The sequence below is a fragment of the Kogia breviceps genome, chromosome 5 (genome assembly GCF_026419965.1).
Source record: "Kogia breviceps isolate mKogBre1 chromosome 5, mKogBre1 haplotype 1, whole genome shotgun sequence".
NCBI classification, from domain to species: domain Eukaryota; kingdom Metazoa; phylum Chordata; class Mammalia; order Artiodactyla; family Physeteridae; genus Kogia; species Kogia breviceps.
Window position 1 is genome coordinate 110,602,600 of NC_081314.1, and position 72,089 is coordinate 110,674,688.

General features: G+C 38.0%; 1 protein-coding gene and 1 pseudogene across 4 annotated transcripts; both read left to right on the top strand.

Annotated features, from left to right (window-relative positions):
* Positions 1–6,332: 6,332 nt before the first annotated feature.
* VGLL3 (vestigial like family member 3) lies at positions 6,333–54,974 on the top strand. Of its 4 annotated transcripts, none has more exons than XM_059064015.2 (4): positions 6,333–6,909; positions 19,100–19,217; positions 28,178–28,711; positions 48,459–54,974. In XM_059064015.2, the coding sequence occupies exons 1-4, from the start codon at positions 6,784–6,786 to the stop codon at positions 48,500–48,502; spliced, it is 822 nt and encodes a 273-aa protein (XP_058919998.1). In that variant the 5' UTR covers positions 6,333–6,783; the 3' UTR covers positions 48,503–54,974. The 4 variants fall into 4 exon arrangements, with proteins under 4 accessions (XP_058919998.1, XP_058919997.1, XP_058919996.1 ...); XM_059064014.2 differs by having other exon boundaries at positions 6,388–6,909; positions 18,932–19,217; XM_067034882.1 differs by having other exon boundaries at positions 6,450–6,909; positions 18,935–19,217.
* A 1,088-nt stretch (positions 54,975–56,062) lies between these two features.
* On the top strand, positions 56,063–57,046 carry LOC131756888 (uncharacterized; annotated as a pseudogene).
* Positions 57,047–72,089: the final 15,043 nt, after the last annotated feature.

Genomic DNA, 72,089 nt, shown 5'->3' on the forward strand with positions numbered 1-72,089 from the left:
CTTTATCCCTTCATGGATCATAATGAGGAGACAGGGAAAAAAAGGTTAAGAAAAAGCCTATATTTCAAAATAGGATAGATACTAGGAAGGGAGTGTGAGCAGGTTGTGATTGAGAGAGTAGTGGGGGCAGAATGGAGGTGTATTTTAAATTTGAAAGTGTCTTTGAGGAAGTATGTTTAAGCTGAGCCCTAAGATAGTAAGTAGGCCAAGTAGGGGGAAGAATTTTCCAAGTAAATAGTGCATGCAAAGACTGAGGAAGAGGGTTCATTGGACTGAAGCAAGTGGATGGATGACATGTGCTGGAACAAATTTGCAGAGTGGACAGGAGAAAATGGATAGGAGGCTGTGGAGGTAAGCTGGCAGAGGTAGAGAGAGAAGAGAAACAGAGAGAAAGAGAGAAAAGAGAGGGGAAGAGAGAATTTATGATAAAGAAGCATTATCTTCACCAGTGAGTTAAAACTTAGTAGAAGTAGCCCAGAGTTAAGAGTAAGATAGGAGACATGAATCTATTATTCCTTGAATCTAAATCCCCACATGGCTCTCTTACATTATGCATATATCTTGCCAATTTGAGTATGATTTTAGCATTGAAGATTAGTGTATTTTAAAGAAAAGATATCGCTCTGAAACATGGACCAATTTTTCACCTGGTTGTCAGCCCAAGAAAAGGCAGTCTTTTCAATGCTGGAGGTTAAATTGTCTGTGTCACACTTACTGAGTCACAGTATATGTGATCCAGTTCATTGTGGGGCTTTGACCAAATTGTCAATAATAATTTGGACCTTGCATGGTTTCATTTGCTTTATTTATTAACTTTAGAACCTCATATAAGATATATCTCCAATCTGTAAGTCTTGGGCTCTGGGCTGGATGCTCATTTTTGTAAGTTACTTGCATATAGAAGTGACGTGAAGATAGAGGAGATCTCTTAGGATGAGAGGATAGAGTAAGGTGAGAAAAAGGCCCAGACTAAGAAGCTCTATATTTAGAGTTTAAGTAGAGGGGGATTTGATAAAGGAAACTGAGAAAGAGTAGCCAAAGTGTAAGGAGACAGATTAGCAAAGAGGGACGTCATGATAGGATGTCAAGAGAAGAGGCAATTTGAAGGAGGGGTTAATCCACAGTGTCAGAATTTATGAAGCATCAGTTAGGATGAAGTTAAAGACAAACTTTGAACTTGTTAACATGACCATTACTGGTGACCTTAATACATTTTTGGTGGGGTGATGAGGCAGAAATCTGATTGCATACGGGTGGAAGAGTGAATAGAAAAGTAGAAAGTGGAGAAAGTGGTTTTGCGGGATTTGAGAATGGTGGAGAAGACGGGAGACAGTAGTCACAAGAGGATGGGGGTAAGCATGCCAGAGGAACACAGTAAAGTTGCTGGGCATTGAGGAGGGCCCATTGAAGGCAGGTGATCCTAAATGACAACTGCAAAAAGTGGTTTTATTGCTTTGCACGTGAGTTTTGACCTTCTGTTTTTCTGTCTATTCCATTAGTATTATTAGGACCACTCTTAGATCCAGGCAGCCAGAGTCCCTCCCTGGCCTCTGAGCTTCAGAGAACCTCTCACTGGTTCTCCTCCTATTGTGCCTCTCCTCCGAATAATCTGTAGGGCAAAGCGGGACATACTCACCCAAGTTCTCCCTTCTAACACCCCCTCCCCCACTAAATTGTTCATTAGTTTCCTCTCGCTGCTATAACAAATCACCACAAACTCAATGACTTAAAGCCATGCAAATGTATTATCTTACAGTTTGGGAGGTCTGAAGTCCAAAATGGTGTTGTTGGCCGGGTTGCATTCCTTCTGGAGGCTCTAGGCGAGCCCACTCCGTGCATTTTCTAGCTTCTAAAGGCTGCCTGTACTTCCTGGCTTGTGGTTCCTTTCCATCTTCCAAGTCAGTAATGGCTGGAGAGTCGTTTTCACTTCACATCAATATGACACTGACTCTTCTGCCTCCTGCCTCCCCTCTTAAAAGGACCCTTGCGAGGGCTTCGCTGGTGACTCAGTGGTTGCGAGTCCGCCTGCCGATGCAGGGGACACGGGTTCGTGACCCGGTCCGGGAACATCCCACATGCCGCGGAGCGGCCGGGCCCGTGAGCCATGGCCGCTGAGCCTGCGCGTCCGGAGCCTGTGCTCCGCAACGGGAGAGGCCACAACAGTGAGAGGCCCGCGTACCGCAAAAAAAAAAAAAAAAAAAAAGAAAAATGAAAAAGACCCTTGCGATTACATACACTGGGCTCACCCAGATAATCTGGGACAATTTTTCTATCTTAAAATCTACTCATTAGTAGCCTTAATTCCATCTGCAATTTTAACTCTCTTTTGCTGTATGATAAACCTATTCATAGGCATTATTCTGCCTAGAACAACCATGTTTATGTCCTCAAGGCCTGGGAATTTTCTGAGCAGATGAAGCAAGTCCACTCGCTCAGAGCGGTAATTCCTAGAGCAGGCTGCGTTATCAGTGGGCCAGAATGCTGGCCAAGAATCAGCTGTTTGGTGGCCTGGGAAGAAAGCGTTTGGATACACATGCTGAGATGTCCAACACGGGCACTGCAGGTTCCATGTGTTCTCCTACACTAAGACCCTAAGTTAAAGACAAGCCTGGTTGTCATCTCTCAGAAACAAAAACCTGCCCCCTTCTTTGCCCTATCGTACCCCAAGAAATACTGGGAAAATCTACTTCAAGTTACCCCTCCAAATAAAACTGGCCTGGGGAGTTTACCCCAGTAAATTCCAGCTGGAAAATTTGGAAATATTCTGGGAAAGTTGGTGGGTGGGCCCAAAAACATAGTGACTGTAAACTCCTGACTCAGAAGAGTTGGGAACATTTAAGGCCATCTAAGTATTCTATTAAAACTATGGTGGCTGGGATAGAAAAGAGTAGGAGGATAAACACTGGATGGGTAGGCTTGAGTTCCACATCACTCAACCAAAAGGTCCATGGTGGAGACTGAGAGAAGAAAAAGAAGGTAAATGAGTAATTTTTGAGGAACTTGAGCTCAGAAGTGCAAATTATCAAGTTCCATCCCATCACTGAGTTATTCCAAGTAATTGTGACACCCACCTCTGTGTGACAGATATGAAAATGAGTACACCAGTGGTTAGATCAAATTCTCTGGTGTGGGTGACTCACTATTGTCAAATATAATCGGCCTACATTTCCCCTCACGCCTTTTCCACAACTCAAGGTCCACCAAAGGATAATCTCATCTAAAACATCTTCTTATATGCATAAATGGATATGCACGAATAGGTACACGTATGCACACCCACATATAATGTATGCATGCATATAGATTTACATATGTGTTTGTTTATAAATATTATTGTGGGTGATAAAGAACTGAACTAAGAGTCCAGAGATCTGGACACTTTGGTTTTAGTTCTGCCTCCATTTCCCTAGGAGATTTTAATCTGACCACTTGTTTGCTTATCTTTGAAAGAAGATGTTTTAGACTAGGTGATCTTTGTGATTCTTTTCTATTCTAAAACCCTAAACATCTACCGGTTGGGGGGGGGCGGAGTAAGGCACATCTGTTCTCCTATCAGAACTCCAAATTAGCTCTCCTTAACAGGAATGATCCTACTTTTTATTAATGAGCAAACAAAGACTCCACCCTTTGACGGGTTATTTTCTCCTTCTGTCTATGCTTCTTCTAGATTCTAATTCTGTCTGGGCAGAATTTATCTTCCTTTTCTTTTTTTTTCCATCGCTGCAATATGGAAATGAAGGGAGGTATCAAAACAAAGATATTTCATTATAGAAAGATTTTGCCAAACACCTCCAGACTTTTGAGTCCATGACTTACTAGGATCTGAGAACTACATCTTTGTCATACAGTAAATATTTGCAGCATACTAGAAGAGGCTCTATGGGACACAGGGAAGATACAGAAATTGGGGTATGAACATGTTGGATCTAGTTCTGCCTTTATTTTCTAAATCAACAAATATAGCCTGAACACCGTTTAAATGTTAGATGTACAAAATATAAATGGTCTCAGCAATTGTCTAGTGGAGGAGACATATTGAGCACATAATTGTACAAAAAACAAAATCAGTTACAGATATATTAAATTATCTGAAGATAAAGTTAGTGGTGTTAAGCAACCACGCTTCTTCCTAGAAAGGGAGGTCTCAATTCAAATGGCTGAATGGACAGTTGCAGGAGATGGTGAATAGGTAGGGGCCAAAATTTGAATGTTAAAGAGTTGGGACTGTGGACTGTGGGGAGGTGCTGGGAAATTTTTTTTAAAAGAGGGTCAAGCATCATTACTTTGTTGGATTTGCAGTGGCTGGGCTGGAAAAGAATAGGAGGACAAATTGTGAAAAATGGATCAGAAGAGGGTTGAACTTGGGGCCTGGAAATCAGGTAGGTGCCTCTTGCTGGATTCTGGGTGAGAGATGCTGAGTGAACTAAGGATCATAGCAGCAGAGATAAAGAGATGAGTGGAGTCAGTAGAAAGGTAAATGTGTGGATGAAACGGACTCCAAGACCAGATGTGGGGACTGTGATGTTGGATGATTCCCAGATTTCATGCTCAGCAACTAGGGTAGGAGTTTCAATACCTGAAATGGGGATTAAAAGAGGAGGATCGGGTTGGGGCTATGCGGAAAATATTAGTGCTATTATGACTGAGGTTCCTAATGAACATCTACGTGGAGCCATCCAGACAGAAACTGAATAGATGAATCTGGAACACAGAAGATGGGTATGACCAGTGATTGTCAACCTGTGAAAAGGCAGTAAAAAACATTTAAAATAAACTTGTATGTCTCTTACTGATTGGAATACTCCTCCATTACAAAGAGTGCAAAGTCTAAACTGTGAAAGCTCTTAATAAATATTTTTAAAATTTTCAGTGGGTGAAAGAATGAGTGAGTGAATAGGAGCTGCTGTGAGTAGCCAAGAATTCCTATCCAATTACTATAGTTTGTATATTTGAGTGTATGAGTGAGGGCATGTGTGAGTGTATATGCATTTATATATTTGTGTGTCCGTGTAGTTATACATAGCCACATACACATTCATATAAAGATTAACAATACAAGCAATATATTAGTACTGTACATCTGCATTAGTCTGCTAGGGCCACCATAACAAAATACCACAGGCTGGGTGGCTTAAACACAGAAATTATTTTGTCACAGTTTTGGAGGCTAAAAATCCAAGATCGAAGTACCCTCAGAGTTAATTTCTGATGAGGCCTCTCTTCCTGGCTTGTAGACTGAGGCTTCTCACTGGGTGTCACAAGGCTTTTCCTCTGTGCCAAAGCAAACAGATCCGTGGCATCTCTTCCTCTTCTTATAAAGACACCAGTCCTAGATTAGGGCCTCATCTTTATGACCTCATTTAACCTTAATTACCTCCTGATAGGTTTTGTCTCCAAATACAGTCTCAGTGGGGGTTTGGCTTCAACACGTGAATTTTAGGGGGACACAAGTCTGTCCATTAAGAACATCAGAACATTTAACATCTAAATTAACTTCTCCTCAAAGGATAGTCTCTGTGAAAACAAAAGAGATTGTTCTGTGTCATATATAGGGGGAGGGATACACTTGGTCAGAGAGTTTGCTTATTTATAAAATAAGTATAAATCTTTTCTGCTTTACCTGATTATATTGAAATACAATTATATTCCTAGGAACAAACTTTTCATTTCCGAGAGGATTGTAAACCACGTGCAAATAAACCTTTAAATAATAGCTGGATGGGTTTAATCGACTGTCACTGTCTGTTGCTCTGTGGAGACCGGGTTGAGAAAGCCAGAAGAGGTTGGCATCCCGCAAGGAGGTCACACCATGAAGGTGTTAACTTAAAGCGGAGATTGCTTATGGAAAACCGCGTCGCATTCTTGGCACGTGCGCGCTTGCAATGAAGTTAACTTTCACTTACGGTTATATTAAATGTAGGAGCCAATTCCAGCTCATTTTGCGCCTGCCGTTTTACCTCCTAGTACACTTGGCCTTCCTTTAGCCTTGGCCTCTAGTTTGGTGTTCCTTGTAAATGCTCCTTGGGGCTGGGAAGCCCTCGCCCCGGCGCCCAGGTGACAGGAGATGGGGTAGGAACCCGCGGAGCTTTCAGGGTGTGGAACCTCTCGCATACCATTCCTTCCCTCCCACCACCACCCCACTGCCGGGAGGCGGAGAGAGCTTGTAACTTCTCTCCAATCCGCGGCCGGCCCTCCCCGGGGTCCCCCTGCTGGGCGACCGGCCCGCCACCGACCGAGCTGGAGGAACTTCGCGGAGCTCCGCGTCAGAGCCGGGAGAGGCGAGGTGCTCCCCCTCCTCCCCGGCCGGCCCCCTCCCTCTGCCCCCGCCTCCCGGTCCTCGCCCAGCCGGGAGCGCCGGTGATAGGACGAGCCCCGGGCGTGCATTGTGTATATGCAAACCAGAGCCCGGTTCCCCAGGTCTGCCCGACCCCGGCCGGGGCTGCGGCTGCGGCTGGCGCTGCCGTGGGCGCCGCTGCCCTCGCCCGAGCCCCGCACTGCCATGCTCCCGCCGCGCGGCGGGCCAAGGCGTCCCTGAGTCTCTATATAAGCGCAGGCCAGGGGACACCCGGAGGGGCTGAAGATGAGGGTGCCCGCGCATGGGCCCCCGCCGATTGCCAACCCCTACCGAGCCCGCGCCCCGTGTGGAGCCCACGGCCGCCGAGGACCCGCCTTCGCCACAGTAGCAGCTGGGGCTGCGACAGAGGCGGCAGCTGCGGCGGCGCCTGTCGCGCGAGCGCGTAGAGCAGCGGCCGCAGCTCCGGGGCCGCCGCTGCCCCGGCTGCCATGAGTTGTGCGGAGGTGATGTATCACCCCCAGCCGTATGGAGCGCCCCAGTATCTGCCCAACCCCGTGGCAGCTGCAACCTGCCCCACAGCCTATTACCACCCGGCGCCCCAACCTGGCCAGCAGGTGAGTCACCGACCGGGCAGCCTGCCGGGGGCGGGGGCGAGGGGCAGCGAGAGTATCGGTCTGGGGCTCCCAAGACGTCCCTCTGGGACGGGTAGCGCGGAGGATGCTCTGAGACTTGCGGGAGCGCCCTTGAACAGAAAGCCATCAGAAGAGAAGAGACGAGGCTTCGGGAAGGACGAGCTGCCAGGTGGATGGGTGGGGATTCCAAGCGAGGCATTACCTGGCTGGGGGCTTCAGGGAACTCTTGTCACCGGCTCAGAAGCTATTCCTCATAGCCACCCTAGCTCTTAGGGCTCAGTTCTCTGAAGCTCACCAAGGGCATCTGTCTTAGGAGTATGTGAGTAAACTTCCTTTAAACCAAATATTTTGTTTCCTTTGAAACGGTGGAGTGTTTCAGGGTTTTCTTGGTTAAGAGGATGAAGTGTGTCACTGACATAGGGGAGGCTGCCTGGACAGTGAGCCCATGGAATGACTTTTCTGGAACTTTTATAGTGGAACCTGGGTCTAGTGTGGTATCTGTCAAATGTTACTAGAAGTTCTCTGCAAAGTCTGTCATCTTCCATACTTAGGTGACAGGGATTGTTCCCCAAATTCCTCATTCTTTTTTAATTGCATCAAAGCACAGAGATGTTATGGTTCAGTCTGTTGGACAGAAGAACCCTTTCCTTTCCCAGCTAAGAGGAACCTTGGGTCACTGGATGCTGGGTTTCCACCATGCCAAGAGTGACTGAATGCTGTTGGATAAAAAGGATTCAGGAACTAGGGAGATGATAAAGTTCCTTTAGAAGGGAGAGTAGGGTTCTGGGGAATTAAGCACTAGGTACCCCTGGACGTTCCTCCCTGTTCGCCCGCAGTGTGTCAAGGCTTAGTTAGCACTACATAAAACACATATGTGAGCATGTGGCCAGGGGCTGTACCAAAATAGGATCCTGAGACTCTGGGAGTTAGGGTGGGTTGATTTGGTGAGACTTAAAAAAATATACATACTCTGAGGTAGAGACACCTATCAGGGATCTAGATATGGTTCTGAAACTAACATCCACAGAATTTATTGATTGACTTTATTTATTTTTTTTTAGTTTCTTAAAAAACATATATTTTATTGTGGTCTTCAGGGTTTGGCTCTTTAATTAATCTGGCCATTTAATTTATTTCCTCTACCCCTGTCTCTTTACTAGATTTATTGTGCTACTCTTTGGAAAGAAATTATAACTTCTGTTTAGAATTTAGGGACTGAAATTCAGCTGATTCTGGAAGAGTACGTACTCTAGATTTATCTGCTGAACAGTATGAGCTTAACCAGGACAACTAGGGCAAAAGAGGAAGGAGCCCCACTTTCTAGCTATCTTTTTTTTTTTTTTTTTTTTCTTCATCATCTTCAGCATTTCAAAGCAAGATTACTTTTAGGGAGGGGAATGGGAAAACATTTTGTAATTTGTGATCAAGGGTGACAGGTTAAAAGATTTTGGTTATGCTCTTTTTCTTTGGCTTTAATATAAAAGATATAAGTAATGGAGGAAACTATTTAAGTCCAAGTCAGGCAAGTGATGTAAAGAGACGCTGGATATCCATTTTCTGTGTTTTATGAACACTGTGTCACAGATGAACCACTCTTTCCTTCTTTACTTTCTTCCATCTCAGAGACTGTAGAGGCCTTAAATTATCAATTGGAATGTGGATGAGCAACAGCCTCGAACTTTACTAAACATTCAGAAAGGTATTTTTCCCCTTCAAAAATAACTTTAGGAGAATAGTTGTGAATAAGGTTTTATTTTCCAGAGTTGTGAAAATAGTTCCATTAAAATACGAATCTCTATGGGGGTCAGAATTTGAATAGTTTTTTGAGCTAGAAAATAAAATTCGATATCAGAAAAATTATAAATAACTAATCATGAAATTTAGCTTTCAATAACAAATAACTCCAATACCTTACCTAAATTTTGCAGTTGCCCCGAAACTCAGTTCCCGAATCGCATTATTTTGCTAAGACCGTCAACAAACCAAAAAATGAGCTTTCTTTTTCACCTGAATTGTCCACCTTGATGAGTGGCACCTATTAGTAAATAGTGATCAATTTCTGTTATCCTTGGAGCTCCTGTAGATATTGTTTAAGTAGATGTTGGGCTGAGCTGAACTTAAGAACTTAGCTGAGAAGTGTGCTTGAAATTTCCATGTTGCTTTTACCACCCTGGCTTGTTTGAAATTACTTTTTTGTCAGGTAAAGCAACTATTTGACTATATAACTGGCTAGCAAAGTAAGAAGACAATAGTGTCACTACTGTTCTTTTACTGTCAGGGGTTTATTTTGATGACCTATATTTTCTGTTGGAAAACAGAGTAAATCAGGAAATTCTTATCAGGCTGACAGCATTTTTAGACTATGTGGTGCGTGGGTGAAGTGGGACTAATATTGACTTGGCCCCAACGTAGTCATCTGAGAATACATATTTTGGTTGTTTTTGCATTCCAGAAGGTTTTATCATTATTATCCATGAAGATTGTTTTCTCCGTACGTGGGAAGTGACCCCTAATAGCATCTTGCCTGGGAGACAAAAACAAGGGCTACGAGTCCTACTGTATTTGAAAAATTGACTTGTTGAGGACAGGAAGCAGAAAAAGTGATAGAGTTACAAAGTTTAATGGTCATTTAGAAAATGTTAGAAAAGAGAGAATTAAAGTTTTGTATCATTTCTGTATTTTCAATTATGGTAGTGTATCTTTGAACTGATTTTTTTTCCTCAAGTCCGTATACCTCTATAGTCCTTGTAAATTATTATCTCATAGTGGTTTATTATGATAGATTATATAGCAGAAGTTCTTTTTGAAATAGTAGAAATTAATGCTCCAGGCACATGTATCCGCAGCTTTCCGCCTAAAAGTACAATGTAATTTTGTGTAATTACAAGTGTAAAAGGCACTTGGAATTTTGTTTCATTTTTTTAATTGAACGTATTATAAATCATAGGTGGGTAACAGGTTAGTACCTTAAAAACAGTGAACTGCGTATACATCAGGCTGCATTGCAGTGTGTTACTTAAGCATTCAGTAGGCTAAGTGAATCAAAGTAAAATGTAAATATACCTAAAGAGTCAGTTTCATAGTCCCTGGCGTTAATTCCTAGAAATGGTGTGGCTGTGCATAAATCTAACAGTGTGCTTTATAGAGCCAAGATTTGCTAAGGGATGCTAAGGTCTCTGTGCCCACCATTTCTTTATTGCTTGAACGCATCAGTCCCTACCAACTTCTCAGGAGAACTCTCGACTTAGTCTCTCAGCACGTGCTCCAAAGGCATGGTGACACTGCAGAACGTGTACAGAAAGGAATGCGCTTGTATCCCAACAGTGACAGTAGGAAAAAAGAAAAAAAATTCAAAATATGTGTCAGGAAAAATTGAGGGAAACAATCATAAATTCCCTTCATACCCCAAGGATTCCTCATCTTAAATGCAGACAATCTGTTGTCTAAAATCTCCCTCCCCCCATATTATCATAATGTTAACATTAGGGAGATACTTAAAGCAAAGCTTTCAGAACTGGGTGAGTTCATAGGTGAGGTGGTGAAAGCAGAGGAGAACAATCGCCCATGCTGTAATTGTGCATAGGAGTTTTTAACAATCGCACTTCGGGCTTCATATAAGTTAGAGCATATTGACGCTGCTCTCTTCAGGGGTGACAGCTGGGTGAATATGCATGCATGCTTTCACTTAAGAGAATTAAAAGTCTTGGGAGGCAGAACTCCAGTTCTAAGTTTGTAAGGAGTTTTTCAAACTCTTTCTCTGGACTCTGCCACCTTGGTTAGGTCATAAAATCTGAGATTCTGTTTGCTAGGAAAAAACCCTGAGAAAACATGCTTCCACCCCTCCTTTTACAGATGGGGAAATGCATGTTTATAGGGCTGAAATGCCTGGCTAAAGATTTCAAAGCTAATTGGTGACAAAATTAGGACCACCGGATCCCCTGCTTCCCAGCAGAGCATCTTTCCACCATACCATGCCGTCTCCCAAGATTTTATTTTTTGCTATTGCACAATAGGCTTATTTTTGTCTTTAGTGCTCCAAATCAACTTTTTGATAAAGAAGATTAATATGCAGTAGATTCTTTGGCCTTGGAGCTTGAAATTCTTTCCAAGTCCTTGGTGGTGTACGTTTTTAGTTTAGGCATTCCAAAGTTGTTTTGCAAGCATTTGTATTATGCTAATGACTTTTGCTATCCGTGTTGCATCCTTTGCTGATGAAGCAGAATATCCACTTAGCAAATGAACATGTATTTATTTGAAAATAATATGCAGGAAGTGGTATTAACAGTCAGCTTTAAGTGCCTCATATATCATTGCTGTTCCAACATAAGTTTAGATTTATTAAGAGGAAAGCATACAATTACATTCTAAATAGTTTCAATACACAGTCCACTTATTTAAGTTGGAGGATATAATTTTCTTGCAACTGTAAGCAAGGACTTAAGTAGATTTATAAGAATTCATACAGGACTTCTTTGAGAGAGAACAGCCCCTCTGATTCCAAACTACACAAAGTAACTTGACTGTAGAGACTTTGAAGCTTCAAGTGCCCCAGAGCTTTATGCTCCCAATAACTTTCCAGCCAGAAAATTCAAAGCTAGAAGGAAAATTAAACTTTGAAATAACTAAACTGAACTGTTGTCTCTGGCAGTCAACCAGAATGGAGATTACAATACGGATAGTAAGGGCAGGCTTGAAATCCATAAAATCATGTGCAGTGAGGCTACATTCACCAGTAAAAACCAAATGCGGGGACAAGGAAGCATTCTGTGGAAATTTGAGTGAAGGGATATTTTCATTCAACGCAAGGAAGTCCTACTCCACTTAGCGCTTGGTAAAGTCTCACATCTCATAGAGCTGGAGATGATGGGGACATTACTCACAACCGCGGAAATGAGGGGGATCAGTGGGTAGAACGATCCGGCACGGTGCTTCCTCGGACAAGTACAGAAGAGATTCTGTGTTGACCCGGTTGGGCAGTATGTACGTTTCTGTCTTGTGTTTTTCTGTGCAAAGGGGGTTGTCAATAAGACTAAAAATATTACGCACAAGATGCCTAAGGCAGATTCTAAAGCGAACTCGAGAGTTAAGTGACTGCCATTCTAAAACCCGGCCACTTAACTTGAATCCCATTCCCATTGGCCCTATTTCCAACTGGCTTTAAAAGAAATCTCAAAACTGATACATCCAGTAATACATAACAATTTAAGGTATTGTCTCTAGAAAAACATTTTCATTCAAGAAACAAAAACTCTCCAATACTTGAATTTCAGACTCTGGCAGAGATAGTGGAGGAAATAATTTTGGTCAAAACTTTGCACTGACTCTTTTAAAAAGCACCTCTTTCAACAGCTGGCTTTCTGCTTTAACTATTCATTTGGGAAGACCCTAATAGTGACTTGAACCACTAGACCCAAACTTCTGTTGCTAGAAGCAAGTCATGAATGCCATATTTATAGATATTTCAGTGGATACCAGATTTATTTCAGTAATTTATAAGTATGGTCTGAACTGGGATAACTGAACTATTTTTCACTTGTCTCATACTTCAATAGAGGGAAAAAAAAAAAAAAAAAAAGGAAAGAAAAGAAAGGAAGAAGGGCCTAAACCAAACAGGTGTCCTTTCCTCTTAAAACTATGTTGTTTTAGTGTGCGAAAACACTTGTCCTTAGGGGGGTGGGGTGGGGATATTTGAAGGATGCCTCCTTTCTGGTTACTGTGAAGATAGCTAAAGGAAGTACACAAACGAATGCCTAGGAATTGGGCTAGATGACCTACGTCTGCAAATGAATTGGCTTTCAATGATCTGTAGGGTTTTTTTGACCAGTGTCCTGCAAAATCAGAAAAGGCAGCCAACGTAAGAAACAAAATTAAGTGTGAGTTTGTCTAGAGCTCCAACATGTTGCTTATTAGCCTACAGAGTTGGAACGAGACCTCTGAGATAATGAAGTCAAAATTCCTCATCTTCAGAAGAGGAAGCTGAGGGCCAAAGGTTTTGGTGCCTTACCCAGATTCATGGACTAGTTTTGGTCAAATCCCCTTAACCATTCCATCTGGGCTTCTTTAGAAGCAACAAAAGCAATTAGTAATTCACCTAGTGTTACCCTCTTACTTTTCTCATTTTTAAATTTTTGAATATTAGCTACTTGGAGAAATTAGACAATTAGCCATGTGGATAAACCTGGAGGTTCTCTTTCTTCACCGTTTTCCTTACAACCCTCTCTCAATTGCTATGACTTTCATTTTTGTGGCTCCGAGCCTTTGCACAATGACTGACACAAAATAAGAATTAACTGGCAATTCGATGACTAACAGATAAATTTTAAGAAGTGAAATCATACCCTAAATCTAGTAATAGGATTATGTAAACATACCAGAAATTTATACATCAGAAACTGTTGTTTCATTCAAAGCAGTCAGTTTGAGAGAGAACACATACCCTCATGATGCGATCATTTCTTAAAACATTTTGGGAATGCAAATTTTGAAATTCTCAGCCTGTGGCACATTTTTTTTTAACATCCTCAAAACTAGAAAAATTTCATCCTTTGAGGGGATGGGTTTGATTATTTTTTTTTTTTTTTTTTTTTTTTTTGATAATGACCGGAATCATTGAGTGGCAGGTGTGCTCAAAAATAGCTAATATTATTTTTGGTTTGCTCCTCCTACTGTTAAGAAAAAAAACAAAACAAAAAAAGCAAACAAACACAGAATCTCGAGGTCTGAGTGTGTCTAGTAAATTGGCGCCACTCACATTTTCAAAATAGGATTTCCAGAAAATTGTATTTTGTGTCTGACTTGCCAAGGGGACAACACATTTCTAGATATAGAAGGGCAGGTTCATCTAGATATACATATATTTTGAAGAGCACTGCATTATTTAATAGCCATATCTTTGATATGTTTACATCCCTAGTTATTAAGTGTTATAAATAAATTTAGACTTTCTTTAGTTAGTATATGATGCCGCGCTGACTGTGGGCTTCTATTTGTTTATATAGTTAAACTAAATATTATATAGAGACTCATTTTCTTTAGTCTGTTTTCTCGGCAGATGCTTTGTTGTTAGACAGAAATAGGTTCTAATCCCATTCTTACCATTTACTAGTTAGATGATCTGGCCAAGTAAATCAGTTTTTGCTTATATACATTGAGAATAATTATTTGGACAAAATATTTGTGTATGTGTGACATTTAGTGAAATAAAATATATCAAAGGTCTGTGAACTATCTTCCTTATCCTGACCCACCTTCCTTCAACCTGATTCCTCCTCCTCCAAATAGGCCAAGGACCAAAACTGCAAGTCTCTCTGGGATAGATTTAAAAATCTGTTATTCAGGGTTTCCCTGGTGGCACAGTGGTCGGGAGTCCGCCTGCCGATGCAGGGGACACGGGTTCGTGCCCCGGTCCGGGAAGATCCCACATGCCGCGGAGCGGCTGGGCCCGTGAGCCATGGCCGCTCCTGCGCGTCCAGAGCCTGTGCTCCGCAACGGGAGAGGCCACGACAGTGAGAGGCCCGCGTACCACACACACAAAAATCTGTTATTCAAGTAAATTCAGAAAAACAGGATCAAAGAGCAACACACTTCTTTATGGGCTTTATAGTTTTGAAACATTGACTATGGGCTAGTGGTCCTTTCTTACAGGCTCTAACCAAGTCTCTCAGGATGAAAGGATCATTGCATTTAGAGAAGGTAGCCAGTAGAAATTAAAAAAAAAAAAAAAATAGTTGTTTCCAAATATCCAATGATTCATTAAAATACTTTTGTTTCCTTAGAAAAAAAGTTTCCACATATGCACAGTAATCATTTGGCATTTTGTAGGCTTAAGCCTTGGGAAGTTAGTGGTATTTGGCTCCTGACATGGAAGTCTTTCTCTTGTCAGACAAATCCTTTCCCCGGCACATTCCTGTGCGAGTTTGTTTCTGTTGTGCCTGATGGCAGGCTGTGAGGTGTTTGGGCATGGTTCGCACTGCCTAGGCGGACTCCTTCACACTGCTACTTTCAAGTCTTTCTGAGTTAATTTTAACTCTGTGCCTGTTAACTCGGTCACTGTTTCATCTAACTCAAGGGCTCTTTTACCTGAAGGAAATTTGTCATTACTCTGCAACGGAGGATGAGCCAGTTAAGGTGCATTCGATAAACCAAATTGTAGTCTTTGAAATTCCTCTGATGACTTATTTTTGTTAATAATTCGTGTCTAGTAAGAAAAATATGAATACTTCTGAAAGATTGGGCTATTTTTAGGGTGTGATAGTGCATTTTGAGAAAAATATGAACCACATTGCCTTTCAGCATTGATTCAGGAAATCTAGGTTCTGATGATTTGAGATTTATTTTCAAGTTTTAAATTTTATATATTACTTTCAAGAATGAAGATAACACTAGGGAAGTTTCATTCCAAGGAGCAAACACCAAGTAAATACAGAATATGGCAACAGTGTGCATAAATAACACAGTTTTTTTTTTATAAAAGCAAAGGATTGATTTACAGTCACAAAAGCACAGATAACAGAAGGCAGTTGAGGCTTAAGAGTCATTGGGGAAGAAGATTAGGATAGTGTGAATGTTAGCATATGGATCAATTGCTGTTTAAATTGTGTGTTCCCGTTTTCTTCATGCTCACACTTGATGTTTAAAAAATGTATGTAAATTCAGTGTTGCCATTTTAGAAGGCTATCAGGCTGTTTGGATGCTTTAGAATTCTTATTTTAACCAGTGATGTTGACGGTGTGGTCATAAACGCTCCTGTGTGTTGTAAACGTAAATATTTAAATAGGTACCCTAAAATTTGTGAAAATGGATGCAAAATGCAAGAGGGGGGTGATAAATATGCTTTATATCCTGCCCATTGGTAGCCATATCATAGGCTCCTTTTTTATTTTATTTTTTGATGGTCTTCAGCAAATTTACTTAACTAGTAGAAGACCTGCCTCAAAGAGCTGGGAGAGAGAAAAAAAAGTATATTTTATAATCATCCTCCCAAAATGTATTTAAACAGAGGAGTCAATATAGATAATTTTATAGTACCACGGGTATTTGAAAGGAATATTTCAATATATACTTATATAAATGCATATGTGTATATATAGATATATATTACATATATAGGAAATATAAAGATTATAGGGAATCAATGCATTCGTTGACAGAATTGACATTTAGAAAATATACTCATAAAAGGTATTTTGATACAATGGAAGATTTTGCTTAATTTTTCCCCATTTCATAGTGAAAAATATATAACTTATTTGTATCCAACCACTCAGCAATTGGTTAAAAAAGAATAACATAAAATTATATAGCATTTAGAAAATTGTGTAATCTTAAATAGACTGAAAATCTATAGTTTAAACTCAACTGCCATCAATGTAAAAATTAAGAAATTTTATTGAACCATTATTGATCATAATACTATGCTACATTTGCATACAAATGGAGGCTATATTTGCGTTTGATTTGCAGTTCTCAAATCTTTCACATATATATAACTTTAATTTTATTTTATCTAAGAATCAATTGCTAATTGGGATAAAATTTAAAAATTGTCTTTCTTTGGATAATTAACATAGCCAAGGCTCTTTCATTTAAGGAATAAGCATTAAAATTAAACAAATTAAACAAGTAGATGCAAAGCCTGACTCTCACAAACTGATGCTGCACTGGATGTTAATGAGAAAAAAGAAATCGGTTTAATAGATAATACTGAACACTTAAGGCAGTGAAGCCACTCTGTAGATTAGTTTTAATTTTTTTCCCAGATAAAAACAGTGCTTCTTTCTAATATGCCTGAATATTCGGCAGAGTGTGTGTATTTGCTTAAAATGGTATAACTTCAGTAAATGCACATGTGCCCGGAGAAGCAGTACTGTGATTTGACTAATAAATAGTAATATTCATGTAACTTTATAATGGAATTTAAAGCCAGGAGTAACTGTAGAGGTCAATTAGTTCAATCTTTTCATTTTATACATAAACTATATTACTACGGTGTTTTTTACTATTAAAGTTAAACATAACCATGTTCCAATCTGTGCAGAACAGATTGTAAGAATTTTATAACCACTCAGTCATTACAATCACCTATTCATCAGCAAAGGCATATTCACTCACAGGGAATGAATCATCTATTCATGAAGAAGCGATAACCATACTGACACAGATTTCAAAAAAAAAAGGGAGATTACATATAGTGTGTGTGTATATATAACAGCCCTAAATAATAAGCAGCAGCTTGTAATGTGCCTGAACATTTCAGACCCTACCTCACACAAGAACAACATATTCATTGCTGAGGTTCAATTTTTCGAATGAGGCATTTATAATTTGGGGCTACAGATTTGGGGGCTAGTAATTACCACTAGAAACATTGAGTCTTGGTTATGTGTTTTGATAACATTTGCCAAACTATGTCCTTACTGAATATTCTAGAATGATTTATTTTTTTCTACTGACATTCACTTTCCAACATGCAGTTTTTTCTGAAATAAGAAAAATGGTCTGACAAAGGGTCAGGTTTTGTAGGTATACAGATGATAGGATGCTCATTTTGTCATTAAGATAATGAGTTTTATAGTTTTTTAGCATTATTTTCTTATATATAATTTGTACTAAAGTTGTTGATTATAAAAATGATATGTGCTCTACGAAAAATATTTGGACATATTGAAAAGTAGGAATAAGAAAATAACAACCAACTACAAGCTTACCACCCAGAAAAAGAACACAAAACATAACATTTTGGTGATTTTTTTTTCCACACTAGATATCCCTCCCCTGCCCTCTTCTGACACATACATGTACACACATATGTACATCTGTGTTTTTTGGTTTTGTTTTTTGCAGTTCATGGGCCTCTCACTGTTGTGGCCTCTCCCGTTGCGGAGCACAGGCTCCGGACGCTCAGGCTCAGCGGCCATGGCTCACGGGCCCAGCCGCTCCATGGCATGTGGGATCCTCCCAATCCGGGACACGAACCCGTGTCCCCTGCATTGGCAGGCGGACTCTCAACCACTGCGCCACCAGGGAAGCCCCATCTGTGTATTTTTATTATACATTCTGGGTCCATCACTTATAAGCTCTGAGACCTTTGGCAAGTTATTTCACTTCTCTGTGCCTTACTTCTTCATATTTAAAATATGGAGAGTAATAATAACCACATTATAGAATTGTAAAGATTAAATGGGGTAATAAATATAAGAGTATCAGTCATAATATAAACTATTACTAGAGCTACGATTTTATGTTTTGAAAATATTTTAAAATTGCCAAACCTTTTTCATTTTGATTTGAAAGCCATCCTAGCCATTGCTAGTATCTTGTATTATTTTCAGCAAGTCATCATAATACCTTTTTTTTCCCTTTTATGATAATGGTGGTAAGTGGAACATCTGAAAAATATGTTCCATGCAAAATGGATCTTCACACAGACTTATTTTGTCATTTTAGTTTGATTTTTGAGAAATGAGTTCGGCACATCTGCCAAATCCTTTTATAAGATGCTACATTCCTATTTTTATTTTAGTGTATTTCATTTATGAAAAACTCTTTTCTTCTCTACCCCTCCCCCAGACAGTTAGGCCTACCATCTCCATTCCTCCCCATCCCGAACTATAATGTTGCTGTACATTAAATCTTTAAAATAGAAAAGGGAACCAAAATGGAAGGGATCTGTCACTTTCTTTTATTTTTAAGTCATTCTCCTTTTGGTATATCTAAATTAAGAAAAGAAAACAAGCCTGCCTTTCACAGTCTGAGAATATACCATTGGGTAATGGACATCTTTTTTTTTGCCAAATTTGAAATAACAAAGTCTTTTTGTCAGGGTGGGAAGCAGGAGGCTGGTCTGGGGAGGGGGAAAATGGAGTAAAGCAAATGAAGAAGAATCAGTTTGTGAACATATGTTAATATTTAGATTTTTTTTTTTTTTTTTTTTAGTGAAAAGTTAACTAGTTAATGCTTTTTTACAAACTGTCTTTGATACTGTGTTTTGTTTATTCCATCCCAGAAGAAGTTAGCGGTATACAGCAAGATGCAGGACTCTCTGGAAGTCACCCTTCCCAGCAAACAAGAGGAGGAGGAGGAGGAGGAGGAGGAGGAGGAGGAGGAGGAGAAAGACCAGCCTGCCGAGATGGAGTACCTTAACTCTCGCTGTGTCCTTTTCACTTATTTCCAGGGAGACATTGGGTCAGTAGTGGATGAACACTTCTCAAGAGCTTTGGGCCAAGCCAGCACCCATCATCCAGAATCTGCCATTTCAAAAAGCAAGATGGGGCTAAACCCCTCATGGAGAGGTAAGAATTCCAAAGCAGATGCTCTCCAGGGCACTGGCTCTGTTTCGCAACCGTCTGTACCAGGTTCCAGCTGGAGACTTGCCCCTGGAGGACGGATATCCACTCGCTTTTTAATTTTTAAGGACAGCAAGGAATTTCTTTCAGACAAACAGCTGGATCAGTTTTGTCACATGTGGAATGCAGGGTTGGAAAGGATGCAGTCACACCCCTTAAATTCCTCATGGAAAGTAGTGATGCAACTGGCCTGAGTTTATAGCGGCAGGATTGAGCTGCAGAGCACCATTCCTTAAGCCCCGATGGCCCAATTTGGATCTCTAAATAATAGGCGTGCCTGGATCAGTGTTTAAAAATTAGCTGTTGCTCATTCCACTAGGTGCTACGTGATGACATAGCAGAGATCTGAGTCTGACCCAGGAATACATACTTTGAAAGCCTTTTGTGTTCTCTTGATGGCTTTCTCTGTCCTGCTTTGTTGTGATGTTAACTCTTTGTAGTGTACAACCCAAACATTATTGACTGTGTCTCCCTGGTTTAAGCTATTTTCTTTGAACTCGGTAAAGCAAAGCAGTAGATTGGGCTTCCTCTTCTTTATTTCCCTCTATCTAGAGGTCACAGAGAAGTGTGCTTGAATCTGATTTCTGACTCACAGAAAATGGTCGGATGACAACTTAATTGAGATAATTGCAACATTCGAGAAAAAACAATCCATGATTCCAATGGTAGTTTTAGAGAAATATGAATGTTTCTTCTGAACTCACCTGGTTCTAAGAAGAATCTAGTAAAATGGTTCTCAAAGTGTGGTTTCCAGGACCAGGAACGTGTGCATCACATGGGAGTTGTTAGAAGTGCAAATTCATGGTCTGAACCCCAGACCTACTGAATCAGAAACTCAGGGGTGGAGTACCTTGTGTTTTAACCTGCCCTCCCAGGGATTCAGGTGCAGGCTCAAGTTTGATCATTGTTGATCCAGTGCTACTAAAAATCACAGATTACAGCCCCCTTATTTGGACCTTCGAATCAGACAGAGGCTCCAGAGGGAGGCTCTGGGAATCACTGTAATAAGTGCCCCATGTGATCCTATGGTGAGGAGAGGCTGGCCACCAATGATAGGTCACCTGTGGTAGATCACCTGTGGTAGGGGGCAGGTGAGAGGTGATGAGTGGTCGGTCCCCTCTCAGCATCAGAAGAACGGTTCTTTCTCATCTGCCTGCCTTTCCTTCCCTTTTCTCTCCTCCCTTCCCCTTCTCTCTTTTCACCATCCCTCCCTTCGTTTCTCCTTTCTGATAATAAATATGAACAACATTGACATACACAGCGACTTTAAAGCGGAAGGTGGAATCCATATTCAAGTGACCTAGACCTTGGTAGAGGTAAATTGGGAAGCATACTGCTTATTTGATTAGTAATTATGGACTTCCCACAAGAACTGAGAACTTAGTCCTTGAAAACCTAAGATGCTAGTAGAACCAACAATGTCCTATTTGATAGCACATTGTGAATACTTTTGATAGCTTGTGGAGGGTGAAAATAGGAAAACTTCAGTGAATTAGCTGGCTTTAATAAATAGTTTGATATATCAGTAATAAATCCTATCACGACAATCAGTCCCAGGAGAGTAATAGATGCAATGCCTAATTCTTTTAGCATACTAGCATATGCAACCCAGTGACCATTTAACTTGGAGTATAGGAGCGAAAGCCCCAAATTATAGCTAGATGTAAGAGTGATTGTCTAAAGTATCATAACCATAATAGTTTTAAGTGAGGTGTTGTATAAATGCAAAAACTCTACATATCAGTGTTTTTCCCATAATCTGCATGACTGAATGGAGAGGCTCTTTGGAAGGCTGTCAAATTTCAGTACAGAAAGTGTGGATAATGGTAGTGTTTTAGTAAGTATTATTAGAATTTTCTTGGCATTATCTTAAATCTGGCCTTCAAATCTATCTCCTGTTTCGTTCATTGACTTATGCAGCAAATATTTATTAAGGTCCTACTATGTTCTAGGTAGTGGGAATATAGCAGTGGACAGGAGAGTCTAAGCTTCTACACTCAATGGAGCTTTCTAGTGAAAGAGACAGGCAATATATATAATGAGATGCAAGGTATTATTTTACTTAGGGTGATAACAGATGGTCTCTCTAAACTTACATTTGAGCACAGACCCGAAGGAAATAAGAGTGCTTCTTATCACATAAATATCTAGGGGGAAATTATTTAAGGCAGAGGGAACAGCCAGTGCAAAGTCCCTGAGGAAGAATTGAACTTGAGTGTTCAACGAGAAGCCAAAATACTAGTGTGAATGGAATGAAAAGAAGAGGTGTAAGTAGAGACCAGAATTTTTAGAGCTTTGTATGTTAGTTTATCAGAGTAGCCCAGGCAAACACAGCATAGTCTTCAATTTCCATCTCTTCCTCTTCCACTGAGAATATATATATCCTATCTAGTTAACTCACATCATTTTCCCCAATACTCAGGATAATGCATTTCTATGTGAAAAATATGGAATATGAATTGAATGATCAAGTGATTAAATTAGATGAACCAAGTTCATACTGTGTACCCAGGATTAGAAAACAAAAATGTCCTTAATGGAGAATTTATTAGTAATAAGTTGTATGCAATCTTTGGGTACAGTTTTCTTCTTTATAAGATAAGAGGGTTGAATTAAGTGGCTGTTGAAATCTTTTTTTCTGTGAAGTTCTATGATTTCAAATGTATTATTTACTTTCTACTTGTGAATAAAACTTTGCCATAGTTGTTTCTAGTTGTGAATTAGTGTTTTTAGTTAAGTATACATAAGTTGGATAAGATTCATATGAAATCCACAAAATGTAATTAAGGATTTAGCAACTATTGAATATGTTAAAGAGAAGTATAATAAACTGAGATTACCATGTCTAGTTAAGAGAGTCCCTGGAAATATTGTATTAATTGCCAAAGCAACACAGGTTTGCATAATGCGGTCTTTGGTTGGATTATGTTTGTTTTGGGTTCAAGTTTGGACCTTATTACTGCCTGGTTGCAATGTTACCTTCGATTATTTTTCAAAGTCTCTCTGAGATTAACTTCAACTATAATATTTGTTGATTAATACCCATCTCCTAGGGTTGTTGTAAAGATATTTTGATAATATATATGAATTATTTGGCATAGGGCTTGATGCAAGGCACTGACTGAAGGTCAGATGCCTTTTCTCTCTTCCTCAAGTAAGATGCCGCTCATTTGGCACATAGAAAACCAACCTTGGATCTTTATTCAGAAACACTGTTTTCTGGGAGTTTGTATTCCTGGCAAAAACACAGTGTTTTGGACATACTAAGTACTCACGGCTATTGACAATGTTGATGGCCGTGGCAATAATACTTTAGGAGGAGCTGCTGACCAGATGTATTAAATTAAAGAGTCTAATTTATGGCATGAGGTTTTTACAGTGCTACACAAGTGCTACAGTACTTCAAAGGAATTTAAAACTGAATTGTGTTTGTTTGCAGAATGTATTTCCACAGTAAATCTTTAGGCAAATGATAAGAGTGTCAGCTAATGATGGAGCAGCAGTCATACGTTGTGTCTGTATCTTGATGGAGTTAGGAAAGTCCTCTTTAGACGTTTTGCAGCTTTGAGGCAAACAGTTGACAGTAAATATTTGTAGTTTATTTGACATGACATCACAATGACTACCTCTTCTCCCCTTATATCTCCTCATGGATTGAGTAGGGCTACTCAGTTAAGAAAACTTAATGAATCTGACTGTCTCCTTACCCCATCCAACAGAAGCATCGGCTTCAAATATGTCTATTCACTGACCTCAGTGCTTAAGTGTTATTACAGAAAGTGTGTGTGTGTGTGTGTGTGTGTGTGTATGTGTGTAGGGAAAGTGAGTAGTTAAGTCAAGACATAGACAAATATGTCACTGGCTTAAAAACTATGCTGAGTGGTAAACTTGATATACTTTTTCTTGTAGTTGAAAAGTAAATGTTTTCTGCATGACTGATCTACATCTGTCTTCTTGGAGCAACATTCTTGTAAGAAAGCCCTCTCAAAACGAGCATTAAACTTAGCAAAGAGGAGGAAGGGGAGAGAGGGCCTATCTCCGGGCCGATTGAGACAGGGATGGAGAGAGTTGGGCGGCATCTCTAAGAGGCACTGGAAGTAATCGCTGCTGGGAAGCTTAGAACAAACACGTGGGAGGAAATAGAGGCCTGGTTTATCTCATGGTCCTCCCTCCAAGGAGTAGGGCATCTGACAGCACCCCTTGAAACTCTCACTTTACAGTCACAAGGCCCATTTTTGAGCAACTCTAGAACAAAATACCTGGAGGGCAGTCTTTTGATATAATGGTAATGCTTAATGCCTGAGTGACAGAAAACACTGGAACACGTATCATTTTCACCTCTGACCCAATGATTTATTTTTATGGGAAGCAGAACAAGAGGAAGGGAATTAAAATTAGAGTGAGAGCCCTCTAGGTTGAGAATGGAGTAGCAGTTTTTTTCACTGAGGTTAATAAAAAGGTAAATATTATCTTTTAACATGGATGTTTTCAATCAGTATTTATTCTAAGAATATGTTTTCTGGAGATTTTTAAGATGACTGAAGATAGAGGTTCTACAACATTTTATGGTCCCATTTTTCCTTTAAATATAGTTTTCATTTTTTTTTCAAAATTAGGTAACAAAATATTTATTTTTTAAAATTATATGTTGAATTTTCTCTTGCATAAAATGTTTGCCCATAGGTTGTTTTTCAGAGACATTGAAGTTTAATGTAAAAAGTGTCCCAGCTACTGTGAAATTGAAAGAGCCATCTGATGTTCCATGTTAAAGTCTTTTCTGTCTCTAAGACATATTTCTGCTAAAAACCATACCAGTGAGATTACTGGGTATGCTTTGGGTGGGTTGTATGGGACAATTTCTTTTTTTCTTTTTTCTTTTTTTGTCGTTGTTTAGAAATAAGGGTGTGTATGCATGTGTAATATTCTTTAATCCCAAATGCAAACTGAACCAAAGTATATTTAGACTTTTTGTACGTTAGACTCAGTGTTAACGTCATCCAAATATCCAGTATCATTGAGCCCAAAGTCACCACAGAGTGTGAATATCGCATAGTTCTGAATTGCTAAAAAGTAATATTGCATGGAAATAGCATGTGCAGTTTTTCATAAGCTTTTTCATCCAAAAAATGTGGCTGTGATTAAATAGTTGTAAGCAAAGAGTCATGTAATGAAAAAATTTACACACATATGAAATAAGCACACTGATTCCCAGGCATGAAACAAAGAATATCATCTGTTTCTTTGTATCAAGAATTTCTTTTTTAACAATCAAGATACCAGATAGTGGTTTTGAAATGTAGACTTGTCCATAAACATTTTCTGTTCAATATAGTTTCATTTACTTGTAGACTGCAACATTATTTCTGAAAAGAGCTTCATAGATCTCTGCAAACTTTATGTTAATCTTGGGAGACATACTGACTGGGAAAATATTAAGTTGCTTCTAATTTGATTTTTCCCTGGGGCATTTTAAAGCTTTGTTCAGCCTCTATGCGGTGCATTTTTTAGAATAGATTTCTACTTTCAATGCTAATGTGTTCACTAATCACAATACAATACGTCATAAGTAGGATAATATTTTTTGTAAGGAATTTTTTCATTATTCATATTTCTGCACGCATATCCAAAATGCGTAAGCATCTGTAAAATAAAATTAGGTCTGTGGACATACAAATGGAAAGAAACAAAAGGAAAGCATCCAGGGAAATGACATATTCTCTCTGTACTTTTGACATTTTAATGGGGGATATTAATAAAGAGAACTCTCTGTCTCTGGCACACACCTGTGGGTTGAGTTCAGCTGTTTTTATAATGGGATTCTGGCCCTGCAAGAGATACAAATTATGAGGAGAATGAAGGGTTTGCCACCAAAGATTGGATCTGTGAGAACAAAGGAGCAGACTGGTGGTGGCAAAGCTGCACTGTATAACATAAGGAGCCTCTATAAACTCTTTGTATGAGTTTTAAACTTTAAACGTTAACAGCTTTCTACTGTGGGTATGATAGAAATATTCTACAAATGGCCATCATTTAAGGCAAATTGAATTTTCTTCCTACAGCTTACACAATTTTCCTTCTTGTCATTAGCAGCCACGTTTCATATGTCAAAGGAAGACCATTCTTAAATAGAACATATTTGCCTCAATGCCAGTAAGTGACTTTAAGTGCTATTTTCTGATAGATTGTGACAAAACTAAGCCATTCAAGTAAAAGTTTGCCAGGACTATTGGAAGGTTTGAAGAAGAGTTTGTCCTTTCATCCTTTGCCTCTTGAAGAACATCATCGCTTAGATTTCCTCAAGGGTTTTGAGATCCATGGAGATCCTGAGCAGGGGGTGGGAGGAAACTTGAATTGAGACACTGAATAGCCATCTGTCTATGGATGGGGTGGATGATAGCTCTGCTATAGGGCTGATGGGGAGAGAGAGGAAGAGCTTGCAGAGCTAGTGCCACAGCCTTCAGGGAAGGTAGAGAAAGGAAATGTTTGAACAACCCGGTGAAAATCGTAATTACGTTCATCAAATTACATATGTAGGGGTTGAGTCAAGTTATATAAGCTTTCCCTGAGGCAAGAAAACTATGTCCTGGAAGTTTATGACGTGAGAACGTGAACATGTCAGACTTCTGAATACTTTTATTTCACAGTAATTCTTAGGATATCTTTCATTCCACGGAAAGATCTAGCAAGGTTCTTTTATGTGGAACCCAGTATAAAAATACTATTTTACTGGAGTTGCATGACTAATGTACTAAGCAACCTTATCGTTATCCATAGATACAAATACTCCATAGGACATGTCGCAGAATGGTTAGAAGTATGGCGCCAGAAGATATTTGGAATTAAATGAGCTCAAATGCCTCATATTTGATTGGAAGACACTGAGCCACAGAGAGGCCAACAGATCATTTGGGGTCCTACAATGAGACAGGGTAATCGCTGGGTGTCAGCTTTCTGGCTGAGCCCCCCAGACTCCCAGGCCAGTGCTTGCTTAGTTACCCTGCACTGGAGGCACCTGGCTCTCACTGTAGGTATCGAGCTTTCTAAACACAGTTCTGACTATAACGCTCCCTAGATTAAAACCCTTTTAAGCTCCCTGCATCTCCTCAGGACAGCGCCCACACTTAGTGCATGGCTTATAAAAACATACCCATGTGGGTCCTTCTTAGACCATAGTCTGTTTGCCACCATCTGCCCACTGAACTGTTTTTTGTCCCTCAAAAGCTATTTGTGTGTGTATGTGTAATTTTTTGGTCTTTTTTTCACATACTTTTTCATTAGCTTAAAACAGCAGTCCCCAACCTTTATGGCACCTGGGACCTGTTTCATGGAAGACAATTTTTCTGCAGAGGAGGTGGGTAGGGGGGAGGGTTTCAGGATGATTCAAGTGCATTACACATATTGTGCCCTTTATCTCTATTATTATTACATTGTAATATAATGAAATAATTATACAACTCACCATAATGCTGACAGGGGGCGGAGCTCAGGTGGTAATGCGAGTGATAGGCAGCAGCTGTAAATACAGAGGAAGCTTCATTCACTCTTCCGCTGCTCACCTCCTGCTGTGTGGCCTGGTTCCGAACAAGCCACGGACCACCACCGGTCCGTGGCCCGGGGGTTGGAGACCCCTGGCCTAAAACACTCTTCCCTACCTCTTCATAAGGCTAGCGCCTCCTGACCCTTTCTATTTAGCTATTACTTTCTTAGACAGCTTTAGTGCCCTCTCCCTGTATTTCCCCTTATGAGAGCACAAACCAAATTACATTGCTCATGTCTATTTACTTATCTGTCCCCTGCCAGATTGTGATTAAAGGTGATATCTGTCCGGTCATCCCTAGTCGCCCCATGTTTCACACATAGTAGGTCATCTATATAAATATGTCAAGACCCTTGAGTGGAGAAATTGAATTGAAGCAAAGTCGGGGACGGTTCTCCCTCTTGCTTATTTATCTCCAAGTGCTATTCTCTGACATCATTTCCCCTTCCCTAAACATCTCCTCAAATCCCTTACCCCAGTTGAATCTCCTCCACTCATGATTTCCACAGAATCTTCACTAAATTCTAGATGTTCAGGTTATAGTTACAAGTGTGCTGTCCTGTGGCACAGGTGTGATGAGAGCCAGCCATCCAGGCGGGCTACATGTCTTCAAAGCCCAGTCTCCCACTTGCCAGCTGTGACTCTTGAGCTTCTTCCCTGCCTCAATTTCCACATCTCTAAAATGGGGACAATAACAGTAACTACCTCATAGGGTTGGAGTGAGGATCCAGTGAGATCAAATCCATGCAAAGCTCCTGGCCAAGTATTGGGCATTTGGTCACTGACATTAAATGTTAACTATTATTATTTTCAGTTTAGAAACTCCCAGACCTGTACAGAAAAAATAAGCTTGGAACATACTCTTCTTGATGGAAAATGGGTGTTGGCAAGCATCATTGTGATCTTACTTCCATCTGTTACTTTCAGCATTAAAATGGTTACTTTGGGTGAAAACTGTATTTTCCTTTAAAAGAAATTGGTAAACATCATCGTTTCCAACCTACCTGAATCACGTCTATGGCATAAGCTTTTCTTACCTGAGACTTATATACCTGTGACCTCTGCTCAGACTTGATGGCAGCAAGACACGCAGGAGGAAATGAAGCTTTCCAGTCCCAGACTTGCAGACCTCAGCCTAGACTGTGACAGCCTAAGCTAAGCAAACAAAGCAGGGGACTCGTTCAGCACCTGGACCCTTGAGTACTGACTTGGCATGGCAACTCAGAGGCTTACCTGTATCTATTCACCTCTGTATGGGGAGAAAAAGAGTGTATACTAATTAGCCTGCTTGTAAAATATTGGACAAGTAGAGGCAAGTCTATCCCAGACCTGAATCTTATGTAAATAATGTATTTTTCTGTCTTCTCAGACAGCTCAGCTCTCTCAAGCCAGCGGAGTAGTTTCCCGACTTCCTTTTGGACCAGCTCTTACCAGCCCCCATCTGCACCCTGTTTTGGGGGAGTTCATCCTGACTTCCAGGTCACTGCACCCCCTGGCACCTTTACTGCCGCTGACCCCAGCCCCTGGTCAGGACATGGGCTGCATCAGACTGGCCCCGCCCCTCCCCCTCCTGTGTCCGAGTCCTGGCACTACCCTTTGGCATCTCAGGTGAGCCCATCCTACAGCCACATGCATGACATGTACATGCGGCATCACCACCCCCACATGCACCACCGCCACCACCACCACCACCACCACCATCACCACCACCCTTCTGCTGGCTCTGCCCTGGATCCATCCTATGGCCCCCTGCTGATGCCGTCTGTGCGCGCGGCCAGGATTCCCGCTCCCCCGTGTGACATCACAAAAACAGATCCGACTACAGTCACCACTGCTACCTCAGCGTGGGCCGGAGCCTTTCACGGAACCGTGGACTTAGTGCCAAGTGTGGGGTTTGATACAGGTGAGCCCAGTGATTTCCTCCTTTCCATAAAAGAAGAAAAATTAATGAAATAAATACAGAAAAATGGAGGATGTTTTAAATACCTGGAAAACTTTTTCTCTTCCGTGGAAAGTTCAGCTTTGCCCATATGTTTATAGAACTAACCATTTTTCAAGAATTCCTGCATTCCTGCAGAAACTGGTATGACTGCGTGAGAGAGGTCTCAGAACTTTTCTCCCATTTCTTAAACTAGTAATCTGTTTCTTTGAACTGGAATCTCTGGCACTTTATATTTACAAAGATTTAAACACATTCTTTAAATCTCCCATGTCTCTGTACTCTCTACAGTGATGTGTAATGCCTAACAGAATTCAGAAATAGTATGTTTCAGTAATTTTTCCTTCTCCCTTTTTTGGCAGGTCTTATTTATTATTTATAAACCAAACTGCTTTCTGGAATATAATCCATGTAATATAATCATGGTCTTTAAAAAGAATTATGGAACGTAATTTAAAGGAATGGATTTCTCTTCCCTTTCTTCCCCTGCCCTTCCTTTCCCTTCATTTGCCTTTTGTTAGTTTCCTCCTCCCTCCCTCCCTCCCTTTCTTCCTTCTTTCCTTCCTTCCTTGCTTTCTCTTCTCCTCCTCATCCTCCTTATTCTCCTTCCTTTCTCTTTCTCTCCCTCGCTCTCTCTTGTTTTAAAGCATCAGACTTGAGATTACTCTAAAGTCCATGTTAACAGATTTAGAAAAAAATTGGTAAGGGAAATATTTCTTCACAGAGCATTCAGCTCCTCTCTGGAATTCACTAGTTCCGAAGGTCATGGTGTTAAATGTTTGAGCTTGATTTTTGGACCAGATTACTCATATTAATAGTGTTAATAGCTCTGAGTTCACAAAATCACAAGCATCACAGGCTAAGAAGACAAATCAGGTCAGTGATTATATCCCCAGAATCTACGTTCCAAAGGCAGCCACCTCCACCTGCAATCCCAGGTTCTCTTCCCGGAACACTTTGTGACAAATTAGAATTTTCTTTCCAGAAGTTTAAGGAAACTCACTCTTTTCTTTTTTATAAATTTTAGTTCTTTATTTTTTCCTTGTGATGAGAAAACTCACTCTTTTCATAGTTTTTCTTAGTTTTATTCTTAGTGTGCAAGATCTTTAATCTGAATGCTGGTCACAGCAGAGAAATCCCCAGAGTAATAAATGCTGAGCATCAAGTTGAGTTCACCCTGACATAAGTGAAACATTCTTATCTTGGTTAACTTGTTCTTTACTGAGGTTTCCAATGTTGGTCATTGCCTAACCTTACCCATTTCAGCTTCCTACTTAGCCTCTGGGTTTAAGCTGGTTTTCTTAACTCTCAGGGCACTTGGTTCTCCCTCTCTATGAGAAGAGAATATGACAGGGCTAGCCACCACAGGCTTCCCTCCTTCCTTTGCCACACACTAACAGTATGAAGGCAACTCTTGAGGTGTTTGATGCCTGGGGCCAAATCTAATGAGAGCCCCAGTTTGGTAGCTGCCATCATTGGCAGCCAGTCTCTGCAGGCTCTCACTTTCCGGGTACCTGCGTGGCCAGAGTTAACAATGCTCTTAGCAGGCAAATGGAACATTCTCTTCTTTCTTAGTTTGGGCTGCTCCAACAGGATACCATAAACTGGGTGGGCTAAACAACACACATTTAATTCTCACATTTCTGGAGCCTGGGAAATCCAAGACCAAGGTGCCAAAACATTCAATGTCTGGTGTGGGCCCGCTTCCTGTTTCATAGATACTGTCTTTTCAGTGTGTCCTCACTTGGTAGAAGGGACAAGACACTTCTATGGGATCTCATTTATGAGGGCACTAATCCCATTCACGAGAGCTCCACCCCATGGCTTAATTGCCTCCCAAAGGCCTCACCTCTTAATACCGTCATATTGGGGTTTAGGATCTAACATGAACTTTGCGGGGACACAAACATTCAGTCTGTAGCATCCAACCTTTGCATTTTATAACATAAAGGGGAAGGTGGATGTGATTGCCTTTGCTCCCTGTTTCTCTCTGTCACTTATTACCTACTTTTGCACTTGTTAATTTTGGTGTGACCCTGATTCCCTGACTCATTGTCCAGAATTTTGGCTTGAAACAATCTCTTCAGAATGAAAAGTCACTTCCTACCTTTTGGAAGTAGAAGAGGGGATTTTTGTTCTCTCTGAAGAATCTAGAGAGCACCCATATGGGTATATTATATAATGGTTCTTAATACTTACTGAGCTATGAATTAATATGTATTGAATACCCACTATATAAGTTATTGCCAGAGATACTTTATATATACTTTTGCTTTTAATCCTTAAACCAAATCTAAGATGGATCTTCTCTGATTCAGTTACTGATAAGGACACAGCTCAGTTTTCCTATTTGAAAACTGCTTCCTAAATCACAAATGCTCAAGGTGGATTTGAACTAAGACCTGCCCCGATCTAAAGAGTTGCTGGGGTAGCATCTCCCTGTTTATATAGGTAAAAGAGACTATTCATTAAAACTGTTAAATTAGACTGTAAATGGTTCATATTGAGGAATGAAGGTTTACCTTTTGGACGTGTGTAGCCCTCCTCTTTGTCAGTGTGGGTTGTCATGATTCTTTCCTGTCCCATAGTTTTAACACAACTGAACAAACAAAGACAAAGGAATCAAGCAGATAAAGATCAAATCATTAGCATAATTATTGATCAGGCCAAATTGGAGATCTTAGATTAGGCTTACTACCATAATTGAACTTCCTGGAATCCTCAGCTAAATTTAGATTTTGGGAGATCCAATCCTAGGGAAAATCTAGTCTTCAGAGAAGATTCCCTAGACATCTTCCTTGTCACACAGTTTAGAGCCTCGTTACTGTGAAAAGAGATGATGGTTGGTCAGATTTGCCTCAGAAAAGCATAGTCTGAGGCATGACTTACCTTACAAAGGTAGCAGAAGGAGCATGTACCTCCCTGCATGGGGATGGCTCCAAAAAGAGAGAGTTGAAGGGGCTAAGCCACAGGGACTCATTTTCCTCTCCTATTCTCAGGCATCATATCAAATATCACATCTCTCTCCCTTTAGGAAGAGTTAGGAGTGTTTTAGGTCAATTTCCCCAAGAAACAGACTCTCTGATGCAGTGTTGGTTGTAGGAAATTCATGCAGTAATGTTCTCAGGGCAACATCTTTGTGCAGTGGGAGAAGAATTTAACAGGAGAAGTTTCACAATAAATAAGTTCAACTGAAACTCAGTGGATTCTACAGGGAGCTCTAGATCTGGGATGGCCTGTTATAATTGTCTTGCCTTAAGTCAAGGTGGATGGGCTTTTATATTCCCACACTGATCAGTTACTGGATGGATTTGCCCCTGGAAAAAAGGTCATGACATTAGGCAAGGTAGCCTTGTTCAGCTGAAAGCAATTCCCAAAGCAAAACAACTGAAGGTCATGAGCTGCCAACAGCAGGAGAATGAATATCTCAACACAGAATAGTGAGGGACCTGACAGCCCACCACAGTATCCACTACAGAGGGACAACAAAAGAGCGGTAGCTACTCTTCCACTTTTCTAACTACTTGTAAAAGAAGTTTCTGTATAATAGACCCAAGCAGGGAAGGTAAGATTGTTGAGAAGAATGAGAGATGAGTCCCTCTATGTAATCTGTGCAAAGCTGACCTGACCGTATAGCCCCAAACAGCTCAGAACTCAACATCTTTGTTAGGTGACTATTGTGCAACTGTGAAAAGAACCTGCATTCGGGTGAGACAGGCACAAAACTTCCCAAAGACCGGGTACTTAGGCCACCAAAATGTAAGTCATTTTTACATTAGGAGGTAAATAAATTAATCCAACCATTTGGAGAGGAATTTGGTAAAGAATATGACCTTTTCGTCGATAGGGGAAGGTTTAATAATTTTAGGTGCATTTTAATTTTGCATCCATTTAATGAAATTAAGAAGTCTGGGAGGTTGAACATGATATAATGTTTAGTGACCTAAGAAAGTTTTAGAGTACCTTGTATGGTATAATCCAAGGGTCAGCAAAATTTTTCTGTAAATGGCCTGATAGGAATATTTAATGCTTTGTGGGGGTCACACTGTCTGTTGCCACCTCTCAACTCTGCTTTTGTACTGTTGAAGCCCATCACAGACAAAAAAATAAATGAGCTGGTGGTGTCCCAATAAAATTTCTATTGATACTAAAATTTGAATTTTATATGCTTTTTGTGTGTCATAAAATGATACTCTTCTTTTTTCATTCCTTCTTTCTCAACCATTTAAAAATATAAAATCCATTCTTCCATTCTTAGCTCATGGATTATGTATAAACAGATGGTGGGCCTGATTTGGTCTATGGGCTATAGTTTGCTGACCTCTAGTATGTATAGTCCCATGCAAATACTTGTTATCTATCGACACACATACATATGCATGTGTGTGCCTAGAAGTATATACCCCAACTTTTAATGGCCATTACTGCTAGTAATTAGTGTGCAATGTGAGCTTTGAAGCTAGATTGCCTGGTTTTATAAGCCCAGCTCTGTCTCTTGCTAGCTACAGGGCTCTGGGCAAATTTTTTAACCTGCTTGGTGCCTCAACTTTCTTATCTTTAAAAGATGTTTCATTGGGTTGCTTCAAGGATAAAATGAGTTAATGAAGCAAAACATTTACAGATGTGCCCTGCACATAGTAGGTACACTATAAATTCTGGCTACATAAGGGAAAGTGATCAGACCTTCACTCATTTTAGCTTTAAAAAATTTATTATTGAACAATATTTCACATATCATACACTTCAGCATTTTAAAACATACAATTCAGTGCATTTTAGTATGTTGACAATGTTCTACAACCATCTCCACTGTCTAAGTATAGAACATTCCCACCACCTCCACAAGAAATTCCATACTTTCTCCTTCCACTATTACCTGTCAACCACTAATCTACTTTCTGCCTCTATGGATTTTCCTACTGTGGACATTTCATATAAATACAGTCATACAGTATGAGACCTTTTGTGTCTGCCTTCTTTCTCTTGGCCTGTGTTTTCAAGATTCATCCATATATGATGTATCAGAACTTCATTCCTTTTTAGGGTGGATACTATTCCATTGTATGAATATACCACATTTTGTTTATTCATTCATTCAGTAATTGGTTTGTTTCTACTTTTTGGCTAATAAGCATAATGTAATGAACACTCATATACAAGTTAGTGGGTGAACATAGGTTTTCAGTTCTCTTGGCTATGTACCTAGTAGAACTATGGGGTTGAGAGAACCTCACTTTTTATTTTATATACCTCTCTATTTCTTGAAAATATTTCAAAGAGCATTTACTATAGCCATAATTAATTTTTAAAAAATTTAATTACAGAGTATCATAATACAGTAATAGAATAGAGTTCTGGGGTTTGGTAGACAAAATTCTCCTACAAGCACGAGGAGAGATGGTCCATCTTTTCTGAAGGGCCCAAGCTAGGGTGAGGAGAGTGAAGTGCCTCAGCTCAAAATTTAAAGAGATACTCACTTTCCAAGATGTGCAAGTACATACCTCCTTAAATTTTGCCTCACCCTTCCCTGGCCCTACTTTCCTGCCTTGCCTGATTTACTGTCACTTATTGCTCCCTCTGTTGAATTGATACTTCATATACATTGCTCAGAACGATCAGTGTGTTGATATGATTGTAGGACATCTGTATCTGCCCTCCTTGTGCAAAATACCCATCTTTACCAAAAGGCTGTTATCAAAATCCCACATAACACTTTCCCCTTTCCTTTAGCAGTCTCAAAGCTGGGTTTTATTGCTTCCATGGGAACAATAGTTCCTGAATGTGATAAGAGGCGCTTAATTGAAAAACAGAAAGGTCTATGGTGAAATGAATCTGTTAACATTGCCTGCTACATACATCTCTTTGAGATCAGAATTCACTTTAGCGTATAAAAGGCTATTATGCATTCTTTAGTAAAGAAACATCTTAAATTTTGCTTAATAAGAGATTTTCCAATCTGATTTTCTTTTGGGCACATTTTGTTTTTAGCATACTTATTAACTTCTCATGGAATGCTCTTTGGGAAATGCTGTTTCCTTTTTTCCATCATAAAAGCCCTGTAGCTTTCAACTTCCATCAGAAACTTTCACCTAACATTTAGCTGCTGTGAAGAGGTGTAGTTTAGGAAGGGTAGGTGGGGCTGAAAATAATACCTAAGAGGGTAAGCTGAAAAAGGGAAGACCCAGGATATGGCAGATTAATCTCAGAGTACTGTATGGGGCCCCTTTGTGTGTTAGGGAGAAGAGAGTTAAATGTGGAAATATTTGTGATTGTGATACAATATATTATTAGATATGCATATATGAATGCAAGAATATGTCTCTTCTTATCATGCTTAGATTTTTTCATTATGACATTAAGTAAATTCTGACCTACAATTTCATCTGTCAGTGACCATAACCAAAAAAAATGCATCTTATGGAAATGCTGTCATTCTGATTTCCTGTTATTACCAATAATTTACCTAATGTAGGACATACAATGTTGTATATTCCAGCCAGTTTGAATTAATTTTTCAAGTAAAGATTTGTTAATGAGGTCTTGTTACTGAAATACAAAGTTGACTTTATTTATAAGTTCTACTTCATCCATTGTATTTAAATTTACAGAAAGGAAAAAGAGTCATGATTTGTAGTATGACTTTTTTTCTATAAATGCAAGCTGCTCATGGCTTGAGTTTGTTTTCATCTCTAGATTCACAGATATATTTTTCTTAGGCTCCCTCAAGTTATTTTAACTCCAATTTTGTTATAAATTTATTTATTTTTTTACTTTGAGAAATGTTACAATAACTCAATATAAAATATACATAAACAACTTAAAGTTGAGGTGTACATGTTCTTTTTGACAAGATACATTTAGGTAGCCTAAAATTAAAAAATAAAATGATATTCAACAATATTCTGTACTATATCACAGGTTCAAGAAATCTGGATCTAAATGAGAATTTACATATATTGATGTACCTTCTGGTTTCTCAAACATTTTATCATATAAGCATTAACCATACATTTGTATAAGTAGTAGATTCAATGAATGAATCATTGTATGATTCTGCCCCAAAGTGTGATTATAGCCAGATATCAAACATTCATCTCTCATTAATGAACATACCTTCAGATATTGAGTGAAATCAGGATTATATATCAAAGAATGGGACATCAGTTCCTATGAGACAGAGAAAAACTGTAACTATAATAGTTAATAGATCTAAAAATGCAGCTTTGTGAAATTTTCCATAAATACAGGAAGCTATGTTTTTAGTATTCTCTCGAATGTTGAGGCATATACCAAATTATTTCTGAAGAGACTTTTATACCAATGGGCTTGATTAACCTGCAAATAGAAATACTCTGTTAATAAACCTGGAAAAAATATTTTTGAGCTCTTAAATTTTGATATTGCATAGGGAGCACTGGGCAACAATAGGGAAGTTAGGAGTTCACAAACATCCTTCTTTTATTTTTTTCTTCATAGACACTATGTGTCTGATAATATCATAAAAGTAGAATCACCTTAGTTTTCTGAATTTTTTATGATATAAGGCCTATAAGCTATATATATATATTTATCTATGTCTAATGTATATTTATACATATATGCAATTATATATGTATAAATATATGTATTCACAGTTCTACATATATATTTATAGTTTTAATATATATATATAAATCTGGTTTAATCTGAATCTTCTAATCTGAATATTTTGTGAAAGAGACGTCTTTCATAAATGACCAAAAATTCATTTTAATGTAATCTAAGTTGTAATTATTATTGCTTAAAATTATTATACAGTGTTCCCTTTGAAATAGGCTAATTAAACTACTTCATTGGTTAAGATCAGTCTTGCTTAATACTATATGGATGCTTTACATTGAAATCCATTAGAAATATAAATATCTTTGTTTTATCAAATATACAGAATAAAAGAGCGGGGTAAAAGTAGCTCACGTACTAGAGCGGCAAATGGAGAAGCAGTTTCTCTCCACGAAAGAGAAATGGATATAAAGTTACCAGTTGCTTTTCCATCCAGCCTGTAAGTTACCATCTCTCTAGATCACCTCTCAAGACCCATGCTTTCTTGTAGGTGGTCTGGTGCTGACAAGCTTTGGAATTTTATTTGGAATATTAAGGGTATCAAAATCATGGAGCTTTGCATACAGTAACTTCTTGGAAATCATTTCTCTCTGTAAACATATACATTTCCAATAAAAGACCAAAGGAAACCAAGAGTTACCAACCTAAGACATTTGAATATTTACCTGATAGCCTAGTGCTCCAATTCCAGGCTTTATAATGAAAGAGAAATACGCTAAATTTGGAGAGAGATCATTGAGAGCCACAGTAATAATTGACAGGATAGTATGAGCTCTAAAAAATATTAAAACACCAAGATATTTTTCAGCATAGAGAAGAGAAGGCATCAAAACAAAACATATGATAGGGACTCAACTACAAACAGTTTCTCTCTTTTCCACTTCACTACTTCTTTAGAACATATATACTAGTCATTTAATATATATATGAAGATTATGGGGTTGGTGATTCATTGAAGTCTTTCCTGACGTTATTAATGATTTTTATAAACGAAGAAGTTAAGGAATTTTATTTAATAGTGTCATAAAATAGAATAGACACAGAAGCTTACTTCTAATCATTTGATTTCAGTAGGGAGACACATTAAATGCCATTTTAATATAGAAGCCATCCCTAGGTAGGACTATGTGATTTTTCAATGACAGTCACACTGGTCGATAGAGATTTATAGATTTCTGGGTACTTACCTTGAGGGCATTAGCTCAATTAGAATAGTTAAAATGTCACAAATAAATAGTTGTGGATTAAAAAAAATACTAGGAAGAATGTTTATAAAGTAATACTTCCTGTGGACTTTTTTTTTTTTTTTTTTACAGTTTATTATGATTTGGTGACAGTAAAGACTTTAGTAATTAACAACTGATTGCTTCACACTTTCTGTAATCCTTTTTCTTTTTCTTTGGCCTATGGCATAAGTCTATGTTCCACTGAGAGGGAAAAAAAAAGACAAAACACCAAAGGTATGTTACAGTATTTACACACTCTTGAACGGTGTTAGTTGTATAAGGCACATGTCCAGAATGACAGTTTCGTGACCAGAAGGGTAATGGAAACCATCTTTGAGATGCATGCCAAAGGCCAGGAGATCCCAGCCAGAGAGTGAGATCTGCATGAAAAGTAGCAGGATGGTAAATCAGAGGAGAAATGCATTCCAGAGCACTGCTGTCAGTTTTGAGTATCCAGGGCTGGATTCTGCAGGACCTTAATGAAACTCCCCTGCTCTCCCAGGGCCATGTTGATTTTGCCCATGCTTTCTCCTGGCCCTTCATCTTTAGAATGGTGCCATAATGTCACAATGCCGGAAACCAGGGGATTTCTTCCCACAGATCCTCATCCGACCTTATAGGACAAATGCAGAAGCCTTCTGAGAGGATTCTGAATGCTTTAGGATGCATTTGCATAATAATACAAATAATTGCCTGTGTGGTATGTGTGGGTGAATCCTTGTGAAAGACATCTTGGTTAAAGGAAAATGCTATTTTTCATACATTGCTGGTAGAAAATTAAAGAATTGTAGGCTTTTTAAAAAAGTGAACTAGAAAATGTATTACAGTTAAAAGTTCTCGTAACCTTTGTCACAGTATTCTTCCTCTTGTGAGTCTATGCCACACAAATACAAGCAGCAGCATATGAGGATAGAGGTACAAAAATATTTATTGTGACAATATTCATAGTAGCAAAAAAGTGGAATCAAGTGACTGCCATCAAGAGGGTAATCTATGAGTGAAGTATGTTTTGTGTGGTACTGCTGACTGAAACAAAAAAAAAAAGATGAAGACATGCTTACAAGTCAATGAAAGCAGAGAAGACTAGTTTGTCAATTTGTGTTTCCTTTGGGGGCTGAAGGTATTGGGGTCACTATTATGAGTTTAAGGAGGAGAGAATAAGAGAAAAATATGTATGTATGTATGTATGTGCATATGTGTATGTAAGAGAGACAAGGAAAAAGAGAGGAGAAAGATTGATTTTATCAATAATTTACTCTTTCCCCCAAACTTAGGGGCTCATAAAATGATGGTAAATACAGGAACATTAATCTTTGCAGAGATGTTTATGGAAAAAGCAGAGGTCCAAAAAATAGGTTCCAGGACCCATATCTTCACTTAGCTATATTATGCTGAGCAAGCGTCACTACCTCTCCGCTCCTCTTCCTTGGATGCATAATGGAGCTGATACTCCCTACTCTGACACAACTAGGAGATTCCAACGAACTAATGAACGTGGTTGTGTTTCTAGATGGTGACACATGGTGCAGAGCTAAAGCTCTCATTATTCTTAATAAATATGGTGCATTTCAAACAGAAAAAGCCACACTGGAGATGTGAAACATCATGCATAATTGAGATGCAAACTTTAAATGCCTCTATCACTTCCTGACTATTTCTAATTTAATTTGTTTCTGTTCTTGAAGAATAGCTGTGATATTTATTGGAGTCAAATTTCCCAGTAGTCGTGTTTGCTGGTCTTGGCCATACCTTGAAAACTGGGTGCTTTTGTATTGGTTGGGCAGATTATGAGAGAAGGGAGGATAAAGAATCAAGAAGATAAGGATTTGAAGGGTCATCAGAATACACAGCTTTGACATTTTTAAACACAGTTTTCTCCATCTAAACACTCTACCATTTGGTAGAGGTTACTAAAAAAGTACATCCTATCCCATTGTGCTTGTGGATGGTTGAGATATTTGTTCTTGACACTCACATAGATTGAAAGGAAATTTTATGTGCAGAATAAGGAAGTTAGACTATGCATATAATTAGATTCACCAAAACTCCATTAATACATGCTAATCTTCAAAAGTTGTGAAATAAAAACAGATTCAGTTTCCATTCTAGTATTAATTTTGTGAACAAGTTGCTATCAGTAGCTATATAAATTGGATGGCATCTCTTGCTTTCTGAAGTGTTCTCTTAAAAATTGCAAGCAAAATTGGGCAACACCATTATATTTGATTATTTTCTTGAAAGAGTTTTCATCAACTACCTGTCGTTGATTAGGGATGGGGATTGGGGATGTTGTCAGAGTACACAGTGTCTTCCCAAGAGAAGCTTATATGTTTGCCTGAGAGGAGAGCTATAGAGGTTCAAAAAACTTGTACTTAATTCTAACATGACTCTAATGGAGAACCATTCAAAGCATTAAAAGGCTTGTTTCAGGGGTCAGTGTATTTTGTACCAGCAAATTGTCTTTTCAGTAATGCTTTCCTATTTCCTGTATCACATATAGGAATGCATCTAAAAGAAACAGCTCGAATGAAGAAATCCATTTTAGGGCTTCCCTGGTGGCGCAGTGGTTGAGAATCCGCCTGCCGATGCAGGAGACACGGGTTCGTGCCCTGGTCCAGGAAGATCCCACATGCTGCGGAGCAACTAAGCCCGTGAGCCATGGCCGCTAGGCCTGTGCGTCCGGAGCCTGTGCTCCACAACGGGAGAGGCCACAACAGTGAGAGGCCCGCATACCGCAAAAAAAAAAAAAAAAAAAAAAATCCATTTTAGAACTTGCCCCCAGGCAATTTCACATTGACTTTCAAATAGGCTACAAAGATTCTATACAAAATTTCTATATGGCCTGTGGAATTTACAGATACTTTTTATTTTCTTTCTGGCTGTCTAACTCTTCTCTTATTGTTCTATTTATCAACAATACAAGGTTTCACAAACAGTTGTCTGTGGCCAACATGTTCTGAATTCCTTGGCAATAAGATGACCAAGAAAAGTCTTGCAAGAGACTGATGAGAAGCAAAATATGCCATTTTTTGTTTGGTTACAGCCGGATATACTGGGCATTTAATTTTTGTCGACCACAAGCATGTGTTATAATGCTTATTTTCATAGCTGCCTTGTTTGAGCGGTATCAGGTGACATCTAGTGTCTTCACAATCATTGAAGCCCTGTTTATGTTTGCTTGGATTGGACAGACGTTTCTGGAAAATGTCAGAGAGTGAGCTTGTGCTCGTGTCACATAGAAGTGAGATGAAAAATTACTGATGTCAGTATAGATTTGATCTATATACACCATATCTCATTCTTACTGAATAATTTCCAATATGTTTTGATTTAATGGGAAGATTGATTACTTACACTAAATGGGCATAAAAACTACATTGTATTTCTGCAGTTCTGAAGTAAGTTTTAAAATTTTAGAGTTCTTAACTAACTCATAGTTTCAGGTAGAATGTTTGCTGTATTGGTGTTATGTCCCTAATTAAGGTTTTATGAGTAAGCAGTGGATCCAGATTAGCTCTTCCTTCGGTTGGATTATCTATTTTCTGGATCGTAAAGCTGTCGCTGCATAACCTAGAAACCTCTTTAAAGATGCATGTTTGGCTGTATTTGTTATCCAGCAGATGTCTGGATAGTTAGAATCTCTTGAGAGTATTATAACTTGTGGTTTCAGTTACAATAAGTGATCCAGGCGTTTTTTTGGTCTTGCTCCTCTCCAGTTCTGGGAGAAAGTCTGTAGAAGAAATTACAGAGGGTATTTCATTTCACTCTTCCCCATTCCTTTTTTGCTTTATTCTTTGTCTCTGTCTTCAAAGTTACTTTTTATCTGCTTTGCAATTGAGGTCACTAACTTGGCGAGAGGTGTCTTCATGCCATGTTGCACCTCCTGATCCTCAGCTTCTCTCAGCCAAGAGGTTATCACACTGACACTGACATTTTGAACGTGGTATATTGCTGCTGTGATCAAAAACTACCTAACTGTGATTTATATTATATATGTGTCCAAAAGGTCGGTTTTAGAATGGCTGGTCCAGATTTGTAATTCCATATCCTGATGCTTAAAGTACTTGCCAATTTCCCTTCCAGCTGGGCATTTAAACCGCACAAGTCTGAGGTAGTGGATATCGCTAAAGGCAAAGACTGGAGAGTCTGTGCATGAGTTTGTGGTTTCGGAGGGAGGAGGGGTCTGAGAGGGCAGGCAAACTAAGGGGGCTTGCCACTTGGACCAGGAGCAGTGGGAAACACCTGGCCACTGAACTGCTAGTCACCTGCAATGTTGGCCTCAGGTGTGTGGGTGCCGTGCTTCTTACAATAATGCAGTAAATTATGGTCTACCGGTAACGCCAGGTCCAGAGAGCTTTAAATTTCTACCCCTCTTCTGAAGCTGAATTAAAGATATTTCGGCAGGTTCAGACAGTTTTCACCTCATTATTCCTGACAGTGTGGAGATTTTAAGCCAATTCTAAATGTACGCCGAGAAAATGTCTCTATACACTGAAAAAAGCCCTCCCTCTGCTAATCAAGTATTACTCGGTCATAGTTAGGTATCTTTTATTATTGTTTTAGTATGGAAGAGTTGTAATGATAAGTGAATAATTGTAATTAAAGTGTCATAATAAATTTAATCCTTGGTCTGGTTCAAGAATGCATCTTGTTTGTGATGACTTTTAAAAGAATTATTGTCCAAAATTTTAGTACTAAGTATGGAGGTACTTAGTGCTCATCAAATTGGCCAAAAATACATGTAATACATGAGAAAAATGCTAATATACCTAATATACAAAAAGCATTTAGAAATCAATGAGGAAATTACTTTCTTAAAAGCATAGAAAATAGGCCAAAGATAAAATACAGAGGAAGAAATGCCATAATCTCAATCATGTTCAGCTTCATTAATATTGAAAGAAATATAAATTGAAATAATTAGATACTTTTAATCTATAATAATGATAATAATAGTACAAATATGAATATTAGTACAAACTTTCTGATGAAATATGTAAGCATAAATGTGGGTATATGCTTGGGTTCAGCAATTATACAAACATATTTTCAGGAATTTTTCTTATCTACCAAAATATTCACGTAAGTAACAAATATATTTTTACACACATGTGTGTGTGTATCCAAATGATGCATATCTATAGACTACTGGGTAATTTATGGTATAGGGAAGAATGAATATCGTGTAGCCCTTCAAAAGGGTTGATCTACATATACTGACATGAAATGGTTTTCCAAGATAATATTGCTGGTGAAATAAGCATGTTGTAGCACAGGATAAACAGAGGTGTACGCATGTACATCTGAAGTATACTCAGCAAGTTGTGTGATAACAGGGGACATTACATAGAACTTTTACTTTCGAAATACTTTGTAACTTGATTTTTAAATAAGAAAGCGATGATGTTTTAAAGTTTAAAAAAACAAAGATGTTTTAAAAACAAATAAAGGGAGGTCTCCATGGTGAGTAAACATGATCTATCTTGATATTCACCTGAAATGAAATCATACTTTCCAAATTGGATAGCCCTTACTCTTATTTTTTTTCCCTTCATTAGTGTTAAGGTGTTACCCCCATGTAGATCTGATTTAGAAATTCTTAACTAGCATTTAAACTGATTGCTCCAGGCCTCAGACAAACAAATGCAGTTGTATGATCATTAGCAGTGATAATTTTATAAAGTAGGAGAAGATAATATGACTGTCTCTAACATCACATAGTTTGTGATCATTTGACAGTATGTCAGTGTTAGATGTCAGGTTGTTGGTGAAGGTTGGATATTTTGATATAGCATCCAATACAGTGTTGTATATATTTATATTTGTAATAATTATAACTTTTCTTTATTAAAGCAAGGATGAAGCAGGGATTCTTTTTTTTTTTTTAATGTAGAAATAAGCTACCAGCTTCTTTTAGTCTAATAGCAAGCATTCTGATCCACAAGGGTTTTCTAGACTCTTAATATCTATAAAATGAAAAGTTCATTTAAGTATTTTCTTTACTTTTGAGTATTAAAATATTCTACCTGCACATCCAGGTTTTATGTTCCTATTTTTCTTCTTCTCTTTTTATCAACAGCATGTTCACCAGTGCATGGTTACCACATTACCTCTTTTATCTCCAGCAATAAAATTAATTGGAAGCATATTCAACTTACTTATGAGTGATAGTCAATGATGTTGTCAAGTGATTATGCCTCCTTAGAAGTAGGATATGCTTTTCTAGTGGATATGACTCTGATAATCACATAGTCCCTAAAACTCAGGTGTGCTGGAGTGTAACATTTTCAGTAAGACAATTTATTATTTATTTCTGCCCCATAACCAAAAATTTAACTTCAATTCTTTTTTAATGTACTTTATTCAAGTATAGCTGATTTACAGTGTTGTGTTAATTTCTGCTGTACAGCAAAATGATTCAGTTATACATATATATATATTCTTTCTCATATTCTTTTCCATTATGGTTTATCATAGGATACTGAATATAGTTCCCTGTGCTATACAGTAATTTCATCAATTCTGAGTATTCATAGTCCAGCCCAATGATATCTTCATTGCTCAGTTTTTTAAAACACTGTCCCACTTAGAGTTGAAACCTCTTCTCAGATGCTTCCCTCACGCTCTCCCTAGGGATTGCTTCATGTTGCATCACTTTGTTTGTCACATTGTGAACATTGTTGATTAAGAGGTTGCTCTCTGCTCTTGGCCTTGTCATTTCATTCCTATCGTGGCCTTTGTTTGCAAACTTATCCCCTCCCCCCACTGTTTCTCTGTGCATTCTCCATACAGTGCTCTCCCGACAATGACTAATTACTTCAAGTTCAGCTTCCTAATATTTGTGATCATCCTTCCAATGTGCTCAGCTGGGGTGGCTCGTGCCATTTCTTCTGCCATGGGGTACCCACATCTTCTGCCATGGGGTACCCACTACTTTGGAATGTAGTAGCAGCCTGCCAGAAATCTCTCTGAACTAACTTCTGTATCATTGTTGCAGGGGCCCATGTGAACTTTAAGATCTTTTCATCAGACACGTTGGAGTTGAAGGAAACTAGGGTGGGGGAAGGCTTTCTAGGCTTCGACACACCCTGTTGCCACTCTACTTCCTTATTCCCAGAGCCTTTTGCAAGGGATGAATCTGTGAAGCAACAGCCTCCCAAAAATCTTAGCTAGAAAATGAATTATGATACCTTGATATATAGTCAGATTCTTCAAATTTTAAAGGGAAATCCTATTATGATCTTCTGTGACCAAGACTTCTCTCCTGCTACTAATTATTCTGTATTTCTTTCTTATGTTCATACTTCCTTTGTTCTATTCCTGGGTCTGGGTTTTTTTCCCTTTTCTTTTGGTGGTCAGGTGGTGGTGGTATTGGAACTGAAGCGGGGAACTGGGTCTGTGGGCTTGCATTTCCTTTCCGGCTTTTCTCCTAACTCCATCCCAGACTCAAACTCTGAAGCCAACAATGTGATGTCTTTGTTCTTTGGTCCCATTTCTTTTTTTAAAAAAATTTTTGGCTGTGCTGGGTCTTTGTTCCTGTGCGAGGGCTTTCTCCAGTTGCGGCGAGCGGGGGCCACTCTTCATCGTGGTGCGCGGGCCTCTCACTACGGCAGCCTCTCCCGTTGCGGAGCACAGGCTCCAGACGCACAGGCTCAGTAGTTTTGGGTCCCATTTCTGACAACCACCTCATGAGTCAAATGGCCACCCTATGTCTTCAGTGTTCACACTGGGGAGATCTGTGGCGGGCAGGGAGGAGTGGTTATATTAAAGATACATATCAAAAAAACACATCAGTTAATAAAACATGTCCATTACACGATTGGAGTAGTCTTCATCTGAAGTATAACAAACTACTGTGCAATAATTTGCTGTGTCTTGGGAAAAGCTTTTCAAATGTATAGTTTAAAAAAACACAATAGGAGAGCTATTTTGTTAACACTGGTATCAGTTCTGTTAAATCAGGGTGTTTCTAAACAGTACAAAAAGGAATAAAGCAGAAACTAACACACCATTGTAAAGCAATTATATTCCAATAAAGTTGTTAAAAAAAGTGTCTTGACTTTTCTTCGCATTAATTTAATGAGAGGATTTTGACTCAGGGAGTTGCAGGAGTATAGACTAGTGTCACAGCCTACAGACAATATAGTCCACATAGGGGGAACCATATATATTGTGGTTAAGACAATTGACTCCAATATCAGACCACCTATTTTCAGTCCTGGCTCTACCACTTAATAGTTAACATAACCTCTCTTACTCTCAGTTTTCTCATTTGTAAAATGGATATATATATATATATATATATATATATATATATAGCATGGTTGGAAGCATTAAATGAGAAATTTCACATACAGCAGCACAATGTCTGGCATATTCAGCCCTAAGAAAGTGTTTGCTAACATTATTGTTATGATGTTTATTTTCCTTTCACGGAAAATCTCACAGATGAAACAATGAAACTAAAACTGAGTTACTAACATCAAGAGAAAAACATGGGTGCTTTCAGCTTGCCAGTGGGCAGATTTCAGAATGTGTTATAATCTAATTTCATATAGGCTTGAGTTGAGGAATTGAGAAGGCAAAAAAAGCCTGAATAGGAACAAAATAATAGCAGAATTGGTTTTGTGTTCTGGTAAGAAAATTTGGGGAAACCCCAAGTAACTGTAGATCATGTAAGGATCATGGATTAAAGATATATATAGACCACATAAGGATCATGGGTTAATGACTTTGTCCCCTTTCACCCTTACTTGGAAAACTAAGTGTACTGGCTGATTCTTAAATATTCTGATCTTCCTTCAACAAGTGTTTAACAAGAAAGATCATAGTCCTGCTTTCCTGTTACAACTTACTAGTAGTAGGGTCTTTTGCCTGTGGTTGTTCATTTTCTTGTGCTTTACTTATACCTATTTTGAAACTTTCAGGTATAGATACATAGTAATCAAAATAAAAATTTTATTTATGTTCCATCACTAAGAAGAAGCTAAGCCAAAAGGACAACATTAGCTATTTAATATGTTTCAGGGTGTAGATGAATTGATTTTTTTAAGGTTTGCTTTGGAGTAATGCAAAGTTTTAGAAACAGAACAAATGAAGAGACAAAATTATAATGAAAGTTATTCCAACCAGTTATTCTGGTTAGAATATTTAGGGCTCTGTTAAGTAATGTAATCCTTGTCCACAGAAAAAGGCTAACATGCTTTTGACGGCGTCATCTGTCTTTGCAAGGCAAACTAAGGATTGCTTTTATTTAAGAAGAAAAAAAGACTCTCAAACCACTTGATAATTCCAACACTATTCATGACTTGCAGTGCTGACATTCTATAGATTGATGTAGTCTTCAAGTGCGGAAAATACTGAGTCATACAGAAGATGAGACGTTTTAATAATGAAAAAAATATTTATGCAGTCAGCAGATTGTCAGTTAAGGTGGTTTAGATTATAAAAGTCACCCAATGGAGACTTTGTCAGGTTGCAAATTATTCTGACTACAAAATTATTTGAAAATGAATAAAGCAAACTTAGAGTGAATTGGTACATCCCAGATCCTTTTATTTCTTCTCCCTGCTTCCCTGCTTCTCTTTATCCTTCTCTTCTTCCTTTGAAATGGGAAAGGAAAACTATTGACTCTGTATCTAAACATAATGCTAGTATACATGAGATAAAATTTAAGATGGAGCTAATCTTTTGACATTCTAGAAGTGCTGCTTTTTCCCAGGATACAAATGCTATAAACCAGAGATTGTGCCTTGTGGCTCTAAGAGGTGCTTCTCTGACTCCTTTTATTTGTTCTTCCTCCCTTTATGTAATCTGTTTTGTAGATTGTCTTAATGTCTCCTATCAATGACTGACTAATTGTATCTTTTTTATAATGACACACATTGTTTTATAAAATTCTTTAACAAGTTGAAGGACAAGCAATGAAGTCACTACAGCTGTTTTAATGAGAATTACATTGAAAACCATACTGGCTCATTTAACCATTCGATTTCTGACATCCAGCCCAGACTTACAACAGGTTTAGATTTAAAATCAAGAAGACAGCCTGGGATCCTAGCACCCACATAACAGCAGTCACACTGCATTTCTACTCACTTAATTAATAGCCTTCTCTTCATGTTTTGGTATTTGGTTTTAAACAACTTAAGAACAACCATTATTTGGAGTCTTCACTCTTCCAAACAGTTATGCCTCAGGACAAAAATAAAGTGATTCAAGTGAGTGTTAGCTGAAGTTGCTGTGCTAATTGCCCACATGAGAAATTAGTCAATTGACTACATTAGAACCAAATCAGAGTCATATTTGCTGTTTCCTCTTTGATATACTTCGTCCTAATCATTCTAGCTTTGAGTTGGAATTCATACATGTGCACGTATTTTCCTTTTGTGCTACTATTTTTAAACTTATCTGTAAATTTCATTTTCTGGCTTTGAGATATGGATTTTTATAAGCCATCTTAAATAGTTTCTGAAAGAAAAGGGAATAAAAATAAGTAAATTTAGTCACCACCTTAGTCCAAAAGTGTCATTTGATGGTTGCTGAAAAGTCTGAACTGAAGCACTGCCTAAATGCCCAAAGACCAGTTATATCATTTTCCCCCATATCAGTTCCTTTTGGGATTAGAAGTAAGAAATCTTCATTTATATTATTTTATTTATTATTCACACCGACTCTAGTAAGATAAAACCGTAGTAAAGAATGTGTACCATGCAAATAGCACTGCTGTAGTCTAGAGTTTGTCACCTACTGTGTCGGTTGGCTTTTTGAAAATTGTGAGCTCAATTGTCTTTTTGGTTTCTATATGTAGTGCATTGTAGATTTTGCCCATTTTTGAGTGCTACATATATTGATTCTTTTCTATTTCTCATTGTCACCTTTTCTAGGTCTACAGCACCAAGACAAGAGTAAGGACTCACCATGGTACTGAAACACACAGTATTAGCAAGTTAGATTGAAGCGTGAATCCATGGGCCCACTGGGAAAAGATGCTGCCAGGGTTTGTCATTCTGCAGTGGGACACAGTAGACATGGAAGGAAAAGAGGAAGTGTTATCCAGCTGACTTTGGTTTGGAGCCTTTTCTTGAGAAAGCAGAGTGGGTCATAGACATTGAAGAAAAGCATTTTTGTTTATTTTTTCCCTCATCTGAGCCTTTGCCAACTGTGCAACTCTCTTTTATTTTTTGTCTTACTTTTGTTGTTTTTTTATTTTGCAGTACGCGGGCCTCTCACTGTTGTGGCCTCTCCTGTTGCGGAGCACAGGCTCCGGACGTGCAGGCTCAGCGGCCATGGCTCACGGGCCCAGCCTCTCCGCGTTATGTGGGATCTTCCCGGACCGGGGCACGAACCCGTGTCCCCTGCATCAGCAGGCGGACTCTCAACCACTGCGCCACCAGAGAAGCCCTGTCTTGCTTTTAACAATACATGGTTTAATTTTTGTTTCAGTTCGACACTTTTTTTGAGTTTTTTTTGTTTTTTGTTTTTCTTTTTGAACCAACCACCTTGTCAGGAAAAGATGAACCACAAAGAAAATGATCATTCTTTCAGGAATACAATTTTGTAGCTCTGTGTGCATCTATTTTTGTAAAAATACAGAAAGTTTGATTTAGCATTGATGGGCTATTTTTGAGGGATGTGGTTTTTTTAAATATTGTAACAATTGTTAAGTTCTGTTTAAAGAACTTGCTCTCAGAGAAGCACTGGCAAAAATGTTTAAAATGCTTGGCTTTAAGATGTCTGTGATACGCTCTGTGCTTTCTAGCTTACCTCAAATGTTTGATAGTTTCTCCTTTTTACAAAAGTAGCACCATAGCCAAGCCAATATGGTATTGTTTTACATTAAATCTCAGTGAAGATTTAATTCCATGCTAGCTCACTTAGCTCTGAGTTATATGTGAAGCTTGAAAAGGTAGTTTTTTAATGATCACACTAAAGAAAGGCTATTTCATTACTTTGATTTCTCCCAAAGACTGCTTGGAGGTTGACTAAGAAGAAAATTGGCATAAACTTTCAATCAGATGGAGAGTTTGCCTAGAGTATATAATTATCTTTCTAGTCCATCTGACTTTGAAAAATGGAACCAGAATTTATATCCAACTACTGGAAAAAAAAAACACATTTAATCATGCTACCTTTGAGTGCCAGTGACTTATTTTTCTTGTTTATAATTATTCACTCAAGGCAAGTTTTTGCCATACTTTAAGTGAATTTTTTTTTCCTGAAGATAGTTTGAAGGGATAATATTTGGGAAGGTACTAGACACATCACAAAGCCTTTAATTCAATGGCTGTTTCTGAGAGTGTTACCCATCATTTTAAATTGAAAAATAATGTATTGCATATGTAATATTTTAAATCAGTTTTTGCATCTTTTTTGTCTGTTTAACTCTGGTTTTAGTTGATTTAGTTCTTTTTAAGAAAAAAATGGGGGCAAGATAAATTTAAATTGGTATTTTTACTACAATTACTGAAATTAGGTTAATAAATTGACAACTTATTATTTGATATTTATTACTGAGGACTCAGTATTCAACTTGACGTGGCCTTCAGGATCTAAATAAGAAAAAGTTGGGATTATCATTAAAATGCTATTAGGAAAAGATTAGGTTTATAAAAGTAGCCGTTATTGGTATTTTAAGGACTTTCAATGTAAAGTCCATTCTTTCTTTCATTTGCTTCCAGAGATGGCTCATATTAAAAAGGTAGTATTATATAGAAGTTTTAGTTTGTTAAAAATGTTTCTCAAATTTTTCCCATCTCTGTCCTCACCCATGTGAAATTAAATGTTTAGTGAAATACATTTTCCATCTTAAATAGTGTTATCTCATATATGTGAACATTTTAGATATAAGAACAACATAGTCTCTGCTTAGCTAGGCAGAGTTCTCACAGATAATTTTGAAATATTTCCCTTAACTCTATTTTTATGCCGTAGTCTTCTTTCCTGGTGCATCTTATGAGTTATAAATCTATACACTCTCTTGTATTTTCATCACTATATTGCTCCTTAGCCAGACTCCTCTTAACACAGTATACACATTTAACCTAATGTGAGGTCCAAATGTAAGGAATCTTCCACTTACTAATGATATGAACTTAGATTTCCAGGGAGTGGCTTGGTTAAATTATCTACATTTTGATCTATAATTTGATTTGATACAATTATTTGTACTTTACCTAAATCTGTGTAGCACAAGGTTGAATGAATCTATAAAATTTGTTTTACTTTGTGTCCTCCTGAAATCTCAAAGACCAGTGTTCAGCAGCTCCCATGGAATGACTCACTGGGGATATTTATTTTCCTCCTCTTCCCTTGGAACCTATTAACTTCCTTTGCAGTTTCTCTTAGAACAGTGTTGTAATCCAACTCATTCAGATCATTCAATTGGATTTTCCCAATTATGAGAAGAAGTGTATTGACTTTCTGCCCGTTTCCTTACTCTCCACTGAATTGAATTGAAGGCGAGAGAGCTGACAATTAGATAGCTTCACCCTGAATTTAGGGGGACACTCTGCCCTGTCACTCCTGGTAACTATCTGATAAAACATTCCTTGGCTCTGAGGGCCCAAGAAAAGTTGGGGATCTGAATTCTGCTGTACACAGGAGAGATTTGTGAGTGAGATCCCCCATTGAGAACAGGCCCAGGTGTTGCTGGCACATTGCAGGGACTGGATCCTTGCATATACAAGGAGTGGATCAAAATGTGAGTCAAAAAGATGAGTGCCTGTCTCTGTAATTGTCTCACATCCCATTGCTACAATCATATTACTATTACCACCAAAGTCATAAAAGAGGATGAGTTGTAATTTAGTATGATTCTGAGTTTAAGTTTAAAATGCTGTCACTCTCTGGGTTGGTTTTCTGGCACCAAAATGATACTGTTAATTTTGGAGGCTTCCAGACTGCTTTATTGAGGGCTACCATCTCCCTCCCCAATTTCATCTGGAACCACTCCACCTTTGGTTATTTTATAAATTAGGCTTTATTCAAGCTTTCTAAAGATCTGTGAGCTAGACCCTAGAAAATCATCTCATTGATTTGTCATCTAATCTATGCTTCAACCACTAAACTATCATGAAATAAGAAACAACAAAATAGTGATTAGGTAGATCTTTATAGGTTATTTGATTCCTCACTGTTTATTTGAAAAGCACCTCTGAACATAAAAACCAATGCTTCATCTTAAGAAGGTTAACCATCCCCTCCTAACTTTCCCCTTTAGCTTTTTTCCTCTCTCTTTCCTCTTAGAGTTATTTGCATTACTATTTTAAGCAAAAATGGCTGGGATTGCTCTACGTTTTGCAAATGATAACAAGTGGTTTGCAAATAATTGAGAAATTAATTTCTTCAATGTTGTAAAAACCTTTTTTTAAAAAAAAATTCTAGGCACTGGCATAAACTGTGCCCTTGAGGAGCTCATTATTCATTATACAAATGGCAATCAGAAACTATATTTTTAGACACTGCATTCTCTCCCTTACCGAGTGTCCCTTGGTTATGTAATGTTTGCCAAATTAAGCCAATGGGGCAATGGTACTAAGAGGTAGAAAAGGCTAGTATTTATGTTACAGTTTGACTAGAGAATAAATAGAGAAGTAGAATGAATTAATGAAAAAAACCCAACAACATTGGCTTGAACATTAGGTAATTTTCTGAATTCTGGTTTAGATGTAATTAGATGTGTGTTTTGGTACTTCATTTATTTATCTCACGAGTAGAGTGGGATAATAATACCTAACTGGCAGGCTGGAAATCATATATATACACTCAATCATCTGGCTCATAGTAGACATTCAATAAATGACAGACACCACAAATACCTATCAGCTGAGTAAGTAAATCATAAAATTGAGCTCCCAAACATCACTTCTGTTTACTTTCCACACCCATTTCTGTAGCAATCAAGTAGATATGACTGTGCTTTTCTGTAAGAAATTGTTGCAAGAGAATCTTTGCCTTCTACTAGACGTTGAAGATAAAATGTAAATTTCTAAATTATCTCTATTTTAGTGTGCTGTTTATGAAGGAAAATAAATTAACCTTTTAGTGGTATGTAGACCCAACTCTGAGTTTTCTTACATGTTCCAAACTTTTATTCATCCAGGACCCCGTGTATTATTGTCCCCAAAATTAAAGTGACAGTTTCATGAAATCACCAAAGTTTTAATTTTGTCACTATATTTTGGGCTTCCTTAGCACCTAGAATAAAAACATCTCTTTTGAAGTTATCCCATTTTTTTTTTTTACTTGACTTGGAGAAAAAATTGCAAAATATGGTGGAAAAAATGTTCTGCATGAAAAGAGGAGGAAAAAAAACCCCAACTCCTTATGATCTCAGTCAGCAGATTTATTCTACTTGAGAAAAAAAGAAACAACTTCATTGGAAGCAGATGTTGACACTGTGTCAGTTATTGAAGATGGAAAGGGTTCACTTGAGCCATTGTGGTTACAAAGGGGTACTGATGGCTGTTAAAATTCCTGTGATTGAGCATCTTCACAGCAGACAATCTGAAACTATGAGACCGGGACTGAAATCAGCCTGCCAATTTTAATGTACAGGACCCTAAGGACTCAGTTGTTTTTCTTCCTCCTTCAGGGTAAAAGACATATCTTTCAAAAAATTGAAGGTGGTTTGAGACAGAAATTAAAATGTATTCTCTAAAAACATGGCCCTAGAATCCTTTAAATCTATTATTAAACATTAAAACTATTATTTAAGTCATTTTAGAAAAATCAGGGTAAAAATTTAGTTTAATAATATATGTTGTAGAAACAGACTCACAGACATAGAGAAGCGAGTTGTGGTTGCCAAGGGAGAGGTGGGGTGGGAGGAGGAAGGACTGGGAGTTTGGGATTAGCAGATGCAAACTAGTATATATAGAGTGGATAAACAACAAGGTCCTACTGTATAGCACAGGGAACTATATTCAACATCCTGTGATAAACCAAAGTGGAAAAGAACATGAAAAAGAATATATATATATGTATAACTGAGTCACTTTGCTGTACCACTGTACCACAGAAATTAACACAACATTGTAAATCAACTATACTTCAATAAAATTAAAAACAAATAATGTATGTTGAAGAAGGATATGTAAACTACACACAAATGGAGAGTGGAGAATGGGTGAGGCCTGCAAGGGAGCCTCAGTTCTAATAGCTTCAAAATGTTAATTAATTGGTAACTTGGCCATGGAGATTGGGCACAGAACAGACTTTCGGAATTTTCAGTAGGTTTTTTTCTTTTAGTGCTCGCTGGGAATTTCCCTCTATACACTTTCCAAAGTATAGAAATAGTCATTATAATTAAAATATAATTTTCATATTCCTTTTATTGTCCATTGTGCTATTTTGTCTGTTTGAAAAATACTTTTATAGTTTCAAATAATTGATCAAACTAATGTTCTCTTGAAAATGCCAATTAATTTGATCCAATACAATTATCTAAATCTTCTTTTAAAGTTTCAAGAAATGATAATTGAGTTAAGTATAATTTACCAATTCTTTTGTGTAAGTAAACAGCAATACCTAGAAAACGCCACGTCATCATCGATTAGCTTGCTTGTTAACAATTTCTGGACTACTAAATTTTGCCCTAAGAATAACTCTTTTAGAATACAAGATTCTTTAGTTTTTTTGGTATATGCATAAGATGTGAAGTTTTCTAATGATATCTCTTACTGATAAGAGATACTGATAGAGGTGTACATTTTTTTCTGTGCTGTGGCTAGGGGAAAAATTAATGATTATTTACACACTTGATTTAATTTCTTAGACTATTTACAATCTTGGATATTGTATCTGATTTAAAATTACTATTCCATATATTTTTCTGGATATGTGATATGGGGAAGGGTCTTCATGTGAATTCTTTGTATTTTAAAGTGCATATATTGAAAGGGAAAACATAGATTCAATTTGCTTTCATCACATAAATCTAGATAAGGTGAAAGCTTTTATAAAAAAATACATAGTATGGTGAACTTTATATTTGTCACTTGATTAAGTGAACTGAAAACTTGTAATATAAATGGTATCGTACAACCCTGAAATACAAAAAAATTCCAGATTTATTAGTTTTGTGGGCAATTTTATGCTATCTTCATTTTACATGTCCAGAAAGAGAAATTAACTAATCTTAGCTCTGTTGTCATTCTTAATTTACAAAATATATGTAATTCATAAAACTTTTCGCTTCACAAGCTAATTATAAAATCATATTTTTTGTTGTTGTTTATCATGGGGTTGGAGGAAGAGACATTTTTGTATTTCTATTCACTCTTCAGATGCAGGTCTCATAACTATATGTTGATGATATGAGATGATGGAGGACTTTGTAATAAAAACAAATGTCATCTTCAATTTTTTCAATAAATAACTTAATGTGAACTTAATGTTTATATTTTAATGTAGCAATTTGGTTTTGTCTGCATTTCTTGACAATTAACTAAAGCTCTCTCTTTTCTTCTTATTCAACTAAGCAAATTACAAATATCTTTAGAAATTAAACCACGTTAGTTTTTTTTAATGAGGTTAATTTCTACAGCCAAGGGATTCATATGTTATAGTGAGGATTGTATGGTTACAAAACAAGTGTTTATAATAGAAGAGCAAGTGAAATGGGCTATATCAATTACATAATATCAGGAGGCCTGTGAATTTTTAAACACAATGCTTCTGAAGTTATCAATTAACTCTTTGGGAGAGGTGTACTTTGTTGTTTTGCTTTTACATTTGTTGATATGGAGCTTCTGTAAGTAGTGTGGAATAACAATCAAAACTTTCCTGACAATTCATTGACATTGAAGAAGTGAACCTGGAAAGAAGTCCAAGACTTTATTTTTAAAGGAAGCTGGAGTTTCTCTACAGGGGCCCTCTATTTTCTTATTAAATGAATTTGTAATGTGAAAATGCAAAGCCTGGAAATCATCATTTCGATTAGTAGACCTTCATCATCACAGGTGAAATAATGTGGCACAGCCTTTTCAACTGTCTGCCATATTTAGACTAGACAAGTATAATGAGTTTTCTATGTTGCTGTAAAAAGTTACCACAATCTTAATCGCTAAAAACAACACAAATTTACGATCTTATGGCTCTATAAATCAAATATCCAGCACCAGTCTCGGTGGGCTATAATCAAACTGTCAGCTGCATTCTTTCTGGATATAAGGGAGAATCTGTTCCTTTGGTGTTTCCAGCTTCTAGAGTCCTTGGCTAATGGCCTCCTTCCTCCATCTTCAAAGCCAACATCGGCTGGTCAAGTCCTTCTCACACGGGATCACTCTGACCCTCTCTTTTGCAAGTTTTAAGGCCCTTTATAATTGCATTGGATAATCTCTCCATCTCAAGGTTCTTAATTTTTAAAAAGTCATTAAATGTAAGGTAACATTTTCACAGGTTCTGGGGGTTAGGAGGTGAACATTTTGAGTGGGCATTATTTAACCTACCACAATTACTATTAGATTTCAGTTAATTTTTATCAGCCTTTTAATCTAAGAGGGTTTAATATATCACTGGAACTAGCAAGGCATGTTCCATGTTTGCAATGGTCATCTGTATAGGATTCATCTACATTCACTTAAAAAATTGCATATAAAGGAAATTCTTGTTGCTATTTCAAACATTTATGTGGTTATTATAGTGTCTTCGAATCCAAAGGGTTATGTTGTCTTTATGTCAGACAGGCACTCAGGGGGGTGGTGAGCAGGACATCTGGTACAGATTCTTCCTAGCTGAAGTGTGTTTTCTCTGGGGACAATCAACTACCATTTAATTGTTTTGCTTCCTTTTTTGGGAATATATGCCCATCGTGTGATGTCTTAAGTCTCCAAGCATCTCATTTGACCTGCTTATACACATTTGACTAAATATCCATATATGACTACATTGGTAAAGCTTTTACACTTCTGTCCAGATTGAATCCTTACATCTGTTATCAGTTAAGCAGGGGAAAAACTATTATGGAAAGCAAACATGTTTTGATACATTTAATGTGTAAAGTAGGTACCTAGACTCTAGAATGCTGTTGATTAATAAATGATCTAGAATCTCTTAGAAACAACACATAAGCCCAACTGTTTTACTTTCCATACCAAGTTTGGCTGTGGCTGAATGAAGAACACCAGCACTGATCTTTGCTTTGCACTTGTACAAAAGACTATTTGCAGGAAGCCAAATATAGCAACAGAGGATTTAATATCTTGCCAAAAGACACAAAATCTGTTCCCCTTTAAGCACAACACTCTATCCTTTTCTTGTGGATCTTGCTAAAAGGAAAATATAGCTTTAAACTACCCCATTCCTTCAGCTGGAAGTTCCCTAATCTTTTTCAGATGGGCTATGTGTGGTTTTGTGGAGCTTTATGTTTCCAAAAGAAAATGGCTATATGAGAAATCCATCCAGTGTTAGCATTTTTCTTAAAAAAAAAAAATCAACTCCTAAATCAAAGATGAGAGTCAGCAGTAACTAAGAAAATCACACTTTGGTGGGTTCAGGACTAACCAAGGATCACTGGGTGATGTTTTGTCTTTCGTTTTGTATTGAACCAAAAGTAATAATAAAAAATTGGCTTCAACCAACCAGGTGTTTTCTTTTGCCTTAGAATGTGGGTGTTTCACTCTGAATGTTGTCTGATGGGTAAATGGACTAGTCCAGATTTCTCTATAACATGGGTAATGACAGTGACTCTTCTGTCTCTTATGTTGTATATACAGAATTTTGAAAGCAGTTTTGCAAACATCACCAAGAAAATAACCCTTTCACAGTGACAGCTTTACCAGACATCTCTGTGTGGGATTTTAAAACAAACACAAGTCTGTTTGGAAATACTTGGTATATGTAAATATGCAAAATATGCTGACCAGTGCTAACAGCTGTAAGGTGTACTCCCTCATTCCTTGAGCAGAATATTTTGGTGGCAGTAGTGGTTATTTTTTCCATCTTTACTTGTCATTTCCCCCTTTTGTCTCCACCCACTCACCCATCCACTATCTCCTCTGAAAACACCTACTTAACACCCTTCCCGCATTCCTCCACACTGCTTCCAAGAGAATCATTTCAGTAGATTCCCACTGGAAAAGGTGGGCAGTGCCTTGAAGGAATGTTTGAGTTGTATTATGTTGTAAATGCTGAGCTTCGGGGAACTAGCTTGCACTTGCTCTGACACCAGCCCTGCACACAGCCCAGACACTCCTCAGGCCAGATTCCATTAAGGCTTGTCATTGCCAGGGGAGGGAAAGTCCTCTTGAAAGTGGCCATCCTGCCTTGAAGATTCCAAAGATCAGAGTAATCACTTTAAGTGTGTATTATCAGGTTCTTATCAAGGCACTCATCCATTTATGAAAATAAGCATATGCCTTTCTACCCAAAGCCTAAAAAGGAAGAGAGGACTCAAGAGAAGTTAAAAATAAAAGTCACTTCTTACAGGATTTTGACAGGTTTCGAGAGGAGAAAAGATGGTAAACGTAAAAGGAGAAACCCTGGGTCCTAAGACCAGTTCCATGGAAATTTGTTGATATCATTTGGTCCCAAATTTCCAAAGTTTCTCTATTGGTCAGATGAAGATCAAGTGAAATAAAAAGATGCAAACTGCTTTGAGAAAACAAAAAGTAGATACAAAGAGACAGGAAGGGATATGTACTAAAAGTCCTCTATATACCATGAACAGTACATGAACGTATCTCAAGGAATTTTCACAAATAACATGTGAATAGCATTATTTGGGAGGCATCCCAAATAAATAAATAGCGATATTTAAAAAATGGGGATTTGAGTTTTAGTGATGCTACTTAGAAGTTGTATGTCCTTGGAAAATTTCCTCAACCTTTTTAAATTTCATTGTGTTCATCCATAAGATGAAGATATTTAAAATAACTACCTCATAGAGTTATGAAGACAAGTAAAATATGTAAATAGTTTAACACTAGGTAAATACTATGATTTTTTTTTTAATCTTATTTTTCAGTAATTTGGGTAATTGAGTAAATGATCAGGGAAGCTCTTGCCCAAGGGCACTTGGCCACAAGTAAAAGCCAGGATTTAAGCCCCCAAATAGAATCTTAGAACACCACACTGTCCCCAAAGTTTTTGCCATTGTCACTTCTGAATGTATTTGTCCTGAACATATTTTAATAATCTCTTAGCCAACTAGAATAAAAGAGACAGTAGGAGGAACTAAAACTAGCCAGAAAGGGGAAGATTCTTTAGAACAAGCTAGAGTAACATGGTTTTCACAAGCCAAATAGAGTGCAGACAGATTTTGCAACTGTAGAGCATTATTTGTAACTTGGGGATACAGAATCAATTCATTCAACATATTCCTCTGGTCTGAAGGATCCTGGTTATTTTTCTACTCAGGTCAATCTCAAATCTCATTAAAATAGCGAATAATGGGTTGGAAGAATTATAGCTTCTTTCTGTTGACATCTTATCACAGTTTTCATCTGAAAATGTCAACTCACTAGCTCTTTAGGGACGAGCTCTCGTTTTCTCTGCTGAAAGAATCAGTGTTACATTTTAAACCTGATTATTTTATAATTAGGTTAATGTTTATGAAGTATTCTCATTTCTCACACCGAGTGTGTGTTGGGGCAGGACTAATGGTAATGGAATAAATCATTTAAAAACACACAATATCGGGCTTCCCTGGTGGCGCAGTGGTTGCGAGTCCACCTGCCGATGCAGGGGACATGGGTTCGTGCCCTGGTCCCGGAAGATCCCACATGCCACGGAGCGGCTGGGCCCGTGAGCCATGGCCGCTGAGCCTGCGCGTCCGGAGCCTGTGCTCCACAACGGGAGAGGCCACAACAGTGAGAGGCCCGTGTACCACCAAAAAAAAAAAAAAAAAAAAAAAAAAAAACACAATATCTTAACTTGCAGGTTCTCTGTCAGAAAACTAAGAAATTGCAAGATTTGGTTTTGATCTTTTTACTCTCTAATTGTCAGTTGTTTGATGTGGGAAAAAGTATTCTTCCTCATCAGTAAAAAAAGATATGGTAATCCCTGCATTGTAAAGTAGCTATGTGGATTAAATGAGATAATGTATATATGCCTGTTAAACACTAGACTTCCTGGGAAGAGTATGATTTCCTGTATCAATTACTAACGGCCCCAGTTTACTAGGCACTTGTAAGAAGGACACAACAGTCACTCCACTGAATCCTCACACAACTTTCCAAGGTGGGTTTTTAAATTCCCACATTACAGATGAGAAAGCTGAGTTATAGAGAGATTACTTGTCTAAAGCAGAATTAGGATTGAATGCTCAGTCTGTGTAACTTCAAAGCTCACTTCTTTTCCACTGCACCAGCTGGCTTCTCAATCTACTAAAAAATTAATATTGAGTGCCTACGGTTTGCTCACGTCCACATATAAAATATAACTAAGAAAGAGTATAAACGCCCTACTCTGAGTGATGGGATGCCTGGCTTCTAAACTGCTTATACCACGGACTAGCTGTGGTCCCTGAAATAAATTACTGGGTAGCTAATTTCATGACTGATACACCATGATGAGTAATCAAAAAGTCTAGTTGAATTTCTGCACCAGAAATCAGATTAACATAAACTTGTGCAAGAGGGAAATAATTCCCATTTTCTTCTTCCTCCAAATCCCATAAAAACACAGTAGGAAGTGTGTATATGTCAATACTACTCTCACTTTGCCACAGCTTCCTCCTCCCCCGCACCGTGTCCTCAGGTTCATTCTCGATGTCTACGTCTTTATTCCTGCCCTGCCACTAGGTTCATCAGTACCATTTTTTTTTTTTTTTTTTAGATCCCAGAAGCACAGCACAGGGAGATCAGCTTGGTGCTTTGTGACAACCTAGAGCAATGGGATAGGAGGGTAGGAGGGAGGTTCAAGAGGGAGGTGATATGGAGATATATGTATGCATATGGCTGATTCACTTTGTTGTACAACAGAAACTAACACAGTATTGTGAAGCAATTATGCTCCAATAAAGATGTATTAAAAACAAAAACAAAAAAACAGAACAGGAGAAATCTCCCACTCCCAGAACCCTAGAATTTGGGTGTGTTTGTGTGTACAACATAACATCTTTTCTTCTTCTCCATTTATGCTAAAAGCAGGGTCAACCATAATGCTAAAATACTAATACAAGGAAAACAAAATGGTGATTTCAATGCATAGAGGCTGTGGTCTTGAAGTCATGTGTGTGTTAAATCTTTTTCCCTTGACAATTGTCAGTGGACATAGTGTCTGTACTATTTGAAATAGGCCAAACCACCCTCCTATTAGGCAGTGCACATTCATGAAAACAAGTCTTAGGAATGCCAGGTTTTTCATGGAAATGTTCTTTGATGCAACCACTGCTCCTTGCTCTCTGTGGTACATCTGGGCCTGTGAAACTTCTGAACTCGTCTATTTCCTGGCCCCATGATGAGCCCCTTAGACTTGTCAACAGAATTCAGCCCTTTCTGATGTTGATCTTTTTATTGCACTTCTCAAAGAGGTTTTGACTTCTTTGGTTGTTCATAATAGGTCTTTCCTACCCCTGCCTGGCTCAGTTCTGGCTCCTGGAATGAGCCAGGATCAGGCTGTCCTGAAGCCGAAAAGGATTCTCTCTGGAAAGTTATTCACCCAAGGGCTGATCTATGATTTGTGGGACCTGAGACATAAAAGTTTGGGGGATAGGGGACTTTTAAAGAAAAAGAAACAAAACTAATGCTAGGGCTTCCCTGGTGGCGCAGTGGTTGAGAATCCGCCTGCCGATGCAGGGGACACGGGTTCGGTGCCCCGGTCCGGGAAGATCCCACATGCCACGGAGCGGCTGGGCCCGTGAGCCATGGCCGCTGAGCCTGCGCGTCCGGAGCCTGTGCTCTGCAGCGGGAGAGGCCACAACAGTGAGAGGCCTGCATACCACAAAAAAAAAAAAAAAAAAAAACTAATGCTACATTATGTATGAAAGTGAATATTTATTTAGAATTAGAAATCACAACTAACTAAGATTTTGAGAGACTGATGAATACTGTAAACACAAAACTTAGAAAAATCATTTAAATTTGTATTAACTACCTGCTTAAGACACAAGTATGGTATAGCATAGTACTCTTCAAACAACTTGCTTTTGTTATCACATTTCAAACATGTTCCTTTTCCAGTACCTTCTTCTTATACTTGGTAGCGGAACCCTCATAGGACCTGTTCATAAATTAACATGCTCTCAGCCCCTTTTGAAACAGCACAGTGAGGGGCTGAAGTATTCCTAGAAGCCATTACACTAGGATATGATTACTTATCTACCCCTGGAAGTGTTTGAGAATGCTATAAATATATCCCACTCAATCCAAATCCAAACTGTGTATATCTACCAACTAAACTTTCCCTTAGCTTAATCCCCACTACCCCATGCAGGGAAAGTGTAATAAGGACCATCTGAGTAAAAAAGAGAGTGCTCTGAAATGATTGTGGTTAAAATAGCTTATTTTTGAAATATTTGCAAAAACATATGTCAACATGAATGCTGGGATGCATCCCAGAGCTTGGGAAGGGGCCTTGAAGCTTTAGCCTGGTTCGCTTCAGGGCAAAGCTGTCTGTGTATACGCCACTTCAACGTGTCTCCGTGGTAAAGAGAAGTCCTACTTATAGGATATTGGTGTGTGGCTTTGCATATTTTTCCAGTTATAATCTCCTTTGTTACTTAGCATGTATTATAGCTTCCTTTGTGCATCATTAAATGTGCATTCATGGCATCATTTGGAAGTGTTTCTCTCCATTCCAAACATAAAATGCTAATCTATCCTCTATTGCTGTCTTTGGTTTATTTTCAGGCAAAGCTGTGATGTAAACACTTTCATGCCTCCGGTCTCCTGGGGATGGAGGCTCTGCTCACCTGTGGACAGGTGCTCACACCATGGATTGCCCCGTGAATCAAATGGGTCCTGAGGAGACAGGGGGCTACAGGACTCGAGGACAAAGGGTAGCATTGGGTAGACTTCTGAGGGGAACCTTTTACACAACCCTGAAGCACCATGTGATTCTCTCCATGGCCCCCGCATGTGCTCTAGGTGACAGCACAGCCATGCCAATTCCAGGATGAGCTCAGACACTAGCAATTGGCCCATGGGAGCCCGAAGTTCTGGATGTTCCCTTCCCAAAGCTTCACAGCATGCAGAGGACTCAGGTGTGCTGTGTGACACCTCAAACTCAGTGCTGCTGAAAATGAATCTGCTGGAGCAACATCAGCAACGAAATAGTTGTTCAAGATGTCATTTCATGGGCCCCAGTGCAAACTTGCAGGATCATAACTTCTTAGATTGGGGCCCCTTATCCTTAAGGGATTTTGCACTCACTTTAAAGCTTTAAAAGGAATGCTTAGCTAAGTGGTTCCGAAGCATCCATTAGGATCACATGAGGAGTATTGAGAAATAACATCACCTGTGCCTCCCTCTCAGAGTTGGCCTATTGATCTGGGTGGAAACAACAATGCTATTTTAATTAAGTGCTCCAGGTGATTCTAAGCTAAGGTCAGGATTAAGCACGAGGGCTACTGGGTATATCTGTGAGAGTTGCGTCCAGGCATTGGTCCAAGGACGGGTAACAGAACCTGCTCTGCATGTGTTTGGAAGGGGCAGGTCAGTGCAACCAACAGACTTCATGCTGTAGCAGAATTTTTGGGTGTCTGTAAGGGGAGAGCACATGCAGACAGGAAAGAAAACAAATCACAATTTGGTCTTCATATAGGAGCTCATTGTTCCTGAATTTCTCCTGAGACAAAAGACTGGAGAGGTTGGCATTTTCAGCATTTCAAGGTCCTTCTTTCTCTGGATGCAGTGGGAGCAGGTGAAGGAGTTGTGCTGATGCCTTTGAAGGTATGATCTCAGGATGCAGATGTGATTCCGCAACATAATCTTGCCTGAGGATACAATCCAAAGCATGAGGAGGAAGAGGAGGAAACGGCAGGCTCTCAGGTAAAGGCCCTCTCCCGAGTCAGAGGCTGTGTCTGCTTTTGCTCTTGAAATGCCACAGATTGAGAACCTGCAAACATTTAATTCTCTACTTCTCATGTTCCTGCATAGCAGGGTAGTTTTTAACTGCTTATTTTTTTTAATTGAAGTATAGTTGGTGTACAGTATTATATGTTTCAGGTGTAGAATATAAAAATGATTCACAATTTTTAAAGGTTATACTCCATTTATAGTTATTATAAAATATTGGCTATATTGTCCCTGTTGTACAATATATTCTTGCAGCTTACTTTATACATGATCATTTGTATCTCTTAATCCCCTACTCCTGTGTGGCCAACCCCCCTTCCTTCTCCCCACTGGTAACCACTAGTTTGTTCTCTATATCTGTGAATCCATTTCTATTTTGTTATATTCACTATTTGTTGTATTTTTTTAGATTCCACGTATAAGTGATATCATACAGTATTTTTCTTTCTATGTCTGACTAATTTCACATAGCATAATAACCTCCAAGTACATCTTTGTTGCACACAGCAAAATTTCATTCTTTTTTATGGCTGAGTAGTATTCCGTTGTGTGTATTTACCACATCTTCTTTAACCATTCATCTGCTAATGGACACTTAGGTTGCTTCCATATCTTGACAATCGTAAATAATGCTGCTATGAACATTAGAGTGCATGTATCTTTTCTTTTTTAAAAAAATTTTTACAAGTTTTTTTTTTTAATATAAATTTATTGATTTTGGGCTGTGTTGGGTCTTTGTTGCTGTGTGCAGTCTTTCTCTAAGTTGTGGAGACCGGAGGCTACTCTTCGTTGTGGTATGCGGGCTTCTCATTGCAGTAGCTTCTCTTGTTGCGGAGCATGGGCTCTAGGCACACAGGCTTCAGTAGATGTGGCTTGTGGGCTTCAGCAGTTGTGGCTCATGGACTTCAGTAGTTGTGGCTCGCCGGCTTAATTGCTCCGTGGCATATGGGATCTTCCCGGACCAGGGTTTGAACCCATGTCCCCTGCATTAGCAGGCGGATTCTTAACACCTGTACCACCAGGGAAGACCCCATGTATCTTTTCAAATTGGTGTTTTTGTTTTTGTTTTTTTCAGATATATACCCAGAAGTGGAATTTCTGGATCATATTGTAGTCCTATTTTTAGTTTTTTTTAGAATCCTCCATACTGTTTTCATAGTGGCTGTACCAATTTACATTCTCACCAACTGTGTACAAGGGTTCCCTTTTCTCCACATCTTTACCAAAAATTTTTGTTTGATATTTGGTGACAGCCATTCTGACAGGTGTGAGGTGATATCTTATTGTGGTTTTGGTTGTGTTTCCCTGATGATTAGTGATTTTGAGCCATTTAATATGCCTGTTGTTCATCTGCATTTCCTCTTTGGAAAAATGTCTATTCAGGTCTTCTGCCTTTTTTTTAACTGGATGGTTTTTTATTTTTTGATGTTGAATTGTATGAGTTGTTTATATATTTTGGATATAAACCCCTTATTAGTCATGTTATTTGCAAATATGTTCTATTCAGTAGGAGAAAACTGATGGTTCCTTTTGTTGATGGTTTCCTTTGCTGTACAAAAGCTTTTATGTTTAATTAGGTCCCATTTGCTTATTTTTGCTTTTAGTTCCCTTGCTTTAGGAGACAGATCCAAAAAAATATTGCTACGATTTCTGTCAAAGAGTGTTCTGCCTATGTTTTCCTTTAGGAGTTTTAGGGTTTCCAGTCTTACATTTAGGTCTTTAATCCGTTTTTAGTTTATTTTTGTGTATGGTGTCAGAGAATGTTCTAATTTTACTCTTTTACATGTAGCTGTCCAGTTTTCCCAGCACCACTTATTGGAGAGACTGTCTTTTCTCCACTGTATATTCATTCATGCCTCCTTTGTCGTAGATTAATTGACTATAAGTATGTGCATTTATTTCTGGGCTGTCTTGGCTTTGTATTTTTAACTTCCAGTTCTTGTCTGTTGTAGTACATTAAACTATAAATTCAAAGATGATAAGAGAGTTCCATCTTGAATAGCTGAGATTAAAAAAGGCTTCAGGTTGAGAGAGGAAGGCAGAAGCAAAAGCTGAAAATTTTGGAAGGAATTCAACATAGACAAACAAGAGAAAAACAGTTTGTAAGATGACTCTGAACTGAAGAATTTATGTGCAAATAACCTGAAGTTTAGAATAGTGAGGAACGAGTTACCCCCTGGATAAGACAGTCTTATTTTTCTTCAAGAATAAAAAAGTCTATGTGTTGTTTTCAACTATTCATGATCACAAAGAAGAACCACATCACATGCTCCCCCCCATAATGAAGTCTTACTGTGCAATGAAATATTACCAAAAGAATGCTTTCTTAGATTATGTGAAAAAAGCGTATTCCTGACCTGACTGTCACTAACAGCCTACGTGCTTCTGGAAAAATTACTAAATATCCTTGTTGTGTTTCCTCATCTATGAAATAGGGTAAACAAAACTAGAGTACCTCTAAGACTTCTTCTAGCTCTAAAAGTTCTCTGATTCTACATATATTTTTTTAAAATATACTGCTATAACCTATTTAGACATCAGCATTAATATTTTCCTGGGGCAAGAACATTTTGGAAAGAATAATCTAATTGGAAAAGTTTATTTGACCACTTCTTCAGATGTCAGTGGAAAACTAGACTATAAAAATTCAGTAATGACAATGTTGTACACAGTGGAACAAAGGAAAATTCCAAATCTCTTTGCAACAAAGGCCATCGGTGTTTATGTAATGTTAACAGGAAAAAAGCAGGAGGGACACAATTCCCTTAGGAATTTGACATCCTGGAATTTATATTTTTATCATAGCTTGTCCTTCAAGAAGCCAATGTTCAAACCTGTGTATAATTTAGAGTTTTTGTTCATCCCATGCATTCAGTGCGCAGGATTGAATTACTCAATTGTTGAAAAATAGAAATGTAGAATTTAAAAAAATGTACAGCATTCCTATAAATAATTATATCCAACACAGAAGATAATGTTACAGACATACAACACTAAAGACATAACAGGTTAACCAGCCTTGTCCCTACTTATTTAGTTCTATTTAGTTTTTTTAAAAAAATATTTTATGGGGTGTCCAACTAAATTTTAACAATCCATGTTGGCTTCTATGACTTCCACTGGAAAATTAATAATCAAATAAATTTCAATAAACACTTTAAAAATTATTTTATACTAGAGCATAGTTGATTTACAATGTTGTGTTAGTTTCAGGTGTATAGAAAAATGATTCAGTTATAAATATACATATAACCATTCTTTTTCAGATTCTTTTCCCATATAGGTTATGATATATATGAGTAGAGTTCTCTGTGCTATACAGTAGGTCCTTGTTGGTTATTTATTTTATATATAGTAGTGTGTATATGTTAATCCCAGACTCATTTATCCCTTCGCATCCTTCCCCTTTGGTAACCGTAAGTTTGTTTCAATTGTCTTTGGGTCTATTTCTGTTTTGTAAATAAGTTCATTTGTACCTTTTTTTTCAGATTCCACATATAAGGGATATCATACAATATTTGTCTTTCTCTGTCTGACTTACTTCATTTAGTATGACAATCTCCAAGTCCATCCATGTTGCTGAAAATGGCATTATTTCATTCTTTTTAATGGCTGAGTAATATTCCTTTGTATATATGTTCTTCATCTTCTTTATCCATTCATCTGTCAATAGATATTTAGGTTGCTTCCAGGTCTTGGCTATTGTAAACAGTGCTGCAGTGAACACTGGGGTGCATGTATCCTTTCAAACCATGTTTTTCTCCAGATATATTCCCAGGAGTGGGATTGCTGAATTATATGGTAGCTCTATTTTCAGTTTTCTAAGGAACCTCTATACTGTTCTCCACAGTGGTTTTACCAATTTACATTCCCATCAACAGTGTAGGAGGGTTCTCTTTTCTCCACACCCTCTTCCTCATTTATTGTTTGTAGACTTTTTGATGATGGCCATTCTGACTGGTGTGAAGTGATATCTCATTGTAGTTTTGATTTACATTTCACTAATAATTAGTGATTTTGAGTATGTTTTCATGTGCTTCTTGGCCATCTGTATGTCTTCTTTGGAGAAATGTCTGTTTAGGTCTTCTCATTTTTTCATAGGGTTGTTGGTTTTTTTAATATTGAGCTGCATGAGCTATTTGTAAATTTTGGAGATTAATCCCTTGTTGGTCACATCATTTGCAAATATTTCCCCCCATTCTGTGGGTTGTCTTTTCATCTTGTTTATGGATTCCTTTGCTGTGCATAAGCTTTTGAGTTTAATTAGGTCCCATTTGTATATTTTTGTTTTTATTTTCATTACTCTAGGAGTTGGATTGAAAAATATATTGCTGCAACTTATGTCAAAGAGTGTTTGCCTATGTTTTCCTCTAAGAGTTTTATAGTATTTTGTCTTTCATTTAGGTCTTTAATACATTTTAAGTATATTTTTGTATACGGTTTTAGAGAATGTTTTACTTTCATTCTATTACATATAGCTGTCCAGTTTTCCCAGCACCACTTATTGAAGAGACTGTCTTTTTTTCATTGTATATTCTTGCTTTCTTTGTCACAGATTTCTGGACCATAGGTGTGTGGGTTTATTTCTGGGCTTTCTATTCTGTTTTACTGATCTATAAGTCTCACTTTGTACCTGTACCATACTGCTTTCATTACTGTAGCTTTATAGTATAGTATATGAGGTCAGGGAGCCTGATCCCTCCATCTGTGTTTTTCTTTCTCAAGATTGCTTTGGCTATATGGGATCTTTTGTGCTTCCATACAAATTTTAAGATTTTTTTGTTCTAGATATGCAAAATATGCCATTGGTAATTTGATAGGGATTGCAATGTATCTGTATATTACCTTGGATAGTATAGTCATTTTGACAATATTAACTCTTCCTATTCAAGAACATGGTATATCTTTCCATCTGTTTGTGTCATCTTCAAATTCTTTCAGCAGTGTCTTATGGTTTTCAGAGTATGGGCCTTTTGTCTCCTTAGGTGGGTTTATTCCTAGGTATTTTGTTCTTTTTGATGTGATCGTAAATGGGATTGTTTCCTTAATTTCTCTTTCTGATCTTTTGTTGTAAGTGTATAGAAATGTAACAGATTTTTGTGTGTTAATTTTGTATTCTGAAAATTTATGAAATTCATTGCTGAGCTCTAGTTGTTTTCTGGTAGCATCTCTAGGATTTTCTACGTATAGTATCATGTCATCTGTGGACAGTGACAGTTATACTTCTTCTTTTTCAATTTGGATTCCTGTTATTTCTTTTTCTTTTCTGATTGCTGTGGCTAGGATTTCCAAAACTCTGTTGAATAATGGTGAAAGTGGACATTTTTGTCTTGTTCCTGATCTTAGAAGAAATGGTTTCAGTTTTTCACCATTGAGTATGATGCTTGTTGTGGGTTTGTCATATATGGCCTTTACTGTGTTGAGGTAGGTTCCCTCTTTGCTGACTTCTGGAGAGTTTTTATCATAAATTGATGTTGAAATTTGTCAAAACCTTTTTCTGCATCTATTGAGATGATCATATGGTTTTTATTCTTCAATTTGTTGATGTGGTGTATCACACTGATTCATCTGTGGATCCTGAAAAATCCTTGCATCCCTGAGATAAACCCCACTTGATCATGGTGTATGATCCCTTAATGTGTTATTGGATTATGTTTGCTAGTATTTTGTTGAGGACTTTTGCATCTATGTTCATCAGTAATATTGGCCTGCAATTTTCTTTTTTGGGGGTATCTTTATTTGGTTTTAGTATCAGGGTGATGGTGGTCTCACAGAATGAGTTTAGGAGGGTTTCTTCCTCTTCAGTTCTTTGGAATAGTTTGAGAAGGATAGGTATTAAGTATTCGCTAATTGTTTGATAAGATTTTCCTGTGAAGCCATCTGGTCCTAAACTTTTGTTTGTTGGGAGTTTTTAAATCACAGTTTCAATTTCAGTGCTTGTGATTGGTCTGCATGTTTCCTATTTCTTCCTGGTTCAATTTTGGGAGAGTGTACGTTTCTAAGAATTTGTCTATTTCTCTAGGTTGTCCATTTGATTGGCAAATAGTTGCTTGTGGTAGTCTCTTATGATCCATTGTATTTCTCCAGTGTCCATTGTAACTTCTCCTTTTTCATTTCTAATTTTTTTGATTTGACCCCTCTCTCATTTTTTTTTCCTTTTTTTTCTCCCCTCTCTCATTTTTTTCTTGATGAGTGCAGCTAAAGGTTTATCAATTTTGTTTATCTTTTCAAAGAACCAGCTTTTAGTTTCCTTGATCTTTTATATTGTTTTCTTCAACTCTATTTCATTTATTTCTGCTCTGATCTTTATGATTTCTTTCCTTCTGCTAACTTTGGTTGTTCTCCTTTCTCTAGCTGCTTTAGGTGTAAGGTTTGGTTGTTTATTTTCTTAATACCTGAAGTAAGATTATATTGCTATCAACTTCACTTTTAGAACTGCTTTTGCTGTGTGCCATAGGTTTTGGATCATTGTGTTTTCATTTTCTTTTATCTCTAGGTATTTTTTGATTTCCTCTTTGATTTCTTCAATGATCCACTGGTTGTTCAGTAGCATATTGTTTAGCCTCCACGTGTTTGTGTTTTATACAGTATTTTTTCTTGTAGTTGATTTCTAATCTTGTAGCTTGTGGTTGGAAAAGATGCTTGATATGACTTCAATGTTCTTAAATTTATCATGACTTGCTTTATAGCCCAGCATGTGATCTGTCCTGGAGAATGTTCTATGTGCACTTGAAAAGAATATGTTTTCTGCTGCTTTCAGTTGGAATGATCTATAAATATCAATTAAGTCCATATGATCTAGTCTGTCATGTAAGGCCTGTGTTTCCTTATTGATTTTCTGTCTGGATAATCTGCCCATTGATATAAGTAGGGTGTTAAAGTCCTCCACTATTATTTTGTTACTGTCAGTTTCTCTTTTTATGGCTGTTAGGATTAGCCTTATATATTGAGGTGCTCCTATGCTGGGTGCATATATATTTAACAAGTGTTTTATGTTGTTCTTGTCCTTCCTTGACTCTTGTAACGTTCTTTATTTTAAAGTCTATTTTGTCTGATATGAGTGTTGCTACCCCAGCTTTCTTTTGATTTCCATCTGCATGGAATAATTTTTTCCATCCCCTCATTTTCAGTCTATATGTGTCCCTAGATCTGGAGTGAATCTCTTGTAGACAGCATATTATATCTGTCTTCTTTTTGTATCTATTCAGCTAGTCTGTGTCTTTTGGTTGGAACAATTAATCCATTTACATTTAAGGTAATTACTGACATATATGTTCTTGTTGACATTTAAAAATCTTTTTTTGATTTGTTTCTGTAGGTCTCTTTTCTTCCCTTCCTCTTTTGTTCTCTTCTTTTATGATTTGATGACTATCTTTAGTGTTGTGTTTGGATTCCTTTTTCTTTTTTGTGTGTATATCTATTGTAGATTTTTGGTTTGTGGTTTCCAAGTGGTTTTGATATAGCAGTTTATATGTACAAGATTGTTTTAAGTTGCTAGTCTCTTAACTGCAAATGCATTTCCAATATCCTTCATTTGTACTCTCTTCTTTTCACCAGTGATGGTTATGATATTGTATTTGTGTGTGGATGATTTCATACTTTCACTGTATGTTTGCTCTCACCAGTGAGCTTTCTCATTCATAATTTTCTTGTTTCTAGTGGGGACCTTTTCTTTTCTGCCTAGAGAAGTTCCTTTAGCATTTGTTGTAAAGCTGGTTTGGTGGTGCTGAATTCTCTTAGCTTTTGCTTGTCTAAAACTTTTGATTTCTCCATCAAATCTGAATGAGAGCCTTGCTGGATAGTGTATTCTTGGTTGTAGGTTTTTCCTTTTCATCACTTTAAATATATTGTGCCACTCCCTTCTGACCGCAGAGTTTCTGCTGAGAAATCAGCTGATAACCATATAGGGATTCCCTTGTATGTTATTTGTTGTTTTTCCCTTGTTGCTTTTAATATTTTCTCTTTGTCTTTAATGTTTGTCAGTTTGATTAATATGTGTCTTGGTGTGTTCCTCCTTGGGTTTATCTTGTATGGGACTCTGCTTCCTGGACTTGGGTGAATGTTTCCTTTCCCATTTTATGGAAGTTTTCACCTATTATCTCTTCAAATTTTTTCTCAAGCCCTTTCTCTCTCTCTTCTCCTTCTGGCACCCCTATAATGCAGATATGGGTGCATTTTATGTTGTCCCAGAGGTACTTTAAACTTTCCTCATTTCTTTTCATCCTTTTTTCTTTATCCTGTTCCATGGCAGTGATTTCCACCATTCTGTCTTCCAGCTCACTTGTCTGTTCTTCTGACTCATTGATTTTGCTATTGATTCCTTCTAGTGTATTTATCATTTCAGTTATTGTATTGTTGTTTAACATTTCTTGTATTTTCTCGATCTGTGTCTCCATTCTTTTTTCTGAGATTTTGGATCATTTTTACTATAATCACTCTGCATTCTTTTTCTGGATGATTGCTTATCTCCACTTCACTTAGTTGTTCTTCTGGGGTTTTATCTTGTTCCTTTGTCTGGAACATATTCCTCTGCCATATTATCTTGTCTAACTTTCT

Coding starts and splice junctions, on each gene's coding strand:
- VGLL3 (XM_059064013.2), top strand. CDS start 6,784: ATGAGTTGTGCGGAGGTGATGTATCACCCCCAGCCGTATGGAGCGCCC. Junction 6,910..18,931: donor CGCCCCAACCTGGCCAGCAG/GTGAGTCACCGA, acceptor ATTCCATCCCAG/AAGAAGTTAGCGGTATACAG. Junction 19,218..28,177: donor GCTAAACCCCTCATGGAGAG/GTAAGAATTCCA, acceptor CTGTCTTCTCAG/ACAGCTCAGCTCTCTCAAGC.